Raw genomic sequence first — 72089 nt, 5'->3', positions numbered from 1 at the left:
CATCAGGGTCCCCCGTGTTTATATCTATGTATATATCACAGGTCGAGAAAATCTAACCTGAACAAGTGTAGTAGATTCCCAACAAACACAGATACAATGAATAGAAATAGAAACTTTATTTGACAAAATAGTGTAGTGGGGAGATGGCCAGCGGTAGTGTGAGGGGGGCTGTAAAACCATCTCAAACCTGGCGCTAAACTAGGTAGGTTAACATTGGGTTAGTAGCCTAAGCACATAAATAATTTTAACGGCACACCGTAATACAGCCTTGGTTAACACAAACTACACTAAAAACGGGGAAACAAGGGGACATAGACAGGGGAAGGCTAAAATAATACTACCTGTATTTTATTTAAACTACCATAAAACCAACAAAGCTGTTGAGGAAGGAAAGGCACAAAGAATGGATGTGACAAACTAAAGTGGGAAGGGGGAATTAACAGAGCTGACCCCAGATCATCTAAAAACAGCCAGAAGGAGAAATAGCCACAGCTAAGCCTGCAAGTGAGATGGTCTACCGTCAGTATGGGTAGACTGAGTGTGAGCAGGGCAGAGGAGAATGTTACTTTGCTTTGGAGCGGTGCAGCTGTGTTTGTTCCCAAGCCAAGGGGTTCCGTTGGTTTCTGTTCTGCAGTGGTTGGATTGGAAAAACTGGAACAGTGTTGTAGAGATTGGGAGAACCATTGCAGATGATGCAGAAAGGGGTAATGTTGTTGCAGTGCGAGACTTGTGTCGGGACCAGTGGGCCACTCCATATTTCCTACCTGGTTTTATTTCCAAGCAACCAATATAAACAAAACATGCAGCTTGCAACCTCCCTCCAATCAGTCCACTTACACAGTCCAGCTGCCTCTCATCATAGCAATCAATGCCAATGTTCCTAGTGGGGCTTTCACATGACCTCGGGTAAATGGCAGTTCACTCTCTGGCCAAAAATAATAAAAACTATAAATGTAATGTCCACCTGTGACATTTTCTGCACACAAAATGAAAGATGTTGTTAACTTGTGTTTCATTTCATTTGCTGACTAGATTAACCACACAGTAGGATGAACTATGGAAGAAGTGTCTCTTCCCCTGCTTACCGCTACTACATTGGCTGGGCAAAGAGGTGCTTTTAGCTGTGACTTTGTAGCACCGCAAAAATTCTGCCTCATTCTATAAGGGATAATGAAGGAGGGGCAAGGCGTTAAGTGAACAATTCCAAATATTTGGAAATGCACTTGAGATAGAAAGATTTAATATATGCGTCAATTGGTCTGTGATAAATGGGGCAGCCAGGATCCAAATGATCCTCACCAGTTGAACTCCTGGAATCAATGGCTTGTAAAGCTTCATATATCTCACCTGTAGAAAAGGGCTGAAAGGTAAATTGAGGCATATGGTTAAAAGCAGTGTTGGGACTAACGCGTTACAAAGTAACGCGTTACAGAAACGAAGTTACTTTTTGCCGCAACTAGTACTCTAACGCATTACTTTTGAAATTCAGTAACGCTACTTACGTTACTGAATGGTTCGTCACTGTGTTATTTGCGTTATATACGGCGTAGATTGATAGCGAGCGGTAGTGATTATTATTATTATTATTATCCTCATCCCCACCCGCGTAGAATGATACGAGGCGAGTCTGGCCACTGGCCAATCAGAAGTGCGCAAGAAATGCGGCTATGGAAAGAAATAGACCCTCTCTATTGTAAACAAAACAAACGCTCGCTATGAATCTACATACAAATAATGCAGTAACAAACTAACAAACCATTTAGCAACTACTTAGAGAGATAATTAATATACAACATGGAAACGAGATAAAGAACATGTTTGAGGCGCTGCTGGAGTCAACTGGACTAACGTAACGTTACTACATCTCAACCACCGCAGACTTTGGTGAGTGAAACTCAAGTTGATCAACGGATTTTGACTGTACGAAATCTGCCAGGGAATCTCATATAATACTAACCAAACAATATAAATATAGTCCTTTCATGCACAATTGATATCCTAACTATTCTAACGTTGCAATGCTTTGATTGATATCTTAAACAACGTTGCAACTTGCAAGATGGTGAATGAATGAATGAATGAAAACTTTATTTAACAGATTGCAGAATGGGTACAATACAGTACGGCTCAATACATACAATTGTTAAGGGGATGCAGACCAGAGAAAGACGTTTGTCTTGTTTCCATCAGGGTCCCCCATTTTCAATTCATATAGACATTTATGACATACACAACATACATGACATTTATGGCATAGGGACATATAGGTATTTAGTACTGATACATTTGTGACATAAACGGTATTCAAATATACAGTACTGTTACCGCTAGCTTTGGGTAGGGCGTTCCACATTGTTGTGGCATAATTGCGAAACGTGTTTAGTCCCTTGTTTGAGCCGAATCTGGGTTTTACATGATTTGTTGAGCTTCCTCTGGTGTAGTGGTTGTGGTATTCACTGACCTTTGGGAAGTATTTTGACATGTACATGGGTACCCCGGTCGTATAGTGTATCTTGTAGACCAGGCCCATTGCAAGTTGCTGTACTCTGTCATCTACTCTAAGCCATCCTAGGTTGTCAAAGTGGGCAGGGGTGAGGTGGGTTCTGGGGTTCAGGTCAAGTAGTAGTCTGACCAGTTTGTTTTGTGATGTTTGTAATTTTGTTTTAAGCGCCTTTGAGGTGCTTTGGTACCATGAGGTGCAAGCATAGTCGTAGTACCCTTGAATTATAATGGTTATAATGAAACGCTCCGGCAACATCAAGGCTGTTCCTTCAACCGGCGCACTTCTTATTATATGACTCGGGACAACATTTGTTTGTGTCAGATTTGTGTTTGTATCTAGACCACATTGCTTAGCAGAGTTCGGTGATGTGAATGGAAACTGTCAAGTTGATCAACCGATTTTGAGTACTATAGGGCATGGGACTCGGGAGCAATCTTTTTTTTTAATCTTTTTTTTAAATAACTAAATAGTTACTTTTCACAGTAACTCATTACTTTTGGGTGTAAGTAACTAGTACAGTAACGAAGTTACTTTGAAATGAAGTAACTAGTAAAGTAACTGAGTTACTATTTTTCAGTAACTAGCACAACACTGGTTAAAAGTAGAAACACAGACATTATAACGTTATAACTAGGGATGTTCCGATAATTTTTTTTTGCTCACGATCCGATCCCGATCATGTGATTTTGAGTATCTACCGATACCGATCTTTCCCGATCCGATAATAATAAAAAAAAATAATAATAATAATGTCTCCCATCCCAATTTCTCACATTACATTCACCCTGAATGTTGACGTTATCCAGGTGAAAAGTTAACTTCATTCAAGCGAGGCATTGCAACTGGAGTAATCTAAAAACTCCACCTCCAACCTGCTGCTTCATGAGAGCAATGGCGCCATCGTCTGGTGACTGCAAGTTCTGCAACTAGTGGATGTCCCTCATCCTTGACATAAATCATTTGATGTATAATTAAATCAAAGGAAATGCATTTGTTTTGGCAAAATTCTTCTGCTCTGTGTGACAATAAATAAATGAATGATGATATGCAATTTAAAACCAAAACTAAGGCCCCAGTATGAGTTTAAGACGTGAACATGGTCATGTTTGTTGAATAAAAAAAATAAAAATAAAAATCAATAAAAAATTATCCAGATTTTTTTTTAAATTTTTATCCCGATCTTCTGAAAATCACGTGATCGGATCGGGACATCCCTAGTTATAACCTCTATCTGATCTAATCTAACGATCCCCACAATTAATGTGGATGAGAAGGGAAACAGTTGCCTTACTTTTATTAAGAGTTCTCAGCCTTACAAAACCCTGCAGGGTTTGCATAGGTGATTACTGTAGGTCTAGATAATAAACCGATTTGGCTTGTCTCATCAATGACGTGCATTTAGTCATAATTTGTCTAGAAGATGCCCAATGTGTTGGGTCTCTAGAGAATCTGGCAAGCGACCAGGCTGTATTCCCTGTATCCCTGAATGGAGCTGCTAGTTCAGATGAAAACCAGGGAGTTTATCTATCTTTTATGTTGAGCTTCTTAATTGGTGCATGCATGTCAGCGACAGAAAAGTATTGCAAAAAAATATCTAAATCAAGACTTTCAGCTGTACAGTGTAGATTACTATAACAAAAACACCAATTAGAAATACCTAATCACTCAAATGTAAAACATGTCTCTTTAAAACCACATGCAAATGATGTTCTCTTAATCAGATACAAGTGACAGGACAATGGTCACTAATACCAAACTCAAAGACACCACAGGCAGACATTTTGTGAGTCCTATTTGAAAAAAACAAGATATATTTCGGTAGACCTAGAACAATCTTTCAGGTTAGATCTAGGAGGTTCTATTACCAGCTTGGACAAATTTACTGTAGGCCACCGCTAACCACCTTGAGATGATCAGATGCTCCACTCAAACAATTCAGGTTAAAGACATCCAAAACAATAAATTCCAGTACAGATAAATCAGATCCACTATTTTGTCAGTAGAACTTAGGACAGCAGATGAGGGTCTATTGACCCCCACCACAATCACAGACACAGGTCCTGACTGAGCATTCGGTGCAAGACATTCTAAATTGTAGCAGGGAAGGTTTGATTTAATATACTATAAATACCCACCTCTCCTCCCCCTGCCAGCTCTGTCTACCCTATACAAATTATAATCCAATAGAGCTACCTCCAAGTCACTAATACTCTTTTTAAGCCAGGTTTCAGTCAACCCGCAGGAAGTCACGGTTTGTCTGCCCAGCTAATATATTCACATGATCTACATTCTTAGTTAAAATGTACGTGTGGCCAATTGCGTGTCCGGAAAGGGAACAGAAGTCGTTTAAATTTAAGTTTATTTGGATCCCCATTAGCTGTGTTGACAGAATCTGGCTATGGGGCGACAATAATGTGGTCAAGAGGCATGGTTTCTATGTTTAGCCTTTGGCGTGGTTTATTATTATTCACATGGTAAGCAGCAGTACAAGAGCTCTCCTCTCGGTGAGAGGCAGGTGGGAAAGAGATAGAGGGGGAGGAGACATCTCTTTAAATACTCGCCACCTGGTGGTAGCATGAGTGGCTCCGCCTAGAGCGCCCTCTAGTGGAAACAGTTATATATGCAGTTAGACAGTTACTTGCAATCCTACATAGAACCTCTAACTTTAACACTCCCACTTAGGGTTGTATAGCACACTGTATAACTTCTCCAAAAACAATTTACAAAGAAAATAATACAATCCAGAACATCAAAAAGAATATGGCAGTCAATATTTACACACCAAACATGACCTCTGCAAATCTCTTCAATTTCAGTTTGGAAGCAGGTTTCGTCATAGCGTCTGCTACCATGTCGTCCGTTGGACAATAAATCAGTGTCATTCTTTCTTCTCTGATGACAGATCTGATGAAATACTATTTTATTTCGACATGTTTACATCTCTGCCGGCACACAGGGTTTCTAGCAATCGCAATGGTTCCCTGGGTGTCCTCGTAAACAACAGTCTTCTTATATACATAGGTATCCATCCCTTCGAGCAGTTGTTCTAGATAAATACATTCCTGTCATAGCTAGAGCCATATATTCGGCTTCACAAGTTGATAGTGCCACTGTGGGCTGCTTCTTTGTTTTCCACGAAACCAGTGAGCTGTCTGTGTTCAAACTCACACAATACCCTATGATACTTCTTCTATCCGTGGTGTCAGCTGCCCAGTCTGCATCACTGTAGGCTTTAAGCCCTAAGTCCTCACTGCTTCTTCTGAAACACAGCTGTTTATCTGCTGTACCTTTGAGATAACGAAAAACATGTTTTGCTGTAATCCAATGCTCCTCTGTGGGGTCAGCAAAATGTTATGACAATTTACTTACTACAAAACATAGGTCAGGGCGGGTACATGTTGGCAAATAAATGAGGCTACCCACAGCTTCTCTGTACATTTTTACATCTGTCAGTTTCTGAGCATCCTCCTGGTAGTCTAATTTTTGATCACATTGTGTTTCCCTTGATCTACATTCTTGCATGTCAAAACGTTTCAGGATCTTTTCCACATATCTCTTCTGGGATATTTTTACACAATTGGCAGACTGTTCAAAGTCCATGCCTAGAAAATGCTTTAACCTTCCAGGGTCTTTCTTTTTTAATCTGGTGGAGAGCGTACCTTTCACCTGTTCTAGGTTTCTAGTGTTGTCTGCTGCAATGATCAAATCATCCACCCAAATGACGATGATCACTTTTCCTGACTCTTTTGACTCCCTTGAGTAAACACAGGGGTCTACTGGGTTCTGTAGGAAGTGATCGTCAATGAGACATGTATGAAGCATCTCGTTCCAATTTCGCCCAGACTGTTTCAGGCCGTAAATGGATTTTTCTAGCTTACACACTAGCTTCTCTCCTTTCTTTTTGTAACCTTCAGGTTGTTCCATATATATCTCCCTATCTATGGGTGCGTGCAGATAGGCTGTCTTCACATCCATCTGATGTAAAATCAAATTGTCCTCCGCTGCTTTCTGCATCACTACCCTTACACTGGTCAGATTGGCTGTGGGGGAGAATGTTTCACCGTAAGTTTAGCCTCAGTAATCTGTTCTATACAGTTGCCTTTGATGACATTTTTTTTATTATCCATTCCAGAATTAAGTCCAGATCCTTTTGTAATTGCACATTTAGCTCATCCATGTTGTTTGATGACATATACACTGTAGAATCATCTGCAAACATAGCTACACTAGCCTTACTGAGGACAAGTGGCATATCATTAGTAAAAATAGAGTAGAGCAACGGGCCTAAACAACTTCCCTGTGGGACCCCATACTGTATACTGTTTTTACAGTAGAAAAACGACCATTAAAGTAGACAGTTTGTGTTCTGTTTGATCAATAGCTCCTCATCCAGTTAAGAGTCAAATTATTAAAAAAAACCATAAGCAGCTAGTTTAATTAACACTTTGGGTGCCAAACACGAGTTAAGTTGTTTCTGGGCCTAAGTCGTTCAATGCCAAAAAACGACTTAAGTCGTTTCTGGGTCGTTTTACATTTTTTCCGATATTTTTATTCATTATCCACCCAGGGAGCCTGTTGTTACCATAGGGAATGAGTCTGCGGTCGCCAAGGTGCAATACCGGCCGCATCCCGCTAGACGGCGGTATCGAGCACCCTTTGTAACCTTGTATCTTGGCCTGTGTAATGGCCAAACATCTCCGGTTTCATGTTCCCTTGTCGGGCGAGGGCAGCAGTTCTCCTGGTTCCATTGAAGCACGTTAAATATCCCCGATCCATATGTTGTGGTGGATTATGCCGTGGGCCAAATGGACATTGGATGTACCAGATGGCGATCAAACAATTTAAATATTATTTTTGGAATCCTCCCGATCACAGGTAAGAACGATCTGACGTAAATTTTTGCTTGATCCTGCAATGCTTTTATACCAATCGGGCTGATAAGCGTTTTTAGTGTTCAATACGAATGCCGTTACTGACAATCAAATAATCAGAAACTACCCCCCCCCCCCCCCTTTCATGCAACATAATACCTATGACATATATCTGATTTTGGAATAATAGCGTGTACAGGCAAGAAATGGCAACATCTATAGTGGAATGGACGTATAGGGCTATAACAAGAGTTTCCCATAGGTTATCTAATCCTGATGGTTTTTCTCCATTTACACTACTAAGAAGTGCTTCTACTTTATTCACCTGCACAGTTTGAAAGTCAAACTCACAATCTTTATTTCTCATGAGTTGGTCATTAATCAAATGTTTTGAAAGATTGTTATCTGATGATGTTGTCTCACTTTTTAGTTTCTCTATCTTCCCAACAAAAACATGTTAACACTTTCCCCGCCAATCACGTTGTATGACGTGTTTCAAGTTCATGCGAATTCTGCCAATCCACGGCGTACAACGTTATTGTGATCATATTTCATATTTTCGCCATGGTATTCATATTTCACTCACGGAGCCTTTTCTGATGCAGTGGGACTCGGCACAACTCTGCAACACTTCAATACTGCCCCCTGGTGGATGATCGGCGAGTTGCCAAACCGGAAATGGCCGGTTGGATATCGGTGTGTCTCCTAAATACGTCCGGCCACTCGCATATCGTCGCGGGACTCTAGCCACACACCGTGGATATGGATCGCTGCCATAACTCAATAATCGACATGATTTGAGCGTGTATTAGTATTATACAAATCGGAAATGGATCGACTCGATCCCCATCAAATAACTGGGATCTTTTTGCTCCAGTCTCATCGCTCAACGGTAAGAGGAGGCTGCCGTGACTTTCAGCGTGAGTGTTTAATATGATCTATATATCACCCATACCACATAAAGCATTCAACGACGATCATGGAATTATAAACGACCACCCCCCCCCTCCGTTCACCCGCGCATGATCATTCATAACGTTAGGACCATGTACAGTTGACATTTTTAATATAGCGTGGATCGGCAACAAACGGCATTTGATAATGTATATATGCATTTATGCCTATATCTCACGTTCTAGGAATTACTGCAGAAAACGATAAAAACATTTATATTCTAGACGGTATTTTCGTATGAATGTGTGAATGAAGACGTAAAACGTTCCTACATCCTGAACGATAGATAATCGATGTTGAATGGGCCATAGTAATGTCAATTTAGCTATACAATTTAAAAAGTTATACACTGTAAACCCGAATAAGTTTCCAGAACTTAAAAAAATTGAGGCCATCCCATGCCTCAATTTTTTTAAGTTGATAAACTCAAATGTTTTCAGTTGGCTAAGACTTACAATTCTCAGTTAAGGCAACTCAAATATGGTCTGTTACTGTGACTTAAGGTTCTCAGTTAAGTCAAATCAAATATGGTCAGTTACTCTGACTTACAGTTCTCAAGTGGAGTCAACTCAAATATGTTCAGTTACTGTGACTTACAGTTCTCAGTTAAGGCAATTCAAATATATTCAGTTACTGTGACTTAAGGTTCTCAAGTGGTGTCAACTCAAATATGTTCAGTTACTGTGACTTACAGTTCTCAGTTAAGGCAATTCAAATATATTCAGTTACAGTGACTTAAGGTTCTCAAGTGGTGTCAACTCAAATATGTGCAGTTACTGTGACTTACAGTTCTCAGTTAAGGCAATTCAAATATATTCAGTTACTGTGACTTAGGGTTCTCAAGTGGTGTCAACTCAAATATGTTCAGTTACTGTGACTTACAGTTCTCAGTTAAGGCAATTCAAATATATTCAGTTACTGTGACTTAAGGTTCTCAAGTGGTGTCAACTCAAATATGTTCAGTTACTGTGACTTACAGTTCTCAGTTAAGGCAGTTCAAATATGTTCAGTTACTGTGACTTAAGGTTCTCAAGTGGTGTCAACTCAAATATGTTCAGTTACTGTGACTTACAGTTCTCAGTTAAGGCAATGCAAATATATTCAGTTACTGTGACTTAAGGTTCTCAAGTAGTGTCAACTCAAATATGTTCAGTTACTGTGACTCACAGTTCTCAGTTAAGGCAGTTCAAATATGTTCAGTTACTGTGACTTAAGGTTCTCAAGTGGTGTCAACTCAAATATGTTCAGTTACTGTGACTTACAGTTCTCAGTTAAGGCAGTTCAAATATGTTCAGTTACTGTGACTTAAGGTTCTCAAGTGGAGGCAACTCAAATATGTTCAGTTACTGTGACTTAAGGTTCAACCAATCCAACAGAACTCAACGACATTGAGGCCATCCCATGCCTCATTTCTTTTAAGTTAATCAACTCAAATTTTTAAGTTAATCAACTCAAATATTTGCAGTTACTATAACTTAAGGTTCAGTTTTAAAATCCATGTGAAAAAGTTAACAGAAAAATAACTACACAAGCACATTATATCAACTTCAAACAACTCTTTTATTTTTTTCTATTCAAAGAGTATAAAAGAGTATACATATATAATCTGTATGTTAGCAATGTACAATAACACTGTAAACACTGTACACTGTTTTTGGACTATATATGTTAACAATACCGACCAGGTATTAGTGCCTTGCAAAGTGCAGATATGAAGTTTTCCCCTTTTTTTTTATGCATTTAGGAGGTTTTGTTCTTCATCGAAACTATTTATCTTACAAAAACATTGTGTTACAACTTCAAACTCTTTATATTTATTTCTATTCAAAGAGTATACATCTATTTATCTTACAAAAACATTGTGTTGCCCTCTACAACATTATGGCAATGTTAAAATTGAAAATATATATATATAGAAAATATATATAGAAAATAAATACATGCATGTTATAACATGTACATACAATGTAATGTATATTACACATTTAATCCCTCTGGTCACAATAGTGTAATAATGTTTGTTATAAGGCTCTGAAAATGTTACTGAATGATGTATCAATGTATTTCCAGCAAATGTTGAAATAATAAAGGGTCTCAATATGTGCAGTGCACATGACCAGAGCCGTTTACATCCTGGCTGAATTACTCAAATTTGTATAGTGTGGTCATAGAATGAGCAAACATGTTGACGGCAACTATTGTGACCGTTGGGATAACACAGTGTATCTATGTACAGTACAGAATAAAATGTATAGATTATCTGAAAATTGTCAATCCGCTTGGCACATGTAAAATTCACAAACGTTGTGCTGTATATTGGGTCCTGCCAATGTGGAACCAAAATACCAACCCACATTACATGCTATACAGCTGGCAATACTGTTAATAGTGCACATACCTACATATGGAAATGCAGCTGCATGTATTTGCTCCATGATGTATCATGGAATAAGATGGTGTTTTCATTGAAAGAGTTAGTCAGAATGTCAGAGGCACCATCCGTCATTTAGAGCAGGCTATGTTTGCAGAATGATAACTAGAACACTACAGTACTCTGTACTAAGAACACTATACAGTACACTAACTATACTGCCCTGTCAAGGCAGACCGCAGTAACTTCCAAACAGTGAAACTGAGAAAAATGGCTTTAAAGTTTTTTGACTTGCCATCCAAAATGTGTTATAGGTAGATAGATGATAGTACCCAGATTTAACATGTATTAATGAAGTAATCTTTAGGCATACAAAAATATGACGTAGTTATTTTAATTAACCCCAAAAAAGCAGATACTGCACTCTGCTGCACGATTTCCTTAAATAATTATACAGGTAATGTACAGGCAAAGTGCAGTAACTTCAAATGCAATGTTGTTTTCCCTCCAGCTTTCATAACTTCACCTAGCCATTTTATTTGGATCATCATCATTCCAATATATTCAGGTATTAAATTTCATTTTCAAAATGGCTAGGTTAAGTTATGAAAGCTGGAGGGAAAACAACATTGTATTTGAAGTTACTGCACTTTGCCTGTACATTACCTGTATAATTATTTAAGGAAATCGTGCAGCAGAGTGCAATATCTGCTTTTTTGGGGTTAATTAAAATAATTATGTCATATTTTTGTATGCCTAAAGATTACTTCATTAATACATGTTAAATCTGGGTACTATCATCTATTTACCTATAACACATTTTGGATGGCAAGTCAAAACACTTTAAAGCCATTTTTCACTGTTTGGAAGTTACTGCGGTCTGCCTGGGTTTTGAGTGTGATTTTGTAGTTACTGCAGTTTTTAAAACCCCATATCTCCAAAACTGAGCGACATTAACATCTGAAACTTGGTCACAAGATAAAACATTTATTGACAAGGTCAATTTCACTCATAACTAAATTTTTACTTTTTTCAAGTTACTGCGGTTAGCCCTTGACAGGGCAGTATACTACTGCCTACAAGGTCTCAAGGATACAGTCCCACTCTCAGCATACAAGATCGATGGTCTGCTGCTGCTGACTCCCAAGCGATTCATTCAAGTGAAACGGAACTGAGTCCAGCTAATGGTGAATAGTTATTTTATTAATCAATTATTGTGTCTTTATTCACTCTAGTTGTGTAATTGACCAGTTCATATTCTGTATAAGTTCATATTCTGTATATGTTAATAATAACGCTTCTGTGTTGCGTTTATGGCTCCTGGTATATCGCCTTGTACTCTGTACTGAGAACACTAACTCTACCACTGCCTACAAGCAATGGAAGCAGTCAGAGCAGAGTGGCATTTATGCCCATTGCCTCCTATTGTTCCTCGAGAAACAAACGTTTGGGACTTGGATGTTGCCTTTGAGATTCTGATAAACTCTTTCAACTCTAAAACTTACTTGGATGAAATTACAATAATGCCAGCTATAGACGGTTAAGAAAATTCGAACTGTAAAACTCTCAAATGTAAACATATTACATAAAAAATAAAGAACAAGGTACATTGAGTAGTTTGGACCTATTGGCTGAACATCTGCAAAGTAGTACAGCAACATTTGAAGGTATTATTTTGACATGACAAGACATTTCAGATGAGTTTCTATAGACACACTTTTGAGGTGTTGGTAAGTGCTTTGGGGTAGTGCATAGATTAGTCCAAACATTACAGGAAGGAATCACCAAATCTGGGGAAGCTGATCATGATATGACTTTCAATGACAATAGAGATTGTCACAGGCTGGTAGTGAACTGGACTTGTGTCATGATCACTGATTACAGTAAGGAATAGAAACTCATCTGAAAGAAGGATGTGGGGTGAGGTATTCATTTCCTTGTCATGTCAAAATAATACCTTCAAAAGTTTAATGCAAGAGCGGTCAGGTGACGTAGCGGAGATTGCATTCGTCACCAACGCTGGAGACACTGGATTCGCGTGTTCGAATCCAACTCCCTGCGTTGTCACCAGCTTGGCTGGCCGTTCACACTAATACAATTCGGCAGTATTAGGGGGTGGGGAAGCTGGCGGGTGGGAATCTGGCGTTGTGGACAGCGACGCCTACAGGTCAGGTCTCGGCGCTTGCTAAGCGGGGCAGGACTTGGTGGAGATAGCGTGCCCTCCCACACGTTACACTTCACCAATGAGAGCCCTCGCTGCCAAGTGAAAAGACGTCACTGGCTGTCGGCGCATGTCTCGGGGGAAGCGTGCGATCGACTCGGGACGCTCTTATACCGACTCGTAGGAGAACATGCATACAGCACCAGGTAGGGGAGGGGGGGGGGGGGGGGATTGGCACAACGACTAATTGGGACGGGGAGAAAATCCATTGAAAAATCAGAAGAAAAAAAAATTATTGCATCATCAAGTCATTCTTGAGAGTCTGCAACCTGGGCGACAGTTTACCAGCTTCTAGACCTAGTAAAATCTTCTGAATGAATTCAAAAGTGTTGGTAAGTCCCTTGGGGTAGCTGAGGTGTAGTGCATAGATTAGTCCAAACATTACCAGGAAGGAATCACCAAATCTGGGGAGGCTGATCATGATGTGACTTTCAATGACAACAGAGATTGTCACAGGCTGGTAGTGAACTGGACTTGTGTCATGGTCGTCACTGATGAAAGTAAGGAGGGCCACTGCAACACCCTGAAGCTCTGGCTCATCAGACGTGTCCTGAAGGAATGAAAGTGACATAATAATCACAAATAAATCCATGGTTTCTACAAAGTGCAGCACAACGCTAAGTATATGGAGTTGTGTTTGTAAGTTGTTTATATTTTAGTTAGAAATTTTTTTTGGTGAGAAGGTTATTTTTATTTAACCAGGTTAGTCCCGTCGAGATCAAATATCTCTTTCACAAGGGAGACCTGGAAGGAAGGAAGACTGATACTTAGCATTTTGATTAACTGTTCACTTAATATACAGTTGTACTGTAAATTATTTTTACTCGGACTCACTGTGCAGGTTTTGAAAAATCCAGCGACTTCCTCATGCAGATACACAGGCAGGGCATGGAGAACAGTGGTACGCCTGGTGTGAACATCATGGATTTCCTATTAAGATGTAAGATTAAGAAGAAGAAAAATAATTGTATTATATGGAAATGTTTACTGAACAAAGCGGATTTTAAACAGTCCAATCAGATATGTCCACAAATAACATGTTCACATCTTTAATGCAATCAGAAAAATGGCAAACACAATGGTGGACTAATTGTAAAATTCAAATGCTCATTTGAATCATTGAACCTGTTCAATGTTACAGAGGTTCGACCTATGACATGTATAATAATCTATTCACCTGTTCATCGTGGATTTTTAAAATGTGAGCCAAAGCATCTGCTGTGTTCCCAGTTTTGGACGCCTTCTGTCTGAATAACGTCATCAGTCGAGGAAGATGGCGGTCAAGCTCAGCGTAGAATGTGTTGGGCAGGTTCTGGTTGGTAATCAGCTGGAACTCTGCATACACCTATATTTAAAAACAGCAGGACAATATAGTATATCAACATCAATTAGTCACTTCAACTTGGTGGATCTCTTACTTTGTTTGGTTTGGGCTTCAGAGCATGACGGCGGGATTTCTGGTCAACCATGTCATTACATGCTTTGCGGAATCGGTCGCTGATGACTAGCTCGCGGGGGCGCACAGAACACACGCAGATGCGCCGCTAGAGTATATAAACCAGGCTTAAGAATCACAAGTTTCACTTTAAAACACACAGAATGTGCCAAATGTTAACACAGGAAAGAGAGAGCTGATCTATATTACCTCAGACTCCATTTTGAGAGCAGGCCAGAGGTCCATGAGCTCTTTCACTGGTGGTCTGGACTTTACTATGGTCTGTCGGCGCAGGGCAAATGTGGTCTGCATCAGCTTTCTAATGAGGGGCAGGTTCTTCTCAGTCTTCTTGACTTCTTCAGCAATTGTCTGCCTCAACTGCTCAAGCCTCAAGGAATCCTCTCCTTGGGGATAGTTGGGTAGGAAGTTTACTTCTGCTCGCTTGGGTCTTTTAATGTTGGAATGTGAAGGTTCGCCATCAGGATTGCTTCTACCTCTTTTTCCAGCATTTACAGTGACCTCCTCACATCCTGCCCGTCTCAGCTTGTTCCTGAAATTGCCCATCTTGAATTTGATGCTGTTCTTCCATCCATTGCAGCCGGTCTCAGATCCTGCTTCCTTCAAGCAGGGATGTTTGGCGACAAGAGCCGCAGAAGCCACTGCTATCTCTTTATCATTTGGATAAGCCTTGAAAGCATACATTGTAGATGCAAGCTTTTCTAAGATGTCGTGCTTTAGGTCTCTTGTCAACTTAAGGTGTCTCTTGTTCTTCTCAAATTCGTTGTTTCCGTCTCTAAGTTTCAGCTCAACATCGAATGCAAATGTAGGAACTGGAAAAGGACCTGGAGGCCATCTGCTTAGACGTTCTGGAGATGATATATCTGAAAGTATATCAGTAGATGCGAGAGAGCTGGAGTCGAGCGAAAGTGAAATGTGCACAACAGCTTTTTGTGGCAATTCCGTAATGTCATCAAGGGAAGTAAGTTTCCCATCAAAGTCTGGATCTTCATACAGCAAACTGAAGTCAAGGTCTATTTCCAACTGTTCTTTTATAATCGTGATCAGTGCATCAACAGAGGCGGGTCGTGAACTGAGTTTTAATTTTCTAGCCCGGTCTGGCTCAACAACACGAAGGATCATGGGTTGTGGGGAGGCAGCTGCCATTGTGCTATGGAAACTTGAATGAATCGCTTGGGAGTCAGCAGCAGCAGCAGCAGACCATCGATCTTGTATGCTGAGAGTGGGACTGTTTCGTTGTGACCAGACTGCAGGTAGATGGACAGTGGACAGATGTGGTCCGGTCGACAGACAGCAGCTCAAGGACCTAAGGAGTAATCATAAACACAACACAGAAAGCGTCATTATTAACATATACAGAATATGAACTTATACAGAATATAAACTGGTCAATTACACAACGAGTGAATAAAGACACAATAATTGATTAATAAAATAACTATTCACCATTAGCTGGACTCAGTTCCGTTTCACTTGAATGAATCGCTTGGGAGTCAGCAGCAGCAGACCATCGATCTTGTATGCTGAGAGTGGGACTGTATCATTGAGACCAGACTGTAGGTAGATGGACAGATGTGGTTGTGTGGTTGACAGCTCATAGGACCTAAGATGTTCTATATACCAGGAGTCATAGTCTTGACACAGAAAAGAAACCTCGTTATTCACAAGGTAGATCTGTTCGATTTGGCTAAATGTAGACAGTCCACCACTGACTCTGACGGAGAGAAACATTCCACAGACATAGTCTGTGCCATCAATGGTTACCTTTGATGTCTGGTAGATTGTGTCACTAACTGTGTGTCCTCTAATGTGTACCTGAGCTACTGCTGGTAGAGATGAAACCAGAACAGAGTCAACCCTGGATGCCTGGGTTTTTGGCTTGAAATATGATGGTGAAGCAAGATGATATGCCATCATGTGTTGGTGTCTGATTGCCATCGTCTTCAAGATATTTTTGAAGTTTTGAGTGTCATGCACCACTCTTTTGAAAAAGCGGTGCTTGGCCTCAAATCGCATGGTCCAAACATGCAGCAGGGGTCCAAAGCACTTAACTAGAGCGGGATAATGCTCCACATAGTGATGTTTAGGACGGAGTTTAACTGCAGGGAAAACCTCTAATAGTACCTGTCTATGATCACTGATTTTGCACTGAAAATAGTCTAAGGTTTCATCAGTATATGATGGGCACAATGCTAACTCTAGCACCTCTTTCAGCTCCATCAAAACTGCCCATGCTGCATCACCCACTGGTACTACACTGCCTACAAGTAATGGAAGCAGTCGGAGCAGAGTGGCATTTTCATGCCCATTGCCTCCTATTGTTCCTCGAGAAACAAATGTTTGGGGAATTGGGTGAGGTCTATCCACTTTATCAGCGTGCTGATACGGGAATGATGCAATCTTTTTGTTCAAATACTCTAAAGTGAAGTACTTTCGCCGAATCATCTCTTTAACACAGAGAGAAAGCTCCACAGGAACCATACCTTCCAGAAGATCGTGAAGTATATCTGGAGGAAATCCTGTGATTGTATGAAAGTAATTCAGGGATTCACGTAAGACACAGCCACCTTTAACACCAAAATGGCTGCTCGAAGTGTCATGTGCAGTTTGTACATGCAGGTCATGGCTGACTTTGGTTCTCAGAGAAAACTCTCCCTCTCTGACTTCAGTTGTTTGAAACTGTTCACTTGTGGCCAGACAGAATCTGCAAACATAGCCTGCTCTAAATGACTCCACAAAGCCACCGAATCCATGAGCGCCCAGATTGTCGGCAGAAACACACCAGATTGTGCCTTTGACATTCTGACCAACTCTTTCAATGAAAACACCATCTTGTTCCAGAGTATGAACATCACGCAGCAATGGAGCAAGTACAGCTGCATATCCATACCTACGGAGGTCTGTCACTTTTACCAGCATTGCCAGCTGTATAGCGTGTAATGCTGATCGGTATTTTGGTGGCACATTGGCAAGGACCCAATATATAGCACAAAGTTTGTGAATTTTACGTGATGTGCCAAGCGGATTGGCAATTTCCAGATCATCTATATATAGCTGAAGTGGTAGGATGAGATTCCCTGTTGACAGTAACTCATTTTCAAGGAAATGGGAGCCATCAGAGCATGACACATATTGACCAGATGTAGTATTTGTTTCTGTAATCTTGTCAAGGATGTCTGTGTTTTTAAACAACTCTTGAATCATTGAAAGGATGGGAACATACATGCTGGTATGTCCTGGTTGCTCCAACTGATACTCTACTGGCATTACACATGGATAGTTGCGCTCCATAAAGCTTTTCTGCGCTTGGTTGAACACAACTCTGCACCTTCAGAGGTAGATGTAGACAGAACATTGCAGTTCATGACAGCGCCAACAACTTCATCCAGTGTAGGTTCTGCAATATTGTGACCATTTCTCTGCAATATGTCATTAACTGACTCCTTGATCAATGGCTGAGATAAGGAGAAGACCTGATTCAAGTGGGTCTACTATTTCTTGAATAGCTGTGTTTGAGACATGGAGGATAGCCTGCATCTTTAGGAACAAGGAAGATAGGTTCATTTTAAGTTGATTTCTTAGATTGTCAGTGTCACATTGATCATCATCATCCACCACTTCTATGCTCTGGCCTGGACATTCTTCATGCAAATCACTAGTGACCTCAGAAATCCTGTCTTGGGGATCTCGACAACGACAGCTTTTAAGTCTGATGCAAGACTTAATTGGTGTACTCTGTTTTTATGGCAATTGAATGAAGAGTAAACATTTGTGCTATAGCTACAATCCTTATATGGGCAATGTCACTGTTTCATTATTTTTTAAAATGCTTTCTGAGATGACTTAAGAAAATTGATTCAGAAAAGGGTTCCTGAAATGCGCACAAAGGGCATTTTATTACCACAGGGCTCAGACTCTGTTCTGGTCTACTGCTAAGTTGTGCAGTATGATATCTTGACAAATGAGTACTTAATGCATTTAGCGTTTTAAAATTTACAGATACAATCAGTATGGAGGCATGGAAGAGGACTGACTCTGGAAAAGTGGCTGTGTTGCAGTCTGTAGTGTTTAAAGAACTGTATTCTAGAAGTCAAAGAAGCTGCACACAATTTACACTGCCAGACTACCATATTGGAACTATGAGAAAAAACTGAGCTCTGTGGAAACAGATTAATAAACTATGTTCTGGTCTCAACGATACAGTCCCATCTCACAAATGTGTTTTTATATTTAAAAATAATCAGCTTACTGTTTGGCTCATTTGAATATTTCCCAGCAGCACTTGCTACCTGAAAGGCAAGGGAAAAAAATACAACGTTTAGACCTCCATGAAACATATACCAGAATAACTTACAACTCAATATAACAAGTTTCATACTATATATTAGCTTACAAAAACATGATCATAATTTTCACAGTTTGAATGTTTAACCATCAATCAGAAGGAGATAGAGAGAGAGGAGATAGAAGAGCGAGAGAGAGGAGATAGAGAGAGAGAGGAGATAGAGAGAGAGGGAGGGAGGGAGAGAGAGAGCGGAGATGAATGAGAGCGTGAATTAATATCTCTCTCAAACCTCCTTTTGTCAAAAATATATATCTATTACAAACATCAATTTACAAGCTCAAAGAAATGGAGATATGTGGCTTCGACCATGCATGCCATGAGGACGCGACGCCTGCATGACACTCAACCTAACCAAATTAATCTCCCTCAAACCCGATAATAGGACATAATGTGCAAACAAACCTAAAATGGAGATGCGGCTTGACATGCATGGCACGCACGAGGGCGACGCCATGTTTACCTGCACTATAACTCACACTTGCACTTGACCCAATATCGAACACTTAATATTTTGCATGAAACAACATCATTTCGGTGTGCCATATTATTTTAATTGCACACAGCATGCATGCACGCATGGCGACGCCATGTTTACCTGCACTATAACTCACGTTTGCACTTGACCCAATATCGAACACTTAATATTTTGCATGAAACAACATCATTTCGGTGTGCCATAATATTTTAATTGCACACAGCATGCATGCAGGCAGTTGTTTAAGAAGACAATGGAGACCGAGTTAGCTTAATTATACTGAACAGCCATTAACTATAAAAGATGCGCTAGCAGCTCACGCAATTTGCATCTACAAATTGCATATCCGAACAGATTAAATGACCACAGATAACCGCAAATTGGCAAATTTATAAAAAAATAATTTATACTCACATGAAAGAAACTTGACGTGTGCTGCTTCAGCTATGGCTGCTGCTGCTGCAACTCACCATGCGGTATGCAGGTAACATCCCAGAATTCCTCCGCATCTGCGCACAACAGTGGTTTCCTGTTGCTTGCTTGCAGAAATATTATTTTCACATGCCGTTTTTTCTCACTTCTCAGAGCTGAGCTAATTCTCTAAACGAATTCTTTAATATAATTGGACTTAATATATATAATATAATAACTTTATTAACATCTCTCTCTCTCTCTCTCTCTCTCTCTCTCTCTCTCTCTCTCTCTCTCTCTCTCTCTCTCTCTCTCTCTCTCTCTCTCTCTCTCTCTCTCTCTCTCTCTCTCTCTCTCTCTCTCTCTCTCTCTCTCTCTCTCCCTCTCTCTCTCTCTCTCTCTCTCCTCTCTCTCTCTCTCTCTCTCTCTCTCTCTCTCTCTCTCTCTCTCTCTCCCTCTCTCCCCCCCCCCCCTCTCTCTCTCTCTCTCTCTCTCTCTCTCTCTCTCTCTCTCTCTCTCTCTCTCGTTCTCTCTCTCTGTCTCTCTGTTTCTCTCTCTCTCTCTCTCTCTGTCTCTGTTTGTTTCTCTCTCTCTGTCTATCTCTCTGTCTCTCTCTCTCTCTGTTTCTCTCTCTCTCTCTCTCCCTCTCTCTGTCTCTCTCTCTGTCTCTCTATTAATGTAAAAGAGTTGAATACTCTACACCCAGTGGCCTAATATTGAAGAAAACAGACCTGGGCTGGAATATGGAACCAACAATCTTGTATCTCCTAAATAAAATATAAAAATAAAAATCAGGAATGAAAGAAAGACGAAAGAAATGTCTCATATTCATATCTATTTTTGAAATCCATGACATTTACATTTAGTCATTTAGCTGCTTTTATCCAAAATGACTTACAAGTTCTGTCAAGCATGCAGGAAGGGTACAACTCTGCGTATAAGTAAGATTGTTTGTTAAACAGTGTCAAACTTGAGTGCTACAGTCTTGAGTCCATATCCGTGTCATGCTATAGCATACAGGCACAGGTCAACATAGCTTTTTCAACCTCAACCAAAAATAACAAATCTGACCAAAATCCAACATTTAATGAATGTCTTTTGCTATCTGGGAAACATGCAGGTTGCATGTTTTCATGCCGACATCATCACACGAATGTTACTGCATCAGACAGTAATGTTGAAACATAGAAATGAGTGGAAAATATATTTTTTATAAGATAAGATAAGATATTCCTTTATTGAATTCATGGGTACAGTGACTGTGACAGGCCCGGATTGATTGAAAACTTTATTAACAGATTGCAGAATGGGTACAGTGACGTCACAGGCCCGGATTGATTGATTGATAACTTTATTAACATCTCTCTCTCTCTCTCTCTCTCTCTCTCTCTCTCTCTCTCTCTCTCTCTCTCTCTCTCTCTCTCTCTCTCTCTCTCTCTCTCTCTCTCTCTCTCTCTCTCTCTCTCATTTAAAGCTAGCAAGAAGTGGTATGAAACTAGAGACTGAGGAGTCCATATATACCAGCCGTGTCATGCTAATACAGGCACAGGTCATAGGTCAACTGTGTCATGCTAGCATACAGGCACAGGTCATATAGATACCAACAGTGTCATGCTATACAGGCACAGGTCATAGATACCAACAGTGTCATGCTAGCATACAGGCACAGGTCATAGATACCAACCTATCACACCTATCACACCTCTCACACCTATCACACCGATCCCACCTATCACACATATCACACCTCTCACACCTATCACACCTCTCACACCTATCACACCTCTCACACCTATCACACCTCTCACACCTCTCACACCTATCACACCTCTCACACCTCTCACACCTATCACACCTCTCACACCTCTCACACCTATCACACCTCTCACACCTATCACACCTCTCACACCTCTCACACCTCTCACACCTATCACACCTCTCACACCTCTCACACCTATCACACCTATCACACCTCTCACACCTATCACACCTCTCACACCTATCACACCTCTCACACCTCTCACACCTCTCACACCTCTCACACCTTTCACACCTCTCACACCTATCACACCTCTCACACCTATCACACCTCTCACACCGATCCCACCTATCACACATATCACACCTCTCACACCTATCACACCTATCACACCTATCACACCTCTCACACCTCTCACACCTCTCACACCTATCACACCTATCACACCTCTCACACCTATCACACCTCTCACACCTCTCACACCTATCACACCTCTCACACCTATCACACCTCTCACACCTATCACACCTATCACACCTCTCACACCTATCACACCTATCACACCTATCACACTTCTCACACCTATCACACCTATCACACCTATCACACCTCTATACCCATTCTGCAATCTGTTAATAAAGTTGTACTTAAGTTATGCTTTTACATTATACTTACTTAATAAGTGAATAGTTCCAAGTCAATCAAAAACGATGAGTTTTATTTACTCAAAACATAATGCGGTTTACAGTCTGTATCTACTTAATTATCTTAAGTTGTACTTAATTTATGCTTTTACATTATACTTACTTAATAAGTGAATAGTTCCAAGTCAATCAAAAACTATGAGTTTTATTTACTCAAAACATAACGCGGTTTTCAGTCTGTATCTACTTAATTATCTTAAGTTATACTTAAGTTATGCTTTTACATTATACTTACTTAATAAGTGAATAGTTCCAAGTCAATCAAAAACTATGAGTTTTATTTACTCAAAACATAATGCGGTTTTCAGTCTGTATCTACTTAATTATCTTAAGTTGTACTTAAGTTATGCTTTTACATTATACTTACTTAATAAGTGAATAGTTCCAAGTCAATCAAAAACGATGAGTTTTATTTACTCAAAACATAATGCGGTTTTCAGTCTGTATCTACTTAATTATCTTAAGTTGTACTTAAGTTATGCTTTTACATTATACTTACTTAATAAGTGAATAGTTCCAAGTCAATCAAAAACGATGAGTTTTATTTACTCAAAACATAATGCGGTTTACAGTCTGTATCTACTTAATTATCTTAAGTTGTACTTAAGTTATGCTTTTACATTATACTTACTTAATAAGTGAATAATTCCAAGTCAATCAAAAACGATGAGTTTTATTTACTCAAAACATAATGCGGTTTACACTCTGTATCTACTTAATTATCTTAAGTTGTACTTAAGTTATGCTTTTACATTATACTTACTTAATAAGTGAATAGTTCCAAGTCAATCAAAAACTATGAGTTTTATTTACTCAAAACATAATGCGGTTTACAGTCTGTATCTACTTAATTATCTTAAGTTGTACTTAAGTTATGCTTTTACATTATACTTACTTAATAAGTGAATAATTCCAAGTCAATCAAAAACTATGAGTTTTATTTACTCAAAACATAATGCGGTTTTCAGTCTGTATCTACTTAATTATCTTAAGTTGTACTTAAGTTATGCTTTTACATTATACTTACTTAATAAGTGAATAGTTCCAAGTCAATCAAAAACTATGAGTTTTATTTACTCAAAACATAATGCGGTTTACAGTCTGTATCTACTTAATTATCTTAAGTTGTACTTAAGTTATGCTTTTACATTATACTTACTTAATAAGTGAATAGTTCCAAGTCAATCAAAAACTATGAGTTTTATTTACTCAAAACATAATGCGGTTTACAGTCTGTATCTACTTAATTATCTTAAGTTGTACTTAAGTTATGCTTTTACATTATACTTACTTAATAAGTGAATAATTCCAAGTCAATCAAAAACTATGAGTTTTATCTACTCAAAACATAATGTGGTTTAGAGTCTGTATCTACTTAATTATCTTAAGTTGTACTTAAGTTATGCTTTTACATTATACTTACTTAATAAGTGAATAGTTCCAAGTCAATCAAAAACTATGAGTTTTATTTACTCAAAACATAAGAACACGTCACACGAACTCAAGACATTCAAGTTAGTAGAACTTTCATAGAATATTGAGTATACCCTACTCAAACTAATTGATTATTTTGAACGTGCGGGTTTACAGTGTAGCCCTGCAAAGAAGGTGAACATCTCCATAGACTTACAGTGCTGGCAGAGAATGGTATAAGATGATCAAACTCCGTGGCAGTTAATGTGTTAAACATAAAGTTTAGTAATGAAGGCACTGCCTGACTCTATAAAGGAGGGTGTGTTGTCCCCTGATCTGCCCATTAGCTCATTTAATGTTTCCCACAGTTTCTTTCCATCATGTTTAATTTCATTTATCCTATTTTGATAAAACTTTTCTTTTTCCTATTTATTTTTGTTACTTGGTTTCTCAGTGAACGATATGACTTCCAATAATTTGCATTACCTGATTTAATTGACACCATTTTCATTTCATCCCTCTGGGCCATCAACGCTTTGAGTTCAGCATCAATTCAAGCTGCTTTTCTTTTCCTTACTGTGAATTTCCTAATGGGAGCATGTTTATCAGCCACTTCTAAAAACATATTTTTTTTAAGTTCAAGTGCTTCATCATCATCATGAAATGTACATACATTATTCCATTGCAACTTATTCATGTCCCTAATAAAATCACTCAATAAAACATTTAAAAGACCTTTGGACAACAACTTTAGGTCCAGCTTTTGGTACTTTGGCTTTCCTGACAACGGCCACCAAATTGTGGTCACTAAAACCAATACCAGAACTGATACAGCCTTGGAGCACATTTCTTTAGCATTAGTAAAAATCCTTTTTTGTCCTGCACAGTTTGTAAACACCCAGGTAGGTACAGTCATCATCTGAGATAAATTACACACCTTTGTATTATCACTCAGTCAGGGACGTGGACAGGACTTTAGAGGGGCAGGTGCTCAAAGGCTGAACAGGGCACTACACTTGCGTGTATATATTAAGCGAGCACGATTTTTAAGGGCCCTTTTCGCGCGGGGACCCCCTTTTTATGCTTTTTGGGGGGTTTTGGTGATAAAATATTGAATATTGAACTATAATAATCAGTGCAGGAGCTCACTTATCCTTGAAAGACACTTTTATCACTGACTTAAAAGGCCCATACATCTCCATAAATGTTCAGGGGGGAGGGAATAAGTGCTTACCCTACAGACCCCAAGAAGTGCTGTATATTCTGTATTGTTTAATATAAATGCATTTTTTATTCCAATCCTGTTTTGTATTTGAGATTCCCAAATCCCATCGGACTTGACTTCTTCGTGTCCCTCAATGAGTGTAATACCAGCATTCAACTGTATGCGCCACATCGGTTTCTATCATCATCATCATCACCACCCACGCTATGCATAAAATATATAGGTCCGCGGAGAGGCACGCTGAGGAGGCCGTGCAAACTGCAATGGAATATGGGGCATCTCTCTCTCTTTAACTAATATTTTGATTCTATCCTGACATTTTTCAGTTGGAAGGGCAGTCTATATGCGTAACGGTGTGTAAAAAAAAAAAAAAAAAAAAAAAAAAGGGCACTTTTTTGATGAGGCTCAAAAAGGCAGGTGCTCAAGCACCCCTTGGCCTCTATGTGTGCACGTGCCTGCACTCAGTTTTCTACTCAATGAACATTTTGACGAGATCCAGTCTATATTCAAATCCCCAAGAAAATGCATCGCTCTATCACAGTATGTAACCTTCTGCAACATGTAACATATATCCTCTATGTACTGAACATTTGCACTAGGTGGCCTTACTGGTCTATAGCAACACCCTAAGAGAAATGGTTTGGTGTGAGGTAAATGTATTTGAATCCATAAAGCCTCAATATCTGAAGTCAAAAGATATTCTCTTATCTTGACAGGTATATGGTTCTGGATGTATATTGCCACACCCCCACCATAGCTATTTCTATCATTTCTGAAAACACTATATCCCGATACAGCAATTTCATCCATCGACTGATGGATCTAAGTGTGTTTCTGAAATTGCAAGTATGTGTAGATTTTCATTTTCCAATAAGGATGTCACCTCATGGACTTTGTTTTAAACTGCATATAATAAGATGTGCTATTTTTAAACCTTTCTTTGGTAGTTTAAGAGACATAGTGCACAATTAATCAAATCAACATTTTGAGACAAAAATCAAACCTTCCATCTTGTATAGGTTATATTATCGTACTTGGCTTATCGCGTCCCGCTCTTAAGCCTACCGAGATACACCTCATCTCATGTACCTATTGTACTCCATCACGAATAAAAAAACACGTACACCCACACCTGCCGGGTCCCGCCTCTATGGAGGCGCAGCCTATAAGACAGTGACCATGGTCACCAATACACTCTTCCTCTATTTTTGTTCCGTCATAACGGATGCAGTGCACCTTATGTAACTAGCGTTATGAAAAGATTAGAGAAATTGCGTAATGTTGAAAGCTTACCGGAGGTTTGCTTACCCCTGGCATCTTCGAGGCATGTTTCAGCGACACATCGGGCATGTGCTGATGTTTCCTCGTCTGATGGCAGCAGACCAAGGGGCAGCGTACAAGGCTTGGCTATCGAGCCGGCTTGTACAAAGGTAGGGCCTGTGTCATTAGGCATCAATGTTGGTATTGGTAATGCTGTGGAGTATGTTTCGGCGCCAGGGCCGGGGTGGCCTGGTGATCGTTCCACTGCAGTGGACGTTTTCCTGGCTATCCTGGAGCACGCTGCTAACGCTAATGCTACTAATGCTACTACTGCTAATGCTAACGTTGACGCTGAATTGGGTCGTTGTTCTAATAATCCCCGCCGCGGGATGCCGCTTTTCCCTCCTCTTGCCAGCTTCATTGATGAAGGTCAGTCGGTTGTTAATGAGGGGGGTTTCGCTGAGTCCTATTTACTTTTTTACGGGTAAACGGGCTAACAACAGGGTGCAGGCCGGGTGTACCGTGGCTACGTAGCCAGGTAGCTTTTTTCCTGTGCCCCGGCGGGGATGAACGATGTCCCACCCGGCCGATGCTTGACAGCGAATCGGCTCGGAGGGTGGCAGTATGGACGGATGAGTGTTATACTGCTGCAGGATGGTATGTAGCGGCGGCCAGTGTTATGGCTCAGCTGGCTAGTTTCCTATCCACATTGACGTCGGGTAGTAGGACTATGGGTCCAGCCGACATTGTAAACATGTTGCATGTTTGTGGTGTTATAGAGATCTTGACTCAGTCGCAAGCTATAACTGCGGGGAGGATTAGGATGCTATCAACATTTGATGTTAGGCATGTTTGGTTGGAGCAAGCTCCTCTTGGGGAAGAGGATAGGTTTTCTCTCCTCACGACTCCTTTTTCCACAGAAAGTATTTTTGGTCATTCTGTGGAGGCGCAGGCGGTTGTTGATCTGGGTCCTACACCGCCTCATGCTGTGCAGCCAGAGGTGGGAGCACGGTCTCGTCAACGACTGTGGCGAGATCCTCGACAGGCGGCCATGTTTCCCCCGCCAGTGGTGCCCTGGGTGGAGAGTCAACAGGGTCCCACAAGGCCGACAGCCTTGGCGGCCGAGGGATCGACCATTTTGGGTGAATTCGAGTTTGGTAAAACAAGCCGTCGTCACTTTGCCGCGAGCAGCCCTGATCGTTCTCCGTTGGCTGCGGGCCGCGAACCTTCCTTGAAGCGCATGCGGCCCCATTCTTCACTTCTCATGGGGACAGGGGCTGACACCCAGTTGATGGCTGAGCCTGGGTCTGTCCGTGATAATGTTCTGTCGCGTGGTTCCTGCACCACACGTTGTGTGATGAATGAGCCTGGTGTTACAGCTGCCACTAGCTACGGTGGTCAGCAGGGGGACTCGAGACCTCTTCTGTTGAATGTACAGCAAGGGTTACCCCGGCCTCGCCTTCGCCAGGCGGGGTATCGCGCTGATGCCTCCCACTCTCGTCACAGCGGCAGTGGTCTGCAAAGAAGAGGCGAGCGTGATTTGGGTGGTAGCAATATCACTGCAGGGCTTCGGCGTGTAGGAGCCCATGGGGTCCTCATGCCTTGCGTGTCTAGCTGCGGAACAACTCCTCAGCATGCGCTAGAGGGGTGTTCAGGGGGGGGGTGTGTGTCAACCAGTTTGATGACAGCTTCTCCCGTATCAAACCGGCCCTTTCTGTCGGGGTCCCCCCTTGAGTGCGTCGCACAGCGGGAGGGACCGGGCCAACTATCTACTGTTCCTTGCGGCCCAGCGTCAGTTGACGGCGGGTGCGCTGTGGGATTGTTTTCACATATGGCGACAGGAATGCCGTTTGGTGGGGTGGATAGAGAGAACGTTGAGGGAGGAGCTTGTTTAGCAGTTCGCACAACCCGACCCTCCGCTCAGGTTTGGTGCCGACCCTATTGTCAGGGTCAGACGCAGTGACAGCCCTGGCCGACGAGATCCAATCTCTGTTGGCGAAGCAGGCCGTCGTTGTGGTTCCGAGAGAGGACGCAATGTCAGGCGTCTACTCCCGTTATTTTCTGGTACCCAAGAAAACAGGGGGGGTCAGACCTATACTGGATCTGTCCGCGTTCAATCGGTTGATTGTAGCGAGACCGTTCAGAATGTTGACCGTCAAACTCCTTCTGCTTGCTGTCAGAAGGGGAGACTGGTTCACCTCCATAGACCTGAAGGATGCGTATTTTCACATCCCGATTTTCCCTCCTCACAGGGAGTTCCTACGGTTCCTGTTTCAGGGCGTAGCGTACGAGTACCAGAGGATGCCATTCGGCTATTCTCTGGCTCCCCGCACATTCACCAAGTGCGTGGCGACTGTGCTGGAGCCTTTACGTCATCGGGGGATACGAGTTATTTTCTATCTCGACGACATTCTATTCCTCAGTCGTTCGGAGGAGGTTGCCAGGTCTCATACCAGGCTGGTGGTGGAATTCCTCACCAGGCTGGGTTTTGCTGTGAATTGGAAGAAGAGTACGCCTCTTCCCAGTCAACAGGTGGAGTACTTGGGCTTGACGTTGAGGTCGAGGCCCATGATTGTAACCCTTTCGGAGCAGCGCCGGGTGTCTATCCGTCAGGCGCTCGGGGGTTTCCGTCTGGGAGGGACGGTCACGGCGCTGCAGGTGATGCGCCTGCTCGGCATGATGGCATCTGCTCACACGGTGGTTCCTCTTGGCCTCCTCTTCATGAGGAGGATACAGAGGTGGTTCTTCTCTATGAGAATAGATCCGGTGAGGGACAAATGGAAACGGTTGACGGTTCCTTTGTTGATATGGGGAGATCTCGCTCACTGGAGGAGGCTGGGTATCCTCACCATTGGGGTCCCCATGGGCAGCAGGCGCTCACACGTCACGGTCTTCACTGACGCCTCTCTCACGGGTTGGGGAGGGACGTGTCGGACCCACGCAGTGGGGGGCAGCTGGACGGAGGTTCATGCTGGCCCATCTACCCCGCACATCAATGTGTTGGAATTTAAGGCGGTCCTCCTGGTCCTCAAACGGTTCGACCACCTGGTGGTAGGCGAGCACGTTTTGGTCAGGACAGACAGTATGACGGCAGCGGCGTATATCAACAGGCAGGGTGGGACTCGTTCCATCCGCCTGCTCTGGGCGGCGGTCGAACTTTGGCTATGGGCATCCCGCAGGCTGCGCAGTCTGAGGGCGCTCCACATTCCTGGTACAGAGAATATGGGCGCGGATATGATGTCTCGGGGCGGTCCTCGTCACGACGAGTGGGAACTCCGCCCCGACATAGTCAGACAGATCTGGGATCGGTTCGGGGAGGCTTCGATAGATCTGTTTGCGTGCCGACGCTCTCACAAGTGCCCCTTGTGGTTCTCGGTCAGTCTAGCAGATCATCCCCCCTTGGTGGTGGATGCCTTCTCGACCTTTCCATGGCCGCCCGGTCTTCTGTACGCCTTTCCTCCTGTACAGCTGTTGGGTCAGCTGTTGGAGCGGATACGGAGGGAGCGCAGGACAGTGATCCTGGTTGCGCCGGACCGGGGCACGGCAGTGTGGTTCCCGGTCTTGATCCAGCTTCTGGTCGCTCCTCCTTGGGTCATTCCTTGGTCGGCGACGGCCCTCTCACAGCACAACGGGTCACTGTTCCAGTACCCGAGGTTGGGCCAACGCCTGTCGGTGTGGTTGGTGGGAGGGTAAGTCTGGAGAGGATGGACCCTTCTGTGGTTGATACCATCCGGAATGCACATGCTCCCTCCACTGTCGCGCTTTACGCGGGCAGATGGCGTATGTTCCAAGAGTGGTGTAAGGCGGGGGGCCGGGACCCAGTCTCCTGCCCCCTGGATGCTGTCCTTAGTTACCTCCAGTCTCTCCTTGATAGACTGTCGGCTTCGACGGTGAGGGTATATGCAGCAGCTATATCCTCCTATCATGAGGAATTTGAGGGGGATGTCTTGTTCAGCCACCCTCTTGTGAAGCGTTTCCTGCTTGGCGCTCGACGCGCTAAACCGGTGCAACGCTCCTTGGCTCCGACTTGGGATCTTCAATTGGTCCTCGGTCGGTTGTCCTTGGCCCCGTTTGAGCCGCTCAAGCAGGCGCCGTTGGAACAGCTGTCTTTCAAGACCGCGTTCCTGCTGGCTGTCACTTCCGCTAAACGCGTGAGTGAGCTCTGTGCTCTTTCGGTACGTCCAGAGTGCCTGTCTTTTCGGGCCGATTGCGGTGCCACTCTGCGACCTAATCCTGCTTTCATGCCTAAGAATATCCGGAGTTCCTTCCGCTCCCGGGATATTGTGGTTCAGGCGTTTCGTCCTCCTCCTCACGCTAGTGAGTTAGATGCGGGCCTTCACCTGTCATGTCCGGTCCGTGCTTTGGGAATTTACCTCAGCCGTACTCAGGACCTCAGGGTTACCGATCAGCTTTTTGTCTGTCACGGTGGTTCTCGTGCCGGTAAGGCACTGTCGAAACAGCACCTGTCCCATTGGTTGTGCGAGGGCATTGCCCTCTGCTACACGTTGGCTGGGCAGGATCCCCCTGGGGGCATCAGGGCGCACTCCACCCGTGGGGTGGCTGCCTCTGCCGCTCTCCTGGGTGGGGCCTCTGTGGAGGACATCTGTGCTGCAGCTTCATGGTCCTCCCCGGGCCCCTTTGTAAGGTTTTACCTCATGGACATGACTGGGGGTTCTGTCTCCCAGGCGGTTCTGGGGTCTGTGGCCTTTCCTGCTTCCCGTCCTTTAGTAGGGTAGCAGGAGTGTGTGGGTATGGGCCACAGTGTGTGGGTCACACGTGGTTCCGCCTGTGCTGTGTGTTCAAGGGGTTCTAGTTCCCTCTTGCTCGCACTCAGGTGGAGTTGACTGCGCCCCCCCTTCATTAGGAAGGATGGGGTGACGGGGCTCCCCGGACCCCTTGATGTGGGCTTACGGGTCCTCAGGGGGTGTATCTGTCGGGCCTCGCGTAAGCTCTAACCCATATCTCGGTAGGCTTAAGAGCGGGACGCGATAAGCCAAGTACAATAATATAACGTAAGGTTATGTATATAACCTAGTTATATGAGTACTGGCTGAGCGTCCCGCTCTTAAGCGGCCCTGAGTCCCCTTGTGGGGTCTTTTACTGGAACGGGATTTTGGCGAGGAAGAGTGTATTGGTGACCATGGTCACTGTCTTATAGGCTGCGCCTCCATAGAGGCGGGACCCGGCAGGTGTGGGTGTACGTGTTTTTTATTCGTGATGGAGTACAATAGGTACATTGTACAGATGAGGTGTATCTCGGTAGGCTTAAGAGCGGGACGCTCAGCCAGTATTCATATAACTAGGTTATATACATAACCTTACGTTAGTTGACCCCAGACCTCCCGTCCCTCCATGGCTTTACAATGAGGCGATCATAACTGATTATTGCATAGTCCCCTCTAGCTCTTGCCTCCTTCATTGCTGGCAGCAGTTCAGCACGCTTCTTGCGCAGTTGCTCTGAAAAGTATTTGTGTATATACACTGAAGTGTTCTTGAGGTTAGCCCTTGCCCTTGTCATGATGAGTGGTTTGTCTTTAAAGCGTAGAAGCTTTACCACAACTGACCACTAGTGACAGGAGGCTGCAGAGGGATTACAATGAAACTAGAGGCATATACAGTACCACTTAGACATTGATCAGGATATCTAGTGATAATTAGCACAGGAATAATAAAATAGGTATTCTGGTCAACCTTGGAAGCAGGGGTGGGTGGGGTAGACCCATAATAGCATAATAGTCATAATAGTTGAAAAGCTATATACTTGATCAAATTTGACACCAATTGCCTGGTCCCCTTCCCGTTTGAGTGTAAGCCATCAGATCTATACAAGTCATATTTGGACATTTACATTTAGTCATTTAGCTGACCAAAAGTGACTTACAAGTTCGGAGTGTCGAACTTGAGTGCATAGTAGTTCAAGTTTTGTTGTATTTGTCACATATAATGTACATTACAGTGAAATGCTTGGTTCTGTATGAGCCCCCTGACATTGTGCTTCATACAGTAGATTGTGCTTCATATAGTAGTAAAGACATATTAGCATAGTAGGTAGTAATATAGGGAAGGTAGAATCCTAAGTAGCATGCAGAGTAGAGTGCATACTACTAAATGACAGAAGGTTAGTACTTATGTATTTAAGCCTTACATCACGTGCAGGAGTGTGTTATAGGAATTAGATCATGCCTACACTGTAAGAAAAAAACCTGCAAGAAAACGGTAAATGTCTGGCATCAATGGTTGCCAAATACTTACTGTCAAATTACAGTAAAATCAAATAAATTTACAGATTACAACCTTTATTTTAATGGTTAATATTTTGATAAAAGGTAATTTACTGTATTTGTATGACATTTATAATTAAAGTAGAAATACTAAAGTAATCTGTAAAATAATAGTGAATTTCCGTGAAAAACATTTATTTTTTACAGTGTAGGGGTGGTTGTTAGGCCCGACGTGCAGCGGAGGGTCGTTAGACCCCCCTAGGCATGATCTAATTCCTATAACACTCAACTACAAGTAGTGTAATGTCTTTTATACAATGGCTGAATTCACCCAACCTTATTACTATAGAATAAACACACAGTAATTGAAGCATAATGGAGATTTATTCACAAGACCATCCGCAGAAAAAGTAGGTAAAAAGAAAAGATTGCCTCCGTGCCTAGAAGCAGAGGGAGGTGCGGTGCTTTAAAGCATGCCATCTAACAACAAACTTCATATAAATCCTGCGATGAGTGAAAGACCCCAGGCGGTCAGGGTGGGGGGTCAGACCTCCAACATCATCACCCTGAGCATCGGGTCCCCCCAGGGCTGTGTTCTGAGCCCCCTGCTGTACTCACTTTACACACAACTGTGTGGCCAAGTTCAGCTCCAACTCCATAGTGAAGTTTGCAGACGACACAGTGGTGGTGGGGCTGATCTCGGACAACGATGAGAAGGCATACCGGGAGGAGGTTGAGGTACTGGAACGCTGGTGCCAGGACAACAGCCTGCTCCTGAACATTGGTAAAACCAAGGAGCTGATCGTGGATTTTAGGAGGAGACAGCAGGAGACACACACACCACTGAGGATAAACGGGGCTACCGTGGACAGGGTGAGCAGCTTCAAGTACCTGGGGGGGTCCACATCTCAGAGGACCTGACATGGACAACACACATAGACTCAGTCGTAAAAAAGGCGAAGCAGCGCCTCTACCACCTGAGACAGTTAAGGAAGTTCAGAGTATCTGGGAAGATACTCCAGTCCTTCTACTCCGGAGCTGTAGAGAGCATCTTGACTGGAAACATCACTGCCTGGTATGGCAACAGCACGGCACAGGACAAGAAGGCCCTACAGAGAGTGGTGCGCTCAGCCGAGCGTACCACAGGTATTGCACTACCAACCCTGCAGGTCCTATACAACAAGAGGTGCAAATCCAGAGCCTGCAGGATAATGAAAGACCCTCACCACCCCAACAACAGCCTGTTCATGCTGCTGCGGTCAGGCAAACGCCTGCGAGCACAAGTAACGAGGACAGAGAGACTTAGGCTCAGCTTCTTCCCACAGGCCATCAGAGCCTTGAACACTGAACTCTCCACGCACAAGCACACATGAGCACACACACAACACACACACTGTACACGCTCACACACTAGCAGCCACTTTAACATGAGCACACACACACTCATGCTGCACACGCTCACACTATGGACACTTTACAGAAGGAAAGATCACTTTAAGAATAGTATAGCTTGAGATCGTATAATATAGCATTGTATAGCAGTGTACATAAAGACCCAATGCCTCATCCGTAGCTAACAGTGTACTGCACTGCCACAGGACCTGTGGCATGCTCTGTAAATAGCTCATGTACAGATACCGATATGCCTACTTTGTTTACTTGTTTATTGCACTATGTCACTCTATTGGTTGGACTCTTATATTATATTATTACTTGTATTATGCACATCGTTGCGGGCGAGACCCCCCGCATTTCACTGTATACCTGTATGCCGTGACAAATAAAACTCTTGTATCTTGTATCTTGATGTATTATTGTTTTGACAATGGGTCATGACAAACCAATTACATAATCCAACATTGTGTAAACAACTAACATATTCCAGTTAAGTGTATCGTTTTTAATTTATTTGTTACGAATATATCCATACTTCCATTGTGTCCGGGACATCCAGTGAAATCGCTTTGTGCGACAGTGTCCTTTTGCAGAGGGAGGTTGCTACAAAGCATGCCATCTAACTACAAACTTCATAAAATGACTGCTATAGAGCCACACTCCGTTATGCACAAGTTTACAGTCATACATTACACATGTTATACAAAATACCCCCCCTCCACCCCACCTACCAATCTCCTACAGTACCTACCAACCTCCTCCAATGTACAGTTTCTTCAAATTTATATACTCTCTTTTTTAGACTCTTCTTGTATCACAAACAGTACTGTATTTGTAAATCTGGTATGTCATAAATGTATAGATGTAGCAGTACTGTCTATCTGTATGTCATGTATGTCATATGTTATGATGCATTGAAAATGGGGGACCCTGATGTAAACAAGATGAAAGTCTTTCTCTGTTCTGAATCCCCTTAACAATTGTGTGTATTGAGCTGTACTGTATTGTACCCATTCTGCAATCTGTTAATAACATTTTCAATCAATCAATCAAATAACAACCGGTAACTTCACTGTGCTTCTTAAACAAGATGTAGCAGTACTGTCTATCTATATGTCATGTACAGTGTGTCATATATGTTATGAAGCATTGAAAATGGGGGACCCTGATGTAAACAAGACGAAAGTCTTTCTCTGGTCTGCATCCCCTTAACAATTGTGTGTATTGAGCTGTAATGTATTGTACCCATTCTGCATTCTGATTTCAATCAATCAATCAATCAATCAAATCTAAAGAATAAAATAAAAACGTCTGCCATTTATTTTTTATCTCCACGATTTTTCTTTTGTTTCACAATGAGTCATGACAAATTAATTACATAATCCATGTGTATGTAACAAACTAACATATTCCAGTTAACTATCTTTCTTGGAGTATTCGTTTAAAAGCTATTCATACTTCCATTTTTCTATCTATGGCAGATTGATTCAGACAGAAAAAAAAAGTTATTCGGTTGTGGGAGGGATCTGGGGTCACGTGGAGTGTGTTAAACTAAATAACAACCGGCAACTTGACTGTTTCAGCCAATCAGAATCTTGCCCATTGTACAATTATTTATTTTGGACCAAAATGTATCAAAGTGGCTGACAAATCCATGACCTATTGCTGTGCGGAAATTTAGCACCCACAGATGAAGGCCGTACAGGTGACTAAAATTCTCAGAGCTATGGATGTATACAGAGGGAATAGGGCCAGATAAAACGCCACATGCTATCACACAGTAGGTCACACTCAATACTATTGCTAGGACTACACACTGAGCCTGGGCTTGCAAACACGTTACTGATTCTGCAGACAAGGCATGCAATACAAAAGGAGGAAAAAAAGAACAATGCCTGGGCTAGGGAAGCTATCGCTAATAGCCCAGAGGGCTCCCCTTCCACATTCCTCGCCAGCAGGTGGCTGGGTCCTCCAACTCACAATAACAAAAGAAAATGGGAATGAGGGAATATACACACAAGGGGTGACTAAGAATAGTCTGCCTATCAGCTATACATTAAACATTAAAAACAACAACATTGGTGGGAAAGGAAAGGCACAAACATTGGGGAGACAATCGAAGCAAATAACAAGCTGACCCCAGGTCAACTAAAATAGCAGAAGGCACCATAGCCACAGTTAGCCCGACTAAGCTGTGTTTCACAGGGTTATAGTGTAGCAACACGGGGCCCGTCCTCAGAAACAATGGGAAAACAACATTCTGGACCACTCTACCTGGTCTTAGTAGAATAGACTCAGTCCACCTGTCAAGGAGAGCGTTCACAGTTCAATATCCAACATTTAATACCTTGAGCAGAGAAAATAACTTTACTTAACCTCTTAAGCTTGAGCGGTCCGGTACCGGTACGATGTTGATATCATGCCATAAATAGATCAATACAGAACATATTAATTAATGTTGTGTTTCTTTTTCAAATGTAGCCAAGAGTAAAGACCCTAACCCTGTCAAAACAGCAGTCAAAGTGTATATTTTCAGCACTATGTTTGTTTATCAATGATTGTAAATGTTATTAGTGAAATATGAGTTTATAGATATCTCAGCACATCGAGTATTCGAGTCAGAAAAAGGTGCATATTGACACGAGACCTTGGTGCAACCTAACTTGAGTGGAGTCTTTTGAGAGAAGAGACCCAGGGCTTTCGATTGGCTTTTGAATAAAAAAAAAAACTACATTTCCCAACTCACGCCAGCCCCTGTCAATCATCTGACTATGAGCATACAGGACAAACAGGTCCACTGACGACGCGGTCTCCCAGGTACTGCACAGCACTCTCTCCCACCTTGACCGTCAGAAGGGGGGCTATGTGAGACTGTTGTTCATTGACTACAGCTCAGCGTTCAACACCATAGTCCCCACCAGACTGGTGGACAAGCTGATCGAGCTAGGTCTGAGCTCCGCCCTGAGCGCCTGGGTACTGGACTTTCTGAGTGAAAGACCCCAGGCGGTCAGGGTGGGGGGTCAGACCTCCAACACCATCACCCTGAGCATCGGGTCCCCCCAGGGCTGTGTTCTAAGCCCCCTGCTGTACTCACTCTACACACACGATTGTGTGGCCAAGTTCAGCTCCAACTCCATAGTGAAGTTCGCAGACGACACAGTGGTGGTGGGGCTGATCTCGGACAACGACGAGAAGGCCTACAGAGAGGAGGTTGAGGTACTGGAACGTTGGTGCCAGGACAACAGCCTGCTCCTGAACATTGGTAAAACCAAGGAGCTGATCGTGGATTATAGGAGAGGACAGCAGGAGACACACACACCACTGATGATTAACGGGGCTACCGTGGACAGGGTGAGCAGCTTCAAGTACCTGGGGGTCCACATCTCAGAGGATCTGACATGGTCAACACACATAGACACAGTAGTAAAGAAAGCAAAGCAGCGCCTCTACCACCTGAGACAGTTAAGGAAGTTCAGAGTATCGGGGAAGATACTCCAGTCCTTCTACTCAGGAGCTGTAGAGAGCATCTTGACCGGAAACATCACTGCCTGGTATGGGAACAGCACGGCACAGGACAAGAAGGCCCTACAGAGAGTGGTGCGCTCAGCCGAGCGTACCACGGGTATTGCGCTACCTCCCCTGCAGGCTCTATACAACAAGAGGTGCAAATCCAGAGCCTGCAGGATAATGAAAGATCCCCACCACCCCAATAACAGCCTGTTCCAGCTGCTGAGGTCAGGCAGACGCCTGCGAACCCCAGCTACTAGGACGGAGAGGCTTAGGCTAAGCTTCTTCCCCCAGGCCATCAGAGCCTTGAACAATGAACATTGAGAGACACAGAAACTGAACTATCCACACACTAGCACATACACGACACGCACGCTGAGCACGCTCACACACCAGCAGCCACTTTAACACTCATGCCGCACACACGCACACTTATGGCCAGAGGAAAGGCCACTTAAATTAGTATAACATCAGGAACAGTGTATTGCACTACTAAAGCTACCTAGCATGTCCTATATGCTCTGTAAATACTATGTACAGATACCGAGATGGCACACCATGCACCTGTTTATTGCACTGTTGTTTTTTTATTGGATTCTATTATATGCTGTACCGCTGTATTTTTATTGGATTCTATTATATGTTGTACCACTGTATTGCACATCGTCGCGGGCAAGACCAGCCGCATTTCATTGTATACCTGTATGCCGTGACAATTAAAACTCTTGACTTGACTTGACTTGACTTCTAGCGTGAAGCTTTTTTATTTAATATTTTTTTCCGGGATCATATCTCACGGGAGGAACAAACCTGAATGTTATTGCCATAAAATAGAACGCAGTTAGTTTCTCTACCTTTCTGTGAACGTCTATCAAAAAACCGCATTGCAATCTGATGAAAAATGGCAGAGCAATTTACATTGCCCTGGTACTAAATCCAGATTGAACTCTTGCCATTCGAAAAAGAAGATATGGCCCGATCCATAGATGTGTGACTTGGCCATAATATGGTCATTTATAGGCCTGATATTCTATATTCTATATTCATAAATTGTTCACGTCTGGTCAATGTTAGCATGGTGTTATTCACCGTCAAAAATGAAAAAAGAAAATGTATATTCTCCTTTGGTTCATTACCATTTACTCCAGCCTAGTAACAGACACAACATTTTGACACTGGGAATACATTCCCTGAGATACATGGATGTCCCTAGATACATAGATGTCCCAAGAACATGCAAATGGACCTTGTAGAAGTGGAGCAATTTTCCATTTACTTAGGTATGTATTTTTAGGCAAATTCAGAAAATATAGGGCTTAAGAGGTTAACTGGGGAGAGATGAAGTAGAGAGGGTCCCCAGATTAAGTCGTTGTTGGTTCTGCTGGGTGGTGGTTGGGTTTGAGAAGGCTGGATTGGCGTTGTAGAGGCTTTAATGACCACCGCGGGTGATGTGTAGAGAAAAACCTGCCATTTATTCCTGTTTTTATTCTCAAGGCTCAAACTGGTGATCATTGTCCTCCTTTAAAGACCGCTTATAGAGGCAGAGACAGAAGGGAGGGGGCAAACAGCATAACATCCAATAACACACAAGTCAATGAGCCCGCTAACGCTCCCCAATTAGTTCAAGTTCATTGCCATGGCCACCTTTCACTTAGCAATCTAGACAGATGTTGATGTTTTCAAAACGCCCAAGGCACAGGATGGCCGTCACACAGTCTTAGAAAAAAAGACAACCCGAGAAAAAACACTTTATTCTGGGAAACTGTGACATGAGCAACAGTGAGAGCTGAGCCCAAACGTTTGTACCTTCGTTCGTTACGTTGGCATTCAAATTCTAAACCAACATTCAAATTTTTTATATTATATTTATATTTATTATATTTTTGTATGTGTCTATTCATTCTGTTTAAACCAATGGGGGTTTTCTTCACAGTTGCAGATAAAGCTTAGGCTACACTAATATTATAGTATTAAAACTGATGAGTTATAAAGAAAGTTGATTTAATAAAAATAAAAGACTCATTTAATCAGATTAATCACTTTATTCAAATTGAGGATTTAGTTTGACGATAGAAACATTTAAAAAATAAATAAGTATTTACCATTTTCTTTTCGAAAAACCCTGACGAAGTTCGAAGCCCAAAAACAGGCTTCGGGCTCAGCCAGGGGCGTATCTAGACCAAGCACTCTACTGGGGCACAGGGGGGCACTGAAGGATATTTTTGCCGGTTTTGGGTGTTTTTTGGGTGAAAGTTGGTGGATTTTGTAACTATTTATTTTTTCACTTTATTTTGGTTTTAGGGTTAGGTTAGGGTTATGTTATTTAATTATTTTGGGGGAGCCAACCCCCCAAACTCCTGAAATACATAGAAATCTATGCATTTTGGAACAGTTACTATTATATATAGTCAAGAAAGCATTTAGTCACTTAAAGTTTAAAGTGCTTTACTTGCATTGAACATTGCATTGAACATTGAACATTGAGGAGACCTCATTAGAAAGCACAATGTATGTTTCCATAGTTACGCAGATGACATACAATTGTACATGTCCGCTGAACCAAATGATCACACAGCTATAAACTCCATTTCCGCCTGTCTCTTAGCAATAAACAAATGGATGACGAACAACTTCCTAAAATTAAATGAGGGCAAAACTGAAATCCTACTAGTCGGTCCTATAACAAAAAGAGAAATGTTACAGAGCAACAGAGGTGGGACCAAGTCATTGTTTTGCAAGTCTCAAGTCAGTCTCAAGTCTTGGTACTCAAGTCCCGAGTCAAGTCCCAAGTCAAGACTGACAAGTCCCAAGTCGAGTCCCAAGTCCTAACCTTTGAGTTTCGAGTCCTAAACAAGTCATAATATGCGCTTCACCAAAAACTTGTTGGCACCATCAACTTGTTGGCAAAACATAATCTAATTTCTATAAATATCATAATATTCAGAATCAGGGTTAGTCTCACAACTAGATACATTTGGGCAAGAGCTGCTTGAGAAAACCAGTTCAGGAGTATATTGAGAAAAAAAAGAATAAGGATCACCATATCCATTTTAAAGGTACGATAACAATAACCAACATATTGTCTTCCCACTTGGACCAATCATTTATTTAACGTCTGCCTGCCCTGTATAGTCTATGGCACATGATCCATAATAGCAGACCTCGGTTCAACTAACTAGTCTACATTTTGGGGTATAACAAATCATATCTATACATTTTGGGGTATAAAAAATCTGTACTGAAATGACAAGGCATCTCTGCATTTCGTATATTAGGTAGTTTAGTAGGTATTAGAATTAGATATGGCCTAATTCGTGTGCGAGTTCTCTCTCTCTACCTTGGATCAATGACAAAAGTATTTTTCAATTGTTTGTATTGAGCCTTACTGTATTGTACCCATTCTGCAATCTGTTAATACAAATGTCAATCAATAAAGAAAAATTAAGGAGCAGCAGTACTGTTAGACTACTGCTGGCCATTCATCAACCGAGACATTGCTGATTGTTTTATTTTATATGACTACCAACTGCCTAGCCAGCTGTGTATCAATCTAGGATGTAATGATAACGTTACCACACTGACTGTGTCGATGGCTCTCTCAATTACAGTGGGTGAGAATATTGTCAAAGGAAAGACGAAATTACATACCTAGTAGGTTCCATCCTAGAAGCAAATCTTTCCTGTGACAAAATGCCATCCAATGTAATCAAAAAAGTCAACCAACGAACTAGATTCTTGTACTGGATCTCCTCTGGTAAACAAGAATACCCTGAAGACTCTGGCAGGAGCACTCATTCAAGGGTACTACGACTATGCTTGCACCTCATGGTACCAAAGTACCTCAAAGGCGCTAAAAACAAGATTACAAACAAAACAAACTGGTCAGACTACTACTTGACCTTACTCCTAGAACCCACCTCACCCCTGCCCACTTTGACTACCTAGGATGGCTTAGAGTAGAAGACAGAGTACAGCAACTTGCAATGGGCCTGGTCTACAAGATACACTAAGATACCCATGTACATGTCAAAATACTTCCCAAAGGCCAGTGAATACCACAAACACCAGAGGGAGCTCCACAAATCATGTTAAACCCAGATTTGGCTCAAACAAGGGACTAAACACGTTTAGCAATTATGCCACATCAATGTGGAATGCCCTACCCACAGCTGTAAAGGAATGTGAATCACTACCCACTTTCAAAACCACTCTCAAAGAACACCTACGGGAGACTGCAATTAGAAACTGGCCCCTGTAAATGTCCTACCCCAACCCCCTCCAATGTACAGTAAATTACCTAACCCAAGTATACACGAGACCCTCTTCTTAGAACCAAGTATGGTTTCGTCGATATTCCAATGTACAGTTTTGCTTGTACAGTTGTACAGTTTCGCCCACCCCGCCTACCTACAGTAACCCCCCCCACCCAACCACCTCCAATGTACAGCCCCCCCCCCACCTACCCAACCTCCTCCAATGTACAGTTTCTACGTCAAATGTACTCTCTTTTTAGAATAATTCTTTGTATCACAAACAGTACTGTATTTGTAAATCTGGTATGTCATAAATATATAGATGTAGCAGTACTGTCTATCTGCATGTCATGTATGTCACTATGAATTGAAAAGGGGGGACCCAGATGTAAACAAGATGAAGGTCTTTCTCTGGTCTGCATCCCCCTTAACAATTGTGTGTATTGAGCTGTACTGTACTGTACCCATTATGCAATCTGTTAATAACGTTTGCAATCAATCAATCAATAGTAAGCAAAGTTACTTACCTATTTGTGCAGCTTCTAATGTCGAACGAAGTAGTTGGAAGTTGTTGCTTGTTGTTGTTGCTTGAAGTTGTTTTTGAGCCGCACGTTTTGCATACTGCAATTCGTTTTTTGTTAACCACTACCAGGTCGTTTTTATAAGCAAACGAAGCAATCTTTGGTATAATTTTCCACTGAATCTGTCGTTATTAACGTTCGTAACGTAGGATATGTTCTTTGAGCCAAGACACAATTTACATTTAACTAAAACGTTATTTTCTTTGTGCTCAACAAAAGAGAAATAATGAGGATATCCAATATCATGTGTAACGCTAGGCGCTGGGCGCCGCCATGACAGTTTAACAAGTAAACAAATTAAGAATAGAACACGCCCACTATCTCTGCAGATGAGACAGGACGAACGCGGAAGTGCAACTCCGTTAGGGAAAATATACACGCAAGTCGATTTTTTTTTGGGACCTTGATTGATCGATCACTGGGGCACAGCTGATCAACAGTGGGGCACGTGCCCCAGTGATAGTGGTCTAAATACGCCGATGGGCTCAGCCACACCTTATATAGTGCAGAAGCAGAGTAAACACATACACACAGTGAGTGTAACACCAATATACATGAAGTCGTTTTCAATAAAAAACTGTGTACAATAACCATAAACAGTGTGCAAATATAATTTAAAATGTTAATTAAAATAAATAGATAATGCAAACCCACACAAATGGAAAAACAACACAGGTCTCACTCCCATCAATGTGTTCCACCACACCTCCCAACCAACAACAACACCACTCTCAATACATGACAGAAGGAGACATCTTCACTCTACAGATTGTGTGACGGACCAAACAGTTTGGCACAAACTGAAAAAAGACAAAAGTGCCAACAATTTGAAATATTATGTTGAAGAGCTGTTTTGTGGCCCAGCAGAACGTGGGTGAAGTAAACAGAACAAAACTTAAAATACATGGTAGAACTAATAATGGAAACAATGTATGAAAGAAAGACATAAAAGTCACAATTAAGTTCAGCTTAAATACTTAACAAACACAAAACCAAAATAAATAAGTCATCATCTGTTTTGAGTCATCTAATTTAATGGGTAGAACTTCCCCACTCTTATCAGGGATTTGTTATCTCCCAACACCCCTCTTCCAGTATTTAAGTTCACCCCATTTTATTTGCTAGCCCTTAGCCAGTCAACCAGGAACACAAATACATCTGCCTCAGCCGCAGTTCTGGGCTCATGCTCCCTGGACCACACCTGAAGCTCAGGAGACAACATGTTTAGATATTGTTCAAGTATTAAAATGTTACCAATCTCTTCAATATGTTTGCCCTTTTACTCTTAGGCTGGACTCACTTCCAATAAAGATATTTCAACCATACACACAGCTCCTTGGGAGTTTCCTCGGGCACAACTTCAAGCAAGTGGAATATCTGCCTGTAGGTCTTAGGGTTTATATAGGGTTTATCATCACTTCTTAAGGATATGTACAGTATGGGCTCTGTCTCTGTGTGAACCGAGACTGACCTGACTGAATATCATCTGGATGGGATAGCTGAGCAACATGTGAGGGAGGATGGGAGAAGTCAAGTTCTGAGCCTTCGCCCCCCCCCTCCCCCAGGGGATAAAATACAGTTAAATTGTATATGGTGCATTTATATAGCAACTTTTATCCAAAGCGCTTTATAATTTGTTCCTCACATTTTACCCATCTCACTCACACATTCACACACCGACGGCAGAGGTAACCATGCAAGGTGCCAAGGGGTTAAGTGTCTTGCTCAAGGACACTTCGACACGCTGCCTGCGAGGAGCGGGAATCGAACCGGGAACCTTCGGATTACCAGACTACTTCCCTACCTCCTGAGCCACTGTCACCCCAGTTAAGGGTGGCTCAGGGGCTGGTGAAGTTTGAGCCTGTACCTCCAGTTGCAAAAGACCAAACTGGTGTTGCCATGCCTTGAATCGCTGATCTTGGCATGCTGCTTCCTGGTTTAGTCGAGCCTCTCGGTCTGTGCTGCCATGTGGGTTCGAAGGATACCTGTCTGCAATTGTTGGCTCCCTGCCCTTGTCATCCTCAGTACCTGTGGCCCCTCCAGTGGCTCCATCCTCTACCTTTGAATCAGCTCTGGTGCGCCCATCTGGTTCCGGATGTGGTTCCCGACCTCCAGAAGTTCGGCCCCCTCTCCAAAGCTTTCCCTCCATGCGTCATGGCTCCTGAGGAATAAAGCGAATACAAAATATATAAATGATAAATAAAATCTAATATATATATATCTACATACGCTAAGGTTAGAAGATTTGCTTCCGTTCTCTCCTCTTACACATGTATCTGGATATCTTAACTAATGCAAGGTGTAAATACACACAGTACGCATTGCAATCAGAATGTGATCGGATCTCGGGCAGAGTCAGCCAGGTGTAAAAGCAATCCATGCAGCGTGTTCAAATTTACCTGACAAGTCTCTAGCTCTCCATTGGGTCTGAAAGCAGAACACCAGTGAAAATCGTAATCAATACAACTTACCACGGTGATGTTTTGGAGTAATGACATCCCTTAATGAATTTCTTGCACTTTAATCATGTGGGGAAAAGACAATTAAAAAAGTTTCTATGTTTTACCAAGGCAACACATTGTCAGTGTGTGCACTCACTGCACTGGCCTGGGGCTTAATGTAGCACTTGTGTCACTAACAGCTGTTCGCCACGGACCAGTTTTAGATTCGAATGAGGAGAGGAGTAATATACCCAGTTAAAGGAATAGTAGACCAGAGACAAGGTTATAACAGTGACCGGTATTTATTCTTAACAGCTAGCTAGACAATTGCAATACATACAATGAGTAACGTGAGGTAGTGTGAAATATCCCTTTTTAGGTTTGTTTCGTTAAGGCTTCGCTCAGCACCAGTTGCATAATATCTCGCTTCATTGGATATGCACTGAATAAAACATTCCACCATGTACCTTTACATCCCAGCATTCGTCTGACCACACCCCCATCCGCTTACCTTCATAAGCAGGGGTGGGGCCACACACTCATCTCCTTCTCAAATTTCATCCACAAGGAAGTGCCTGCTAAATGCCCACTTGACGTGGAGAAAAATATTTAGTCTGTGGAAAGGAAAACAGAAGAACAAGGAGATACGTTGACATCATATCTCTATTTTCTCTCTCACTATTTTCGAGAAAACATGGCGATATTGTCTTCGTTATTGGAGTGTCTGGAAGATGATTTCTGACCTTCAAACGGCTTTTCGTATTGGGAGCTCACGCCGCTGACATGCTCCCCAGCTATAGTCCTCCTTGCTGCGGCTGGATGGGGTTGCCCTCCGGCCACACAGCTGGACTGTGGGAAACAACGACTGTGTGAGAAGCGGTTGTTTCCAGGATGGGGTACGTACTGTTTTGCTTGCAAGCTCTGGTTGTTGTTGATGCTGTGGGGGTTAACTGACAATTTACGAAACGCCGAATCCAGGCTGAGGTCCTCTGCTCGGCTTAAACGGCGGTCGGAGGATCTTGGTCTGACGCCCATGATGGTCAATCTAGTGGGCCGCGACCAGGTCCTGGTGATCCCAGGATTCTCGAGCGGATGCTTCTGTGTCCCGTGCAGGCCCCATCTTTCATATACAAATGAAAGTATACCCTAACGAGGAAAAGTGGGCATAGGATCTTCTTTATCGGGAGTTCCATGCTCAAAGGGCCCCGCTGTATGTCTGGATCACCGTTGACAACTGTGTTCTGACATTCTTTTTCTTTTCCCTCTTAGGGGAGGGACTTGGACAGCGGCCTGTCTGAAGTGTGGCTTGTTATGTCGTTGTGTACAGTTCAGGTGATAGCTGCTTAGCTTGCGTGCTAGTTGTGGCCTACTGTGCAGCTGTTAGCTGCGGCGTTAGCTCGCTGTGTTTACCAGGCTAGTAAACGTTAGCTTGTTGCTATCAGTCGATCGGCTGTTAGCTTAATGCTACACTGTTGAACGTTTTCTATGACTATAACATGCCTTAAACACTCTGACTACGACGTCATCTTTGACAGAGGATGTTAGTCGAACCTACACCGGAGCCCTGCCAGCGAGGACTGCGTCAAACATGGGGAAACGTAGCGGCTGGGTGGCGCAACAACGTTACCATCGTCGTCAACACAGGGATGCTGTGTTCAACTTCGGTGCCCCGTTAGCCAGATTGCAGTTCGCTTGGCCTGCGTTCAGGGTAGGAAGGTCCCGACCGGACCTTAAACATTTCTTCTTTCCTTCCCTTCTAAATGTTTTGTAATAACGATGTTTTCCAAAACGTGTGTTGCTGCAATACATTGAGGATACGACGCGTGTTGTGTGTGAATTGTCTTGTCACTGGTATAGCTTCTCTTTCCTTAGAAATCGGGTTGTTGTTTTACATGTGTAAAAATCATCTGGTTAGTTGTGATGAGAACATGTGTGTTCATATAACAATAACTCACAACTAAGGGGGTTAATTAACCTATAAAGCTATGCTTAGTGACATATGATTCCTGGTCCCACGCCCTGGAAGATTGGGCGTGTGCACAGCAGAAATTCCCCCGCCATAGAGTAGGTCACTGTGCGCGTCTCTGTTGGTAAGACTTCCGTGAGTTGTTCAGGTCCATGTTATGGATCTGTTTCAGGGAGTTGTCAGAGCTCCTCCTCACGAAGCTCCTCCTCGGGCCTTCTGTGAGTTCGGACTCTCCTTCCCTGTGAGGGAGCCTCCTCAGAGTTCAGAGCCTCCTCCTCAGATTGTCAAGGTGAGTAGAACTTCAAAAAGTAGTTCTGCTCTATTGTGTGTGTATTCGATTCAATTCGATTATTGAGTGTGTATTGGTTCAGTGCCTCCTCCTCGGAGAGCCCTACCCAAAATATTATATAGCTCAATGTTGCAATATATTCTTTTCAATCTATACAGCTCGCGTGGGAAGTCTCTCTGGGGATTTCCGTCTCCTCCCTATGGCGAGGGTGGTGGGATGTAAAAATGTAAACAATTTTTACGCTCAGCTGCGTCACGTGGGATTCATGTCAGTCTGTGTTTCTTTCTTTTTTGAATAAAAAGAGGAAGGTACATGAAGCACGACGGCTCCGTGTCGTTCTCCCAGGCGACATGGAGGAACAATGTTTGGTGTCTTGCTAGACTATCCATTGATGTGTTTGGGTCTCGACGCATACATAGTGCTGGCTCGGTGTGTTTCTGTTAAAGAATCACGCAGGGGCTAAGTGCGCCTTGGGTTGCTTGTTAAAACAGCGTTTTTATAGGGCAACTGGGATGGAGTTTTGTCTCTTCCAAGCGCCAGTTTACTAGGTTGTCTCGATGAATTCTCGTTCATATCTGGGGGATGTTAACGGAATAGATCTGAACATAGGTAGAGGGGTCTCACGCCCTTGGGATGGGCCACTGAGCACGGTCCAAATGTTTTTTTTTAATGGAGGCTTTGTCATGGTAATCAACAATACCAGCATACGCCCCTTCCGCCGGGGGGGCTGTTTTCAGCTGACTCCTTTGGCGCCTGTCTCGTCCGCAGTGCTCCAGGCTCAGGTTACAGCCTGTTGCCTGGTTTCCCCGGTGCGCTGCCTGCTTCCGTTGGTTAACCTTTTTGAGTGCTTAGGGCCATGCTGACTGCCTGTGTTTCAGAGTCAGTGTGCCAGGCGGTGTGCTATTGGTGGGAAAGGGCCCGCTCTTGGATGGGCCCTTATCTGAATACGCTGGCGATGTGGGGGGCGGTGTCACTACGTGACCGCCTGGTGGGGTCTTGATGCCTGGCGTCATTGACCTCTCCGGGCCCCCTTTTTCCAGGGGATCCAGTCCCTTCAGTGGGACTGGGTCTTCCTTCGCGCTCCGCTGCTACGGCCTTGCCACGGGGTTAGGGTTGCTCTTGACCCCCGTGATTTTGGGGGCAGTAACGAGGTTGTTCCTTCCGTTCGTTCCCTGGTGGCATGCGGGTTGTGCGTGTGTGTAGTCGTGGGGTCAAGCCACGGTCTGCTCACCCTGTGCGTTGAGTTACTTGAGTTCCTCTTCACCTGGTCGGATCAGTCTCCCTCCCGTAAGCCTCCAATAGGGAGGGTATCCTCCATTAAGGAGGGTCGGGGGGGCTCGGTCCTCCCCGGTCTGATGGTTGTGGGGGGCCTCAGCGGGGTGTATTTGTCGGGCTAAGGCTCGCGCTCAGCTCCTGTTATGCAACTGGTGCTGAGCGAAGCCTTAACGAAACAGAACGTAAGGTTATGTATATAACCAAGTTGTGAGTTATGGTGCGCTCAGCACCAGGACGCCGCTGCGGCCCTTGATTTTTCATTGTGGTGAAATTTGTTGGGAAGGAGATGAGTGTGTGGCCCCACCCCTGCTTATGAAGGTAAGCGGATGGGGGTGTGGTCAGACGAATGCTGGGATGTAAAGGTACATGGTGGAATTTTTTATTCAGTGCATATCCACTGAAGCGAGATATTATGCAACTGGTGCTGAGCGCACCATAACTCACAGAACTTTGTTATATACATAACCTTACGTTCTATCTCTAACCACTCCTTTCAGGAGGGTTAGTTCGATACCATGTTATAGGTTGATTGAATCAACACATTTGGTTCAGAACGACTCCTTCTCTCAAGAAGGTTAGTTCGGTAGCAGGTTCTAGGTTGAGTGGATCAACACATTTGGTTCAGTTCAGATGTCTCTGAGGTTATCATTAGCCAAAAGCTAGGTTTAAGGTTGGACATTAGATGTATCCCTTTTTCGTGAGTTAACTCGTTATATTTTCTTCTGCAGATGCAGATCAGTAAACTCTATATTACTTTATCATTTCAGTAAACTCTATATCAGTTTATCATTTCAGTAAACTCTATATCAGTTTATCATTTTCAGTTCGGTAGGTAAGTATTTAAACATATTAATTTAAACCTTTAAGTGTGCAGGGAATGCAAGTACCTTATTAGGTGAAATGACCCTTTAAACTATCTTTCTTTAGAGGAGAACCATCAGCGATTCAACTATAATCAATGTGTATCAAAAGTGGTTCAAGTATCTTATCGGGTGCATTGACCCTTTAACTCTCCCTCTATACAGGAGAAATATCAGTACCCATATATACAATGTGCATCAATCAAATACAAAATACAATATCAAAATACAAAAGGTGAAACGGGGTCAAAAGCCCTTGGAAGTCCTTGTATTCAAGTTCAATCAGTTCATATCATTCCTGATCCGCTTCCTCACTGGGAGGGAGAAAGGCAATTCACAATCCTACCCGATTGTTGAGGCAACGGTCCGGGCAGTTTGTATGCGGTAACAGGGATAACAGATCAGGCTCCTGCAGGGTATAGCCCTGATCTATATCTGAGGTTCTTTGGGTTGGCTCGCCATCTTCTGTCGGTCCGGCACACTGCCTCATCCCGCGTGGGCACATGTGATGAGTGGTGGTCGGTCGGGACTCCTGGGAACTCTTCCCGGGGGTGGAAAACGGGGGGTAGAAAAACCTGGCCTGCATGACAGGCAATGCAGAAAATAAAAGCTATTTATAATCTTTAATTGCTATTCATCATCTTTGTTAACAGAACTCAACTTAGGGCGACAATAATGTGGTCAAGAGGCATGGTTTCTATCTTGTGCCTGAACTGGCGTGGCTTCTCTTTATTCACATGGTTAGCAGCAGTCATACAACTCTTCTCCTTCTGAGAGACATTGGGGGAGAAAAAACGAAAGGGGGGGATACCTTTCCTTTTATAGTTGCCATAAGGTAGGGTACCTGGGTGGCTCCGCCTAGAGCGCCCTCCGGTGGGAGCAGATATATATACAACTCGACCATCACTGGTGGAGACAATCACATATGCAGGTAAACAGTTACCAGTGTAAACAGTCATAATGCACAGTTAGACAGTTACTAACAATCCTATACAGAGCCTCTGATCTCAACAATCTTTCATTGCTTTTAGAATGGATAATCAATTAGGCAACTTTTAGCTATGCTAAGCTAAGTAGGCTACAATGTCACAGCACGTGGGAACATCCCATTTTACTTATGCTAAATTAGGCTAAACATTCCACACATTCCATATTAAACTCTCAAAAGCAACCGGAATGTATATAGACCATGTTCTTATCATACAGCATATCAATACAATTATAAGTACTTCTGAAATGGTTTCTTTCTAGTTTTCATTTAACCAAATTGAGCTTTGAGCTTCGCTAGCATGACTCAGGGTGAAGCTACATTGTTAGCTAGCAATACAGTTTGCCGACGCAGCTTGTGTCATGTGGATAACGTTGTTAGCCGATTAGCATTGAGCTAGCGATATTACACATTCGACAATGAAACAGCACAATATTGATGAAACTCACCAAAACCGTAACTTAAAGGGGCAGTGAGGCAATTCAAAGGATTTGGTCAAAACGTTGTTAACCTCACATGAATATACATATAACCAAATAACTAACTGTTTATGTTCTTACACAATAGCATTAACTATTTATGTTCTTATACAATAACATTAACTATTTATGTTCTTATAACTAAATAGTTATGAATCTGAAACCTGGGTTACATTAACATTATCAAAAGGTTAGCTTTGGTTTAGCTTCATGCATGCAAGGATTGTTTACAGTGGGGAGAACTGTTGGCTAGTACAGAGAAATGGAGACATTGTCTTGCCCTCACACTAAGGTGATTACAGCTCCAGGAATCCATTACAGGGTTGTTAGACACAAGACACCATCACCATGGTAAGTCAAATTGATGACCTTTTTACCTGGACCCTAACAGTTTATTATTATTTATTATTATTGTTTACTTCTCTGTCTGCAGACCCAAAGAAAGGAGAGAAAAATTACCTTGCACATTTTCCCATGGGTCTGTGTGTCCGGCTAGGGACTAGGAGAAAGTATAGGCTATAACCCACTGACCTAGCTATACATTTCGATATAACCATGTATCCTATTGACAATGTATCTAAATGGTTGTTTTCATTAATTGTACCTGCTCTATGAGTGTATGGCAACAGGTGCCAACTGAATAGCTCAATTTAGCTTAGTTTAACTATTAAGTTTAATTAGTTTAACTAACTATTATCAACAAAATAATAATTTGGCAATACGAAACAAAAACAGCTACCATTACCAACAACTATACTATAGACCATTTTCATGTCATAGCTAATACTTAGACTCAGGGGATACATAATGTTAGCATAAGATCTGTTAACCCTTTAATCGCCGTTGACGCTTTTCAGCGTCATTCCCCGCCATGCTTATTCTGCCGATGACGCTGTACAGCGTCATTGATATCAATATTTCAAAAATCTGTGATCGAAATCATATTTCTCCCCCGGGGACAATGATCCCCTGTCAACTCTCTAACGGTTCAAGAGCGCCATCTGGTGGCCGATCGGCAGATCGCCCAGGGAAGAAAGAGGATGTACGAGATACTGTATACCAGGGAGGGGCAACTGGCGGCCCGCGGGCCGCATGCGGCCCTCACCGACGTTCCATGCGGCCCCAGGCCAATATAAAAAAAAAAAAAAAAAAAAAAATTATAATATTTTTTTATTTTTTTTATTTTTTTATTTTTTTATTTTTTTATTTTTTTATTTTTTTATTTTTTTATTTTTTTATTTTTTTATTTTTTTATTTTTTTGTATTGTATTCGACTAAGAAGAGTTGGCAGTCAACTATGGCTCCTTTCGATCGATTAGTCGACTATTTGACTAATAGGGGTCAGCCCTAGTGTGCACATATTCAACGCTGTTGAAAGTGCCGTGCAGCAATATGGGGGTTTTGATAAACTGTCGGCTGTTGTTACCGATGGATTCGCCGGGCTTCTAAGGCAGAGTGGCGTTGAGTTTCCAATGCTGCACTGCATTATACATCAGGTAAGTTCGCTAACATAATTTCCATCTATTGTGCGTCACTATAATGACCAATGCGAGTCGAGTGTAGTCAAATTATATGCGAGAGTCGTTAAATCGTTTTTCTTTTTTTTTTATCTGATATAGGAGGCTCTCTGTGCCAAGAAGCTTGAATACAGCCATGTTATGGATTTGGTTACCAAGGTTACCAATCTAATTCGTGGAGGCAACAGGTCACTAAACCATAGAAAGTTTGTCTCCTTTTTGGAAGAGATGGACACTGATTATGGCGACTTGCAGCTACACACAGAAATCCGATGGCTGAGCCGTCGGAAAGTACAGGAGCGACATTGAAACACTGCAAATGCAATTCAATGATCGGTTTGAAGATTTCAACGGCATGCAGTCACGGATAGCGCTGTTTGCCGGCCCCCTCACCGCTACGGTGTCAGAGCAGCCCCCACCGTTGCAGCTTGAACTGTGCAAGCTACAGTCAGATCCTTTTTTTCAAGCAAAGAGAAATGAGAGGGGAATTTCGTTTTGGAAACTGCTACCTGAGCCCCGCTTCCCACTCCTCAGGGACTTTGCCCTCTCTATGGCCAGTATGTTTGGGAGCACATACATACATGAGAGCAATTTCTCAAACATGAAGCACATCAAGTCAAAGGAGAGAAACAGGCTGTCGGATGAAACATTATTTCATCTGATACAGATTGCATGCACAAACATTGAAGTTGACATTCCTGCTATTGTGCGCCAAATGGAGAGACCACAAGTGTCTCATTAAAGACAGGGGGGGGAGGAGATGATGAAGAGGTGTAGAGGGGGGGAAGGAGATGATGAAGAGGTGTAGAGAGGGGGGGGAGAGATGATGAAGATGTGTAGAGAGGGGGGGGGGAGATGATGGAGAGGTGTAGAGAGGGGACCATTATTATTATTATTATTATTATTATTATTATTATTATTATTATTATTATTATTATTATTATTATTATTATTATTATTATTATTATTATTATTATTATAACCATTATTGACCCACTGTGGGGCGAGGGTGAATGTCATGCCAGTTTGATAAAGGGTCAATGGGAGGCATGTAGTATTGCACTTTACTTTACTTGCACTTTACTTGTTTACTTTTGTAGTGTTCAGATAACACTAATAACACAAACACAAAGCAGCATTCCTGCTGCATTTCACTACAACAGTAAATCAAAAGTGCAATAATAAATGATTTTGTTAAATGTATAAACTTGTATCCTGCTACTAAACAAAACATTCCTGAGTGCTTCATATCCATAACATGCATTTCAGTGTTATAATGTTTTGTTTAGTAGCAGGATAAAAGTTTATACATTTAACAAAATAATTTATTATTGCACTTTTGATTTACTGTTGTAGTGAAATGCAGCAGGAATGCTGCTTTGTGTTTGTTGAGCAGTGGGCTTTAAGTTCATACATTTATTTTATTAGAAGCCTTAATTATAATTGATCATGTTTGTATATATTTGGGGTTAGAGCAATACTTTTAAATTCAGCTGTTTATAAATTCATAAAGTTGAAATTGCATTACTAAATGCATTTGAAATGGAATAAAAACAAAGTTACAACAAATTATAATTGTTTATATACCTTATTTATCACATCTGTGACTATTATGGGCTATTTGAGTGATGGGGTACTACTGGCGGGACTGCCGATAAACAATGCGGCCCCCCAGATTGATTGTGGACATTTTGTGGCCCTCACCATATACAAAGTTGCCCACCCCTGCTGTATACTGTATCTCAAGTGGTTTTTCCCAATAAAAGAATTTCAATATATTTCAATATGTAGACACTGGTGCTCATTTCAATTTGGTCCGATCATTGGCTATAGGTCCCGGGACTCGAGCTCGACACAATACATAGCGATCCGTTGCCAATAACTCGATAAACAACATGATTTGGACGTATATACTATTATACAACCTGGAAATGGATCGGGTATTTCTATATCCCATAATAGAAAAGATTCTATTCCACGCTCATCGTCCAACGGCGAGAGGAAGCTACTGTGAGTTTCAGCGTTATTTTCTAATGTCTTCTATACTAACTGCTCTAATGATCATATCACCCACACTAGATGAATGATATAACATTGCCCACGGAATTATAAATGACCCCCCGCCCATCCGGTCATCATCAGATCATACGTAGTAACTTCTAGAACCACGTCCATTTGACATTTTTTATCTGGCACCGATCGCTATCAAACTGTATTTGATCATCAATATAATGCATTTAGGGCTATAAATCAAGTTCTGGAGAAAGCTGCAGAAAACGATAAAAACATACTTATACTTTAGACCGTATTTTAGTATGAATATGTGAATGAAAAAGTATAACGTTGCTACACCCTGAACAATAGATATAGGACTTTGAATGGGCCATGGTAATGTCAATTTAGAAATACAATTTAAAAAGTTATAGCCCTGCAAAGAAGGGGAACTTCTCCATGTTAAATAGGGCTGGCGATCCATGGTAAATTATGAATTTAACCTCGGCGATCAAAGGGTTAATGTAATGTTACTGTTTAGCATGAATGTTTACTGACATCTAACAAAGTCGGTGTACGTTTCTACATAGACATAATTACTGGTTAGAGCTGTGAATCTTCACTGGCCTCACGATTAGATTTGATTACGATTCAGCTGTCCACGATTCAATTCGATTCGATGCTACGATGCATCTCAATGCAGCTCAATAATATATTACATCCTCCATTTTATAATCTATATTACTGCACATGGCTACCTTTTCATCAATTAATACAAGCAGTCAGATAAATGTACTTTTATTTAGAAAGTTCTTGAATCAGAATGTCAAAATAAATGTCTTTACTAGTGTTGCATGATACAGATACTAGAAAGGTATCTCGATACCCAGCTGTTAAAAACGGTTCAATACTCCTTTTATTAGTATGTATTAGTATCAATACTTTTAGAATAGCCTGGTGCTGTATTTTCTATGAGTTGAGTGGATGCATGACCAGAGCACTAGCTTTAATAATAATATATTTGATTTGTAGATCGCTATAGTTGTGGAGCAAATTCCAAAGTGCTACATTGTAAAATAACATAAAAGCTAGCAAGAAAAAAAAATGATTTTATTAAAACATTTTATTTTAATTAAGCGATTATGTTCTGTCACTGCATCGATGTAGAATCGTCCACATCCGCATCGCGATGCATCTTAGAATAGAGAAATTGCCACACCCCTAGTAGTTAACATAGCAGTTAGTTATATGATCCTTAACTTTCATCCACCTGAAAGTATTTTATGACTTGATTGATTGATTGATTGAAAACTTTATTAACGGATTGCAGAATGGGTACAATACAGTACAGCTCAATACACACAATTGTTAAGGGGATGCAGACCAGAGAATGACTTGTTTACATCAGGTCCCTCATTCATCATAACATATATGACATACACAACATACAGATAGACAGTACTGCTACATCTATACATTTATGACATACCAGATTTACAAATACAGTACTGTTTGTGATACAAAAATAGTCTAAAAAAGAGAGTATATACATTTGACGTAGAAACTGTACATTGGAGGAGGTTGGGTAGGTGGGGTGGGGGGGACTGTACATTGGAGGTGGTTGGGTGGGTGGGGTGGGGGAAACTGTACAACTGTACAAGCAAAACTGTACATTGGAATATTGACGAAACCTTACTTGGTCCCAAGAAGAGGGTCTCGTGTATTATTGGGTTAGGACATTTACTGTACATTTACAGTACTCCGCATAAGTATCTCGGCTTGGTAGGCATCATAGACATTCACTGCTTTGTGCTCAACTGCATCATAAACTGTGGTATGTTTTAGTTTATCAAAAGTATGAAATGTCAGCTCTTCAATATATCCGATAAATTGATGTGGAGCTATTTTTATACATTATACATTCACCACAGATCACGCCAAACAAGTGTTCCCAAGCCACCATCTTTCTCTCTGTATCTCCCTCTCACAAATACACGTAGCCTGCAGTGGAATGCAAAAGCGAGATCTGATTATTTCATTATCCAGATACGAATCCAGATACAAATAACATGTTAATACCAGGTGTTATTCGTAAAAAATTTAAGGCAACACCTAAATGTATGTATTCTCTCTCCCCCTCTCCATCTATGTGGGTGTGTGTGAGTTTTTATAGTTGAAACGTATAAGTTCAGTCTAGTGTTTAACTAGCTGTGATCACTTTTTCCTCTGAATAATTATCTCTTTTGTCATCGTCAGCTCTTTGCAGAGTGTTTTTAGAGTGGGAGTTAAATAAATGGGTTTGTTTTGTGATACACAAGACTCTGTTCCTCTGTTGGAGTAAGATTGAGCCTCCACTGTGAGACGACAGCCTTGTCCTCACTTCCCTATGTCTTGTTAATTTGTTTGGCATTTCTTATCTTAGTCTCTAGACAATATATTCCTTTTGTTTCCTAGACAGGGAGCTACATGGTTCTACTATTATTATAATTTTTTAAATCGTGTATAACTCATTTATTTTAGAAGCATTTAAAAGTTTTTAGTCTGCAAAAACTGAAAAGAACGGTTAATACCAGAGGTCACCCCTTGGTCTTGAAGAGCATCCAAACCTCTTCAAGACCTCATAGTTTGAATATTTGGAACTAAGAGTTTGAATATCCAGCATAATGCGAGAGAGGAAGACTGAGGGGAAAATAACTAAAACAAATACAGCTGATTTTGAATTCCTATCTGCAGCCCTTGTAGGCATCTTCCTACCAAAATAACAGTGGTCAGTAAAGTTGGTAAAGTGCCCACCCACCCATACATGCACACACATGTTTAAAAAGCTCAAAACCTGTAGGCAACCCATAGCTGGCCCAAAGGCAGGTCACCGGAAAACGCAGTTTTTGGTAAGTTATTAATACTTGATGCTGGTAGCCCCTGTGCATTATTTAACAATAATGATAACATCAGTTCCATTATGGATTGACCCCCTAAGACCCACAGACACATTTTTGTGTTTTTTTGGGGGGTGGGCCTTTAGGGGGAGATAGCAGGCCGATAGTAGATGCCACATAGACGTGTTTACTGTACATCAAATGAAAGCTGGGAGCCTGAAGATTAATTTGAGATGCAGCTCAGCACCGTGTGTCAATCAATGTTCTTTAGTCATAAATCTGTAATGAACATAGTATTTTGGTTAGGCAGCCATTACACTTTTGAACATTTACAATGTATAAGGGCTTAGAGCATTATGATCAAAGTGTATGATGGTTATTCCCATGCTCAATTATGTCTGTTTGTTTCACAAACAAAACAACTAAAATGTTGACCACTCGAAAATGTATAAACATGGTCATACCACAGACGCCAAGACCTGGAGCAATACCATTGAAAAATACAAGCTGTGATTTGCTATGAAATACTTTTGACATTTCTCTATTTCGGTGATTAAATTAGATGAGCGCTTCTGTTCTGGAAATTGCTCAGAAACCCTGCCGTGTCAATAAACCTAGGGAAGCCATACCTTACTCGAATGCCATAGTTTGTTGTTGTACAGTTACATGACACGATTATCCTAAAGGTCACAATAAGTCATCTTAGGGTGTGTTCACATCTGAAAGTCTAGGGATAGTCCGGACTTTCCGTGGATAGTCCGGACTTTCTGGTGGACCAAATGTGAAAATGATACATTGTTTGATTTTGGTCTGCGTTCACACTACCCTGTTTGGTGCGGATCTAATTTGTAAACAAAGGACATGCTGTCGCATCTATTGGACTATAGCACTCACAAACGTAATCAGTTGCCGGCAGCGTAATGAGAGAGATACTATTATGAGCACGGCGCTAGTCGACTAGAGAGAGAGAGAGAGAGAGAGAGAGGAGAGAGGAGAGAGGAGAGAGAGAGAGAGAGAGAGAGAGACCTTTCCTTCCTGCGTAAGCTGTCAACTACTAGACAGCTGCATAGGAGCAGCTCGAGATGCGTTGTTGTTACAGAGCTGGTCCACGCTGCTATTATGAAATTACCCAAAAAGTATGTAAGCTTTTTTTTTCTTTATCTGAGAGAATGTCCGCGAATGTCCTCCTCACGCAGGAGAAAGTTGGGGGGTGCGCGCGGCGCGAGTCTATAGAGAGAGAGGAAGAGAGAGACTGCGTCTAGAGAGGAGAGAGAGAGAGGGAGGAAGAGAGAGACTGTCCGCGTGCGGCGTCAGTCTAGAGAGGAGTAGGCTACTTTGCTTCCTGGATTAGGTACTATAGTTCGATTGAAACGAACCGAGTCCCAACTTTTCAAGAGGACCATGGTTCGGTTGTTTGGTTCTCATTATAGTTCGGTTTGCGTTCACACCTGTACAAACCAAACGGACTATCGATCTAAAGGGACCATGGTCCACTTAAAGTGGACCAAACAGAGTAGGTGTGAACGCGCCCTTATATAGTGAGGTCAAGTTTAAAAAATAGTCTCACAATTGAGCTCATTGGATCCACAAGAGTCTCACCCTTCCAGTCCTATGCATGCATTTAAAATACTGTTTGGGATTAGTATAAAGTGGGCATGTCTGTAAAGGGGAGACTCGTGTCGTGGGTACCCATAGCACTTATTTTCATTTAGATATCATCAATATATCATAGATATAGTCATGGGGTCCCATTGAAAATGGCCATGCCAGTTTTCCCTAAATGTAGCCTAACTTTGTGGCATTATTTAACCCCATTCCTGATGAACTAGCATGAACAGGCTGGTACCAATGGACACCTGTCTAGTTTTATTTAAAGCTTAAAAAGGCTACAGTCTCTGAAAGACACATCGCTGGCGTTATCACGGGTCTGGGAGGGTTAAAGGAGCCTGGGGCACGAGTGAATGCAATTATCCCTTGTGTTTAAAGACAGTGTTAGTCAACTGACAATCTGAACAATAGAAACAGTGGAGGTATTAAGACAGACACATTTAACGTGCATTTATACCATGGTAGGTGTGAAAATGGTTGACAGCTCAGGCTCAGGCTTATCTACTATCCGAGGACAGGCCTGCTCTGGAGAGAGAATATGGGTCACTGGGGGTCGCTATGGTGACGAGAGATAGGTGCCAAGCAACAGTGTTTATACAGCCATATACTGTAATCAAACTGGCGATGGCCCTGTTCTGACCTGGCATTAGAATGTGTCTCCACATGCGTCTTGAAGGACCACTTCAGGTTTCACTTCCCTGCTCAATATGCAAATTAACACTAAGGCATATGCCTACTTTACTAAAGGTGCATGCAAATTAGATAATATAATAGAGCGCATGCAGTGTTTCCCTTTAATTTAGAGAGACTACACAGCTTTTCAAATGCTTCTGTACGGTGAGAATGGAAGAGCATCACACTAAAATAACCCACCGGGCAGTTATGATTTTCATTATAACGTTATGCACTGCTCGTCTTGATTCCCTCTCCCTCTCTCTCATATCAACTAACTTCACATTTGAAATTAATAAGGAGGCCGCACACAACAGTGGAATTCACACAAGCACATAATATAGGCGTATATCCACTCGTTATCCTTCCTTCTTCTCGCCTGCATTCCACATTCATTTATCCACAATTACCTGAAAGCTATGAAGATATAGGAAACACGATGCAGATAATAGGCAAGCGACAGAATGTGGGAATGATCAAAAACGTTATTCCCAAGCAATAGAAGGATGACGAGTGAGTGTCTCAAGCGATGACAGCTGTCTACAAAAGCTTATAGGTCTATCTCATGAAATCACTTACCGTATTTATTCCATTCTAGGGATTAATATTATTCTCGAAAATAGGATATTTTTTTGCCCCGGGAAAATGTACTTGCAACTAAGACAACTTCAGCTACCAGTCAAAACACAATGGTCAGTAAGCAGGACTAAATTAAACAAGGAAACCTATGGGCGCTTTATATGATGTTATATAATAGTAATTATAACCGCAAGATAACGCCAACCTAATATAAGCCATAGCCCTACCAGAATTCATGGGTGAAAAAATTGTTGTAGCATAATACAAATGGATAAATAGGCCTAAATAAAATAAATAAAACGTTTTTTTGGGGAAAAGATTGACTGGACACTGGAATTCTACTCCCAAGTCGGGACGTTTTTCCAACATAAAGATAGGCTATACTGCGGTTAAAAGGACTGCCTGCTGAGCAACAATTTGGACAGGATAATGGATCCATTTCAGGAGAGTTGAACCAGGACAGCGCACAGAAGAAATGTGGCAGGAGCATTAATGACAGGAGTGAAATGCTTGGTAATTATTGTCTATGTATAGCCTAATATAGCAGTGTAATCGAGTCTCTCACAAGGAAGAACATGCATTGCATAATTATTTTGCAGGTGAATGTAGCAAGTGTAGTGTTACCTGAATAATTATAGCCTATATGGAGCTTGGTTCTGCGTTCTTCATGTGAGAAGTGTATATTTATAGCCTGGGGCTGCTGAAGAGGCACTTTCAAATAGAGGATTACATTTCTGAATCATACAAACTGTATTTTACTTTGGATTCTTTCAACATGATTTATTTTTTGCGGCAGCCCTTTTTTGTGCGTTTAAAAAACAATTCAGACATCGTGGATGAAGCCGGCATGCGCAATTTGAGAACGGAGATGAGAAAAGGGAGAAAGAAAGGGAGAGCAGATACTTTAGCCTGTGATAGAATTATATAGAAAATGCCAGAAGACATGACACAGTTGACTACGGTGGTTGACTAATTTTGCATGCACACTGTGGTCATATGCAGCCTCAGACCACCTCTGAATGTGGTATGAGTGATCTGATCTCAGTAGGTCCTCAATGTGTCTCAGGTGTATTCACCTCAGCTGGCCACTTGTGATCGGATCACAGGTCTGAACAGGACCGATAAGACAGAAGAGAATGGCCGACCAGGAAGCGTGTATATTTTCCCTAACAGACTTTCACTTCCACGTTCGGGTTCCACGATCTGATTGGCCACTGACGTTTCTCTCAAAGCCAAACGCGGAAGTGAAAGTCCGTTAGGGAAAATATACACCTGACCAGGAGAGGCCAAACCTGTGTCCCTGCCAAACCTAAGAGGACAGGACAGGGGAAGGTAAAAGAGAAAAAAAACAGAGGTTTTAAAAAACACAGTAAGAGGAATAAAATAGTTAACAAGAGGAATATGATAGTTTCTATATTATCCTTCCTTTAGATTCACTTTAGTTATAAGCAATTTTGGGGGGAAATATATGGGTTAAGCATTGGTTGATAGATGTGTGGGAATGAGTGTGCATGTGTACACTGGAAGCAGGAACCCATCACCCATAAAGGTCAGCTGGTGTTCAAAGAGGATGGCAAAAAGTAGCCTTTGAATTTTGTTTTACCTCATAACTAATTTATTATCCATTCATAACCATACAATCACTTTTTCTTATTCTTATAGTGAATACAAGGGGTAATTATGTTATCTGACTAGGCTATTATAGACTAATATTAGAACATACTTTTCTGTTCTGTTTTTAGTTTTTATAACTTCACATTATTAGCCATATAATGTGTTTTGGGTCCAAATTATTATATAATAATTATATCAAAATAACAAATTCAAACAGCACAAAGGCTGTGTTTATGTCTTGGACATGTGACACTACAAGTCTAGTGGCCCTGGGCTCAGTTAGCTCTGCCTTGGGTTTCATAAGACATGCAGACCTCCCATTCAGCTTCTGTCTGTTCACTGATCTATATCCTCATCACATGTCATCAGACTGTAGACATCATCATGATCAGGTTCATACTCAACATCATCCTCAGACACTTCCTCCTGATCTCTCTGCTATATGAATATGATCAATAGCATCACAGACTCACAGTGTATCCTTTGCTCATGTTGGAATAGACAAATACTGCTGCAGAATGAAATTGACAAGGACTCAAACAATCATTATTTATAGATACCGATGGTGCTGGAAATCTGTGTAATGTTGTCACAATGCCACAACCCCACAAGACGATACTGTGCTTGTATGTGAAAAAATAATTTGTTCCTGTGATGCTGTATGTGGGCACAGTAGCGGCGCCAGAGAATTGGCCTCGCGGGAGCTTTGGAGGGGCTGGATTGTTTATAGCAGGGGCTAATGAATTTTAATGCAACAAACAAAAACAATGGCTAATTTAATATACTGATATTGAAAAAAAAAAACGTTTTTCTCTGGTCTGCATCCCCTTAACAATTGTGTGTATTGCGCCGTACTGTATTGTACCCATTCTGCAATCTGTTTTTCATTCATTCATTCATTCATGAACAGCAGATCAGCTGTTGCAGTCAGATCACCGCGGCGGGTGACGAACAGATCAGAATGCATGCAAACACGACTCACCATACCTTGTTTGTTGTTAAGTCCTCCAAAATCCCTGCTAATGTTTGAAACATGTCACATATCCACTCGCCGCCCTCCAATTCCAGATTGGCGTTGAATGCAGCAGCTACTTTATCTGCCAACTTGCCTCGTTGTTGTTGTTGTTGTTGTTGTTGTTGTTGTTGTCGCCACATATTATGCAGAGAGGACGTCGGCTCGGCACGCAAGAATCACCGACCTGTTGCGATAAACCCGTATTTTATGTATGGCTCCTGTTTATTAAAAGAAGCGTTATATTTCCCCGTTCTATCCAAAGATGTTTGTTTTGTTTTTTGAACTCGCACGCAGCTCGAACGCGGAAGTGAAATAATATACATGCGGCCCGGTGGGACTATTCCATTGGTTCTCCCAGTCCACGTGACCATTTCTAGCATTTCAATTGGCTATAGTGACAGACATGCTTTTGATGACGTCCAGTAGATAGATACAGCTTCACAATAAAAGAGGTGGAGATACTCATCACGCAAACCCACGAATGTCCAATATAACGGAATTCGTAATGTATTTTATATATAAATAAAATAAAAAACATAACTGGGAGGGGGGGCTTAGAGGGGGCTAAGCCTTTTTCAGAGGGTGCTTAAGACCATGCTAGCCCCTCCCCCCCGCCGCCCCTGTGTGGGCATAATATTATCAAGTGGAGGAGTTGTGATGACAGAGTGTGTGGGAGAGAGATATATATATATATATATATATATATATATATATATATATATATATATATATATATATATATATATATATATATATATATATATATATATACTATAGAGAGGAGGGGTGTTCAAATAACTTTTTATGTGTGTGCGTGTGTGTGTATATTCTCTGCCGGGTCATACTGTATTTGACCCATGACACTACATTTACAATTAATGTTCTAATATTAGTCTATTATAGTCTGAAAACATAATTACCCCTTGTCTTCACTACAGGAATAATACAAATAGGCAGAATGTATGGGATAATATTCCACTAACCTCTCGTAATTATAATAACCAATTAACTCATTACAAAATGATACAAAGATTTTATCTGTCACCCAGGAAACTCTGTCAAATAAAAATATTACAAAGTCCTCTATGTGCTTTATGTCCGCAAAAAGTTATAGGAACATACATACATATGATGTGGGAATGTCCAGGAGTACTCGCTTTTTGGGCCAATGTTGCATTATTTCTCACTAATATAACAGAGATAAACATACCTTGTTTGCCACACATTTTATTATTAAATGATGATTCATCTCTAAAATTAACACCTCACAAAAAGAGAGTGTTTCTGGCCGGTTTAACGGCAGCAAAGAAAATGCTCGTAATGAGATGGAAACCACCACATAGTCTCAATATTTACCGTTGGAAACTCTCCTTCTACGAAGTATTGAGATTAGAGGCATCCAGTGCTAGAGCACAGGGAGCAAGGACAGAATCGATCCAAATATTACTTACTGCGGCCCAGAAGGTAAAATCAGTACTCCACTAGGTTGAACACTTGTACCTTGACACCAGAGAATGAACAAAAATCATGTTGCTGTTGTTTCCATTTATCTTTTCCATTTATCTTTTCCTTTTCTGTTTACTGCTATAATTTGATGTGGTTGTTTCTAAATTGTATTGTATTTTTCCCTATTACTTGGTTATCTAACAAACATAATTATGATTTATTTTCTAATTAAGAGTATCCTATACATGTATGCATCAAGGTTTCCCCCTCTCCTAAAATGTCTATGCAAACCCGGGGGGCTGGGAGTGGGGTTAAGAAGCGACCTGGGCTGTCTCGCAGCCACAGGACCGCCAGAACGGAGGAAAAGACTGTCACAACTGCAACAGGCAGGCTACACAGTATATGAATATACTGACGGACAATATATACTGAAAAGACACTTTTTATGCCACTGTGTGAATTAATATGAAATGCTGATGTGAATGTCCTTCCTCTGAACTTGTTTTAAAAAAAGACAAAATAAAAAGTTGGTCACAAAAAAAAGGAATAATACAAATAAAAAGTGACTGTATGTATGAATGGATAATCAGTATCAGTTAGTTATATCGATTTTTTTTATGATACCATGAAGCCTTGTTCCATTAAAACAACTATGGCTAGATGGTATTTATTACATATCTTAACTTGAAGTCATTTAGCTGACGCTTTTATCCAAAGCGACTTACAAGTTCTGTATGACAAGTCATCAGGAAGGGCACAACTCTATCAGCTGAGTAACAATGTTCATCAAAGTGTTGCGTGTTACAGTAGTGTAGTACTCGAGTTGTGAAAAAGAAACAGGGGGGATGGTCAGGGCTGCAGATCTCATGACAAGTTTGGGGGGGACGCAGAGTAGGGAGGTCCGGGGGCATTGTCCCACGGTAGAAAATGTTAATGATTTTAATACGCAAATGAAGCTTTTAGGAGTATTTTGAAACTAGAATTACAGAGCGGGAGTAGATACACTACTCTTGATAGCACATATTATTGGGGGGGGACAATTCATATTTTTCCAAATCTGCTCTTACAGTTAGGTAAAAAGTGGTTGTAATGGAAGTCTATGGTCTTGTAGGTTAACAGTCCCAATTTACCATTTTGTTCAATCCAACAAAGTCAAATGTGTTTCTAGAATATTGAATTATAGTCTATTTAAAAAAGCAGTTACTGGTATGATCAAAACTGGTATCTAAAGGGTTGATTTTCAATTGTGATTAATTAAATCATTATGTAAATTAAACAATAACCCCTTCTGAAAAAAGGAGGTAAAGAATGAGAAAAATATTGATCCATCATCATTTTATTGCTGTTCAAATACAAATATTCGATCTTACCATTCCCAAAATGCTAATTGAAACTGCTTAGAAAAACAAATTCAAAATATATTCAAAAATTTACAGAAAATACAAAATAGGACCAATCTTGTCAATGGCTGCGTACCCCACTCTACCCCATATCATAGACGTTTCCAAAGATTTCCATAATCATGCTTTTTGTCCTCAATCTTTCTTTCGGTATAAAGATTCAGCACTATGGACAGGTCTGCTAATTTATTTGTGGATGACAAACAAATGCAATGACGAAATAAACAAAATACAATACGGAATAAACTAAATAAACACATTTTGCATATCATATCCCAGTCTGAGCGCAGTTGGGATATCCAAACGTGGCAGTGGAAAAATATGGGTGATTTTGTGCAAGCTCCCAAGCACGCGCCCGTATTCCGATCTGCACAATAATATTCACGGGGTAGGTCTCCTCGTGGGACACAAGTTCCCAATGCATTGTCCGGTGGGATAATGTCTCCCTGCTGCGTTATTAATTGAGGGGCGGATTTGCGGTGGAGAAATTAATCAGAATCAGATACAAGGAATTTGCTTTGGTAATTTTCGGTGCGACATTACAGACAGATAATACAATAAAGAGGTGGAGTAAAATTTTATTAAATATGAACTAAGTTAAGCACAATAGAATATAATATAATTATGAAATCAAATATAGGCCAGAGCTGTACAACTTAATAAAGTGATTGAATAAAATAAAATGGGATATCAACTAAATAAAATATAGCACAATAGAATATAGTACAATTATAATAATAGTGACAAACAGATAGTGACAAAAACAAAGGACGCAATGTGTCATGAAAATACAAATTAAGCAAGCTCTAATACATTACGAAGTAAACTAAATACAATACGAAATGAACGGAATACTAATGGTGAAAAATACTGTTATGTCTATGCCTCATTTCGGGTTTATTTTTCCCCTTCCTGATATCTGCCAACAGTGCTGTCAGGTGCAGAGTAGGTTAGTAAAGCTATGCCTCCTAAAGTGTGAAAACGGAAGTACAGGAAGAACCGGCTACAGGCTTTCCGGTTTCGACAAAACAATTATAGAAACATGTGAAGTGCACAATATTTCCTCGTTTAAAGGCCAACTTGCATGTTGTATTTTTGTTCAATAAACAATGTGGACTAGGCCAACGGTGACTTTCATGAAGAAGGAAAAAAAATGTATTGAAATTGACCCAGTTTTAGCGTTTTTATCAAACATTTTGTCTGCCCAACACAATCACCAAGCACGTGGATATTTTAATCAATGGTTCATAACGTGCGCGTGTAATCGAAATGATGTCGTCACAACAGGTGCAGGGCACCAGGGGGCTCTGAGAGTCACACACAGCTAGTGGCAGGCACTGCAGGCAGAGAGCCTTGCTACTACTAGCCGAATGAAAATGTATCTGTTTCACCTAACAACACTATTGCTCCGTGATCATAGCCATCCATCTCTAAAGCTAACCACTATTTGTAAAAGCCACAACCACGTTACCATATTTGTAATAATGTAAATCATTGTGTCGTTGTACATATTGTGTATACACCGTTAGAAGCTAACATAGCTTAGCTTGGTAGCTATTGTGCTAACAACATATCCCGACGTCCGGCTCGCTGGCCGGCATGAACGCCCGACCCAAAATGGTTCTCTCCTCTCTGTACACCCCCGTCCCCACGGGTACCCTGCCGGGGAGCCCATGGACGCGACAACGGCGGCAGCCGTAGGGTGCTCGAGCCCGTAACGCTAGTGGTACACGATAGCTATGAGCTAACTAACGCTAAAGGCTCAAACACCCTACGGCCGCCGCTGTTGTCGCGTCCACAAGCTCCCCGGCAGGACACCCGCGAGGACGGGGGCACACAAAGAGGAGAGAACCACCCCAAATCGGGCACTCATGCCGGCCGACAAGCCGGACGCCGCGGCACGTTGTTAGCACAATAGTAGCCCACTGTGATGCACCGAGTGGGCCACCATTGATCAACATGCAGCGACGTGTAGCTTGCATGATGCGTGTGCAGTGCTTTGCCACACAGGTCTGAGAAGAGGACCTGCACATGATTTTACTCGTTCCCCAAACTCCTCTACATGCCCCGATCTAAAATGGTTCACGACAGTAGACATAATGCTAACGTTAGCCAGCGCCATATATCAAGTAGTACTATGACCCGGACGGGCATAAGGCATACGTTTCCTGAAGTGATGTCACGGCCGTGCTAGCGTCTGATAAGCTTTTAGATTTGCTCGTGCATGTTATTCGTGCGTGGACCTTTTTAACTATTTCTGAGTGAAATTTCCGGCGTCAAATAAAAAAAAATAAAAAAAAATTAGATACCAATGATGTAAACTACCCATAATTGCAGAGTAGGGTTTAACCTGCAAGTTGGGCTTTAAGCCACTGCAATGGCTTTGCCTGAAGAATTTACGACCAGGACGTTCTAGCTTGTTTGCCGACAGGATTCAGGAAAAGTTTGGTCCGTTCGGAGGCATACACCGGAAATTCTACCCCATACACACTTTCGGCCATACTGCTTTACAAGTCTTTATCTCACGGAGGAGATAAAACTGGGAACCAGGTTAGGTGCAGAGTGCTCCACGAGCCAACTGTGCTGGAGCATATCAGGAGCAAACTGCACACATTAGGGCGTGTCTGCGTATCTCATCTGTACAATGTCCTTTGTGGATAGCTCGCAAAGACGGAGCAGATACTGTGCGCTAAACTCGCACAGTTAAGGGTGCAATTAGCACCGCGCAATCCATTCTTTGTGGATTCCGCCCAGAATGTTGAAAAAGCAGTAATGCTATGTTCATTGAAAAAATTACATAAGGGATGGGAAGGGGGGATGACCGTTTTAGAAGGGGGATGATATTGACTGTTTTTATTTCAGGGGGGGATGTCATCCCCCCTCAACTGGAGTACTAAGGTTAGTTTATTAAGTGCATGATAGTAAGGTTAGTTAGGGTTATTTTTTTATATATTTTTTTATTTCAGATAATGGTTGAAGAAGTGCGCCTTTAGTCTACGGCGAAATAGGATAATTTCCTATTTGCATCACCAGCTCTTCCCACCCTTACCCTTGCATCACACAGCAGTACTCCTGTCGCCTAGCAAATGTGACAGCTGCAGTTGACAATTGGGATACAGCTAATCATCACATCAGAAATGGAGCCAGAAATTTGTGTTTAAACGTTTTTGTTTTAGCATTTGTTCAAATAAATGGAGATGCTTCACCATCGGCACCAGCATGTGATGTATAGTATATCAGAGGACCATGGGCAGGTAAATTAAGATTGGTTAATTGGTTACTTTTAGCCAACAGTAAGCTAGTTAACAACAGTAAGTTAACATAGTTTATATGCCTAATGCCATTTAACTTTGACAATAATTACATTTTTATATTTGAAATAACCCTAACCTTCTAGCTATGTTTTGTCTTTCCCTAAACCAGCCCAGACCCCTGGACTGTCAAGTCAAGTCAAGTCATGTGTTATTTGTCACGGCATACAAGTATACAATGAAATGCAGGTGGTCTTGCCCGCAACGATGTGCAATAACATATAATAGAATCCAATAGAACAACATTGTGCAATAAACAAGTAACATTGTGCAATAAACAAGTAACATATTAGGGCATATCAGTATATGTACATAAGTTATTTACAGAGCATGGAGGACATGCTAGGTCCTTTGGTAGTGTCTTTCTGTACATGCTAATTTATACAATCTCCGGTTATACTATACTATTTTTAAAGTGACCTTTCCTTAGTGGCCATAAGTGTGGGCGTGTGCAGCATGAGTGTGTGCTTGCTCATGTTAAAGTGGCTGCTAGTGTGTGAGCGTGTACAGTGTGTGTGTCATGTGTGTGCTCATGTGTGCTTGTGTGTGGAGAGTTCAGTGTTCAAGGCTCTGATGGCCTGGGGGAAGAAGCTGAGCCGAAGTCTCTCTGTCCTAGTAGCTGGTGTTCGCAGGCGTCTGCCTGACCTCAGCAGCATGAACAGGCTGTTGTTGGGGTGGTGTGGGTCTTTAATTATTCTGCAGGCTCTGGATTTGCACCTCTTGTTGTATAGAACCTGCAGGGGTGGTAGTGCAATACCCGTGGTATTGCACTAGGTATTGCCGGACTTCTATCAGCATGTGACTTGTAACACCAGAGGCGGTAACATTTTAGACCACTGTTACACGCAATTCAAGGGTGGGTACAAGGCTCATTCTGTTAGCGGCTTCGGAAAATCTGATCATGCAGCCATTTTTCTTTCACCAAAATATAAACAAAGGATCAAGAGCACTCCGGTAGTCTCGCGAGAGGTGCAGAAATGGGATGTGGCGTCAGAGGAGACGCTACAGGCTGCGCTTGAATGCACAGACTGGAGCGTGTTCCGTGACACAGATAACATGACTACACGGAGACAGTGCTGGACTTTGTTCGTACTTTGGTGGAAGAAACAATCCCCACTACCATAATTAAAGTTTTCCCAAATCAAAAGCCCTGGGTAGACAAATCCGTCCGTGAAGCTCTGAAAGCGCGCACCACAGCATACAACGCCAGCCTGGTGGCAGGCAACATGAATGACCACAAGGTGGCGCGATACAACGTAAGGAGGACAGTAATAGAGGTAAAACGGCGCTACAGGGATAAAATTGAACTTCAGTTTGAACAGGCTGACTCCAGAGCTATGTGCCAGGGCCTCAAAACGATGACAGACTACAAAGGCACCTCCCTCAAACTGAACAGTGACATCTCCTTAGCAAATGATCTCAATACCTTCTATGCGAGGTTTGAGGCTGGTAATAACAACACCAGCCTACAAGCCACGGCAATGGGGGGGGGCAACTGGCCCCGGTATTCACTGACATATTTAACCTGTCCTTAGAACAGGCTGTCATACCCACCTGCCTGAAGAAGTCCACTATCATCCCTGTACCTAAAAAATCCAAGCCTGCTTGCCTCAACTACTACCGCCCTGTAGCTCTCACCTCCATAGCCATGAAGTGCTTTGAGAAGCTAGTAAAGGGCTACATCTGCTCCTCCCTCCCCATCAACCTGGACCCCCTGCAATTTGCATACCGCCCCAACAGGTCCACGGAGGACGCCATAGCCCATGTGCTGCACACAGCAGCATCACACTTGGACAAGAGGAAGGGGAACTATGTGAGAATGCTATTCATCGACTACAGCTCGGCATTCAATACCATAGTCCCCTCCAAACTCATAGCCAAGCTCAGGGACCTGGGCTTGAACTATGACCTCTGCCAGTGGGCCTTGGACTTCCTGACGGGCAGACCCCAGGTGGTGAGAGCAGGCAACTGCACCTCCTCATCCATCACCCTCAACATAGGGGCCCCCCAGGGCTGTGTTCTCAGTCCCCTCCTCTACTCCCTGTACACACACGACTATGTGGCTCAGCGGAGTAACAACACAATCATCAAATTTGCTGACGACACAGTAGTGGTGGGCCTGATCTCCGCAAACGACGAGAGGGCCTACCTGGAAGAGGTCAAGGTCCTGGCGGGATGGTGCCAGGAGGACAGCCTCTCCCTGAACGTCAGCAAAACAAAGGAGATGATTATGGACTTTAGGAGGTCGGGGGTCAAGGACTACAGCCCCATCAGCATCGACGGGGCACCGGTTGAGAGAGTGAACAGTTTTAAGTACCTCGGAGCCCACATATCCGAGGACTTGACATGGACCACACACATTGACAGTGTTGTGAAGAACAAGTCAGTCAGAAGATCCTTAAGAACTTCTACTCATGTACAATAGAGAGCATCCTGACTGGCAACATCACCTCCTGGTTTGGGAATAGCACTGCACAAGACCAAAGCAGACTACAAAGAGTGACACGTTCAGCCGAACGCACAATTGGAGGGGGGCTTCCCACCCTCCAGAACATTTACAACAAGCGGTGCAGGGGTAAGGCTAAGATAATCATCAAGGACTCCAGCCACCCGAACAACTGCCTCTTTGAACTGCTGCGGTCAGGCAAGCGATACCGGAGTCTCAAGGCGAGCACAGAAAGACTCAGAAGAAGCTTCTATCCCCAGGCCATCAGGCTGCTCAACGAACAATAAACACTATGCAACAACCATCAAATGCACACAGCACACACATCCACACGCACACACTCACTTTAAACAAACAACACACTGCAGCACCCACTCTCCACACTTTAGATCACCTAAACACACTTTATATTTATTGGTAAAGGATTTGCACTACAACTCGTACACCTTACTGTAAATTGTACCTAAATTGTACCTCATCCCATATCTGCTTTGCACTATATAGTATTGTATATTAGTACATTGCATAGTATATTGTATATTGTATGGTAACTCAAGTTACTTCTATTCTGCATCGAACATTGTACATATGTCTATACTGAACACTGTGACCTCTATTTTTACTTCTATTTTACATGCTATACTATTTTTATTTCATACTTATCTTGTCTAGCACAGTCTCTGGAGCGTAACAGTAAGAAGCATTTTGTATAAAAGTATCCTGTACTTCTGTATGACAACTATTAAAGAAACTTGAAACTTGAAACTTGAAACCACTCTCTGTAGGGCCTTCTTGTCCTGTGCCGTGCTGTTTCCATACCAGGCAGTGATGTTTCCAGTCAAGATGCTCTCTACAGCTCCGGAGTAGAAGGACTGGAGTATCTTCCCAGATACTCTGAACTTCCTTAACTGTCTCAGGTGGTAGAGGCGTTGCTTCGACTTTTTTATGACTGAGTCTATGTCTGTTGTCCATGTCAGATCCTCTGCGATGTGGACCCCCAGGTACTTAAAGCTGCTCACCCTGTCCACGGTAGCCCTGTTTATCCTCAGTGGTGTGTGTGTCTCCTGCTGTCCTCTCCTATAATCCACGATCAGCTCCTTGGTTTTACCAATGTTCAGGAGCAGGCTGTTGTCCTGGCACCAGCGTTCCAGTACCTCAACCTCCTCCCGGTAGGCCTTCTCGTCGTTGTCCGAGATCAGCCCCACCACCACTGTGTCGTCCGCGAACTTCACTATGGAGTTGGAGCTGAACTTGGCCACACAGTTATGTGTGTATAGTGAGTACAGCAGGGGGCTCAGAACACAGCCTTGGGGGGACCCAATGCTCAGGGTGATGGTGTTGGAGGTCTGACCTTCCACCCTTCACTCAGAAAGTCCAGTATCCAGGCACTCAG

Source organism: Notolepis coatsorum (genome assembly GCF_963971535.1).
Source record: "Notolepis coatsorum genome assembly, chromosome: 16".
NCBI lineage: Eukaryota > Metazoa > Chordata > Actinopteri > Aulopiformes > Paralepididae > Notolepis > Notolepis coatsorum.
The sequence above is the reverse complement of the archived record's forward strand: the minus strand, read 5'-3'. Positions refer to the sequence as shown.